General features: G+C 43.5%; 2 protein-coding genes across 2 annotated transcripts; both read right to left on the bottom strand.

Moving 5' to 3' along the window:
* Window positions 1-2718: 2718 nt before the first annotated feature.
* Window positions 2719-22743, bottom strand: HEATR3 (HEAT repeat containing 3). Its single transcript, XM_074157863.1, has 15 exons — window positions 22584-22743; window positions 21220-21392; window positions 19390-19477; window positions 18279-18391; window positions 16385-16494; window positions 15495-15635; window positions 14443-14723; window positions 13130-13220; window positions 9961-10118; window positions 8834-8916; window positions 8443-8579; window positions 5870-5958; window positions 4917-5060; window positions 4645-4821; window positions 2719-3708 (listed from the first exon to the last, which is right to left on the bottom strand). The coding sequence occupies exons 1-15, from the start codon at window positions 22701-22703 to the stop codon at window positions 3589-3591; spliced, it is 2025 nt and encodes a 674-aa protein (XP_074013964.1). The 5' UTR covers window positions 22704-22743; the 3' UTR covers window positions 2719-3588.
* Window positions 22744-23203: 460 nt separating this feature from the next.
* Window positions 23204-30253, bottom strand: CNEP1R1 (CTD nuclear envelope phosphatase 1 regulatory subunit 1). The gene is made up of 6 exons (XM_074157864.1): window positions 30136-30253; window positions 27709-27780; window positions 25416-25489; window positions 24947-25056; window positions 24754-24808; window positions 23204-24476 (listed from the first exon to the last, which is right to left on the bottom strand). Exons 1-6 carry the CDS (start codon window positions 30158-30160, stop codon window positions 24435-24437), a joined length of 378 nt encoding a protein of 125 aa, XP_074013965.1. The 5' UTR covers window positions 30161-30253; the 3' UTR covers window positions 23204-24434.
* Between the last annotated feature and the right edge of the window lie 40922 nt (window positions 30254-71175).

Genomic DNA, 71175 nt, shown 5'->3' on the forward strand with positions numbered 1-71175 from the left:
ATAAAAATCTCAACTCGGAGGCAGGTTCTGCTGTGCTCGGTGTCAGAGAGGGAGACAGAAGCGGCGGCAATCCGTACCTTCAAAGGATTGCAGTTTTTAATCGAAGCACAGACAGACAATGCCTCAGGGACCAGGATAAGCAAACAAATTGGGCTTCAGATACCTGTTTTGATACCAGCCTTATCTGTGTGATGACATGAACTGATGAAGATCACTTACATCTACTTACTTACGCTGCACGCTCTCTGCATCAGTCCAATTCCTGCCACCCTCGAAGTATCAAGATCTGGCTTTGCCTTTGTAGGCTGTCAAGGATCTTGTCTTGGTCTCAAGCTTACCCTAAACCTATTTAAATAAACTAGTGCCAAAAGAGCCCCCAAAACATTTAATCTGCACCACATCATCGCTTCTGCTGCTGCCTTAATTTTCTTTAACTGTGTCAGAACAGCTTTTATAGCCCCAATCTTACAGCTTAGCTCTTCTGCACTCACAAATCTCACCTGGGTTTAGGCCCCAATCTGACCCTTCTTTAAATCACTGATAACTTGCCTTGTCTTCCACAGACAAAAGTCTTCAGAAGTCTTCCATGTTTTTCCTATTACCTTGTTCCTTGTCCCTTACAAGCAGAATATCCTCTCTGAAATTAACCTACAAAATTATTACCTCTCATCCAGTCACAAGCCCTCAATTAGACACCAGGAGCAAGTTACACTAAACTGGTAGTTAGGCGGGTGGTGGAGTAAGATTTTCTCATTCCGAGAAATAAAAGTATGGACATCAAAACACACAGATAGCCAATTATTATTAGATAACTATAATAACATAGAAACCCCAAAGGAAGATGAGGGCTCCATTTTGCTATGGGCTACTGGTAAGGGCTATAGACTGGCAAGCTTACAACACGGGATCTTAGGAAATCACATATAAAAACTGTCATTAATGTTAGCGATGAAGTTACCAAAATAACAAGAACACCTCCCAAGAGCTACAGCTTACCCCTCCATCAACCCAAACGTTATCTGGTGAGCCGGAGACCGAGCCACCGGCTCGTCACTGATCCATGCCCTCAGCCAAACAGGCCCACCAAAGTGATCCCATCTCTTCTGATGAAACAAAGGTGAAGGGATTATTTTAGGGTTTTTTTATGTTGTAGTACAAACTCACAAGAAACCAAAACACCTTTGCATGTCCTCGTTTCTCTTTCAGCTATTAGCTAGAAATGGCATGCGTACCAGAAGATAAAAGCAAATATTTTAAGCACAAAAAAATCATAGACTTCTGCAAGCAGTACGGTTCATACTCTGCATGTATCTTACTAAGACATAAATGATTTTTTTTTTTTTTTTTAAAAGATTCAACTTCTTAGTGCATAGCAAAAATAATCCACGCATTCCTACTGCCGGAATAAGTTTTAAGATCTAAATGACAATCTGTCTTTTCACTTGAAGGAAAAAAAAACAGGGTCCGATAGATTATATTAAGAAAACCAGCTTTTCTAGTGGATGCCCTATCTTCTGTATATTTATCTGCAACTTTCAGAGCTGAGGGAGCCGGGTTTATTTGGCCTGTGGAAGAAGGGAATGTAATTGCTGTTTTCCACTACCAAATGGAGGTTATAAGAGGAGGGAGGCAGACCCTTCTTGGTGGTTTGGAGTCAAAGGACAAGGGGCGCATTTTGCAGCAGGGAGAAGTCCTACTAGCTACAAGGGGGAAAAAGAAAAAAGTGTTCACAGTGAGGGCAGTCAAACACTGGAACAGGCTGCCCAGAGCTGTGGGATTTCCACCCCTGGAGACGCTCAAGGCCTCGCACAACCCATCTGAGTCCAAGTCCTGCTTTAAGCGGAGCAGGGGACTGCACTGAGACCTCCAGAGATCCTTTCCAACCTACATCATCCCGCAATTCAACACAGCATCCAGAAAATGACACCAGAACATTCCGCGTGGAAGTCCTTTTAAGTGCTCCAAATGAATATCAATGTCTTGTATCAGGCTAATATTATACTATTCTCCGTGTACAGCAAGTTTAACTGTTACTGGGATTAAAATCTGTGCAGTGTTATGCCGTAACCCACCTAGCTACTCTTTCCTCAGTTGTTACGCTCCAGCCCTCTTCGCTGCCAGCCCCTGCCAAATCCCAGGACCACCTTTCAGCCGTCCTGTGCTCCTCAGGACTTCTCCAGGCCACGCTCGATGGCCCTTGAGCCATCCCGGCCCCACGCTCCCACTCGCTCCTTCCATTAACAGGCATCGCATCACAGCACACATTTCATCCAACTCCTGCAAAGCAATAGCAGGACTCCCGGGCAGGATGGCTGCTTAAACTCATTTGTCACTTTCTCTTGCATTTGACAAAATACCAGAGGTCAGGATTTCATAAAGTCAGTCATTTGCAAGTTCTCCGGTCAGTTCCTGAGCCTGCTTTCCAATCTAAGAGACTGAAATCTAACAAACCGAGCAAATTTGGTCATTGTAGTTCCATGCCTTATTTTGCCAAAAAACTAGATGTCTGTACTAAGGCAGCATGTTAAGAGAAGGGGGAGGGGGGGAAAGTCCCATTTCAAAAATCAGTTTAACAAAATACTTTTGTGTTTGGTTGCAGGTTGTGTTTTTTCCCCTTAAAAAAATGTGTATGAGAAGATCTCATTCACAGAAACAAAACTAAAGCTCTTGATATATGGAAATTCACATACAATTTTCATGAGTCAGTGACATTTTTTTAAAATAGTTTCTGTATTTTACAGCTTAAAAATCTCCGTCACAAATATTTGAAAAAGATATTTTAAGCAGTTATAAAGTTACTTTAGGCAATACCTCAGTATAAAAAAAAAAAAATACTTTTTATTAGATTTACTACTTCCTTGAATTCAAATTCATCTTAATGTGGAATTACAAGGAAGAAAGTAAATTGGGAGACTTGATTTTCAGAAATACCAATCAAAATAAAGTAAAAACGGAGAGCCCGCATATAAGCGTAGGATCCTCTTACACTGATTTCCACAGCAAAAAGCTATCATACTGAAGTTATCTTAAATGAATCTGAAACAGTTTTTGATAAGCCTCATGAAGTAACAGATCTGAGTGGTGACAGTAATCTACACACTTGTCACACACTTCTCTTGGGAAGCTTGCCATAAGTGCCTGTGCGATTCTAGAAATAGGTAAGAGCAAATATGAACATTCCGCCACTTCTCAATCCCCCCGAAAAATATCTTGAGCTTTTAAAATTTACTTCTTGATCTGGCACATAACCGAGAATATTCTCTAAATTACTTTTTCATGCCATTACAGTTCTCCGCTAGGGTATGTGAGGATTTCTAAACACTGGCAGCGGTGCTACGTGCGGACCGCAGGACTGCAAGAGCACATTCTTATCGCTGCTGACACCTAACCTCAAAGTATGCCGGTTTTTTACACTGATGTGACTTTCATATTGCATCAACCCAGAAGTATAAAAATACTGAACGTAAAAAAAAGCAGTATTAACATGAAAGCAAAACCGCTCTGCTCAATAGAGTTTAGAAGTTCAAAACGGTTATATTTTTCACCAAACATTATTCAATAAGGGAAACCTTGAAGTCCCTCGATGTTTCAAGTCGGGGTTTTCCCTAGTGTCTCCTGATATGCAATGAATCTTCTCAAATTCATCTTCACATTGTCAAGAACACACAGCTGATCTGTACTATATTGTCCTTTGCCTTCTTTTCGTATCTGTAAAACCAAAAAATACACACTTTACCAATGGAGAAGTTTCTCCTATAAGATCACCTAACGTTTCTAGTAATTGTATATATGTTTTCTATCAAGTGGTGCTACCCCTGCCTTTCGAGAACTCCCAACACGTTCACGTCACATGAATACCTAGCAATTACTTCTGCGAGTCAATTTACTATAATACACCTCTACCTAAAACTAAACTATTATTGGCATGATAATTCATTCCCACTCTGAAACATACACTTACTTTCTGTAGCTTTTTATATGAAAGACCTTGCACATCTAACTAACCAAACAACTGCAGCACCACCAGTTATGTATTTTGTCCTTATAGTGCTTAGCTTTAAGAATATGAAAGTCACTCCTGAGGCTTCATCTGACTAAATAAACAACATATTGAAGGTCACTCTCTATTTAAGACAAGGATGTACTTAAAATTACAGTTTAGAATTTTGACCTTGTGATTCTTGAAAATAGAGGATACATGATCCATTTTAATGAAGTACCAACAGAACAAAAATGTCCACCTGCAGCTACAGCAAGGTAAAAACAAAAGATGTCAATGTAACTTCAGAAGGGACTTCTCTCCCACCCCTGTAGCTGTTCTCCTCCAGAGACACCTGCAGCATTTTTCTTTACACGGGTTTCAGAACAAGACAGTGATTTGGACATCAATAGTGCTGATGGTGTAATGCCGATGTTGCAATGCAGATGCTGCGCTGCCACCTGGATAGTTCCATGAACTGCAAGGTAAATGTATTTGCTTTCCTCTAAAGCGGAACATGGGGAATTCAATTACTTGTTTTCTTTTTTTGGTCATCTTGTAAAGCCATACATTCCTGCTTAATTATCTCTTCTAGCAGCCCAGATCTCAAAGCTTTAACCAACATTGTGTGTGGAGATCCGGAGCTGGCTGCATTTGATGCCTACCCTCATTTTGAACACTGGCTGAAATTCTTTCAGTGCTGGAAGCAACTTGATCTGTACCGCTGCCTTTTCTGCTTCTTTACCATCTGCAAATACATCAAAAAGTGCATCCAAGGCTTCCCCTGCTACCACAAGAGAAGATTCCTTCATAGCAACCTCGAGAAGAAATTTTCCAACCATCTGAAATAAGAAAGAAAAATTGATTTTTTCCAGCAATGCCTAAGAAAATTGAAAGAAGTGTCAATAGGCTTGCAATGCAAAGTTTGCTTTTTCACCTTTAGTGTCTCAGCTGTGTCTTGCCCTTTTGCCAGGACGCTGCCAGAAATTCCAAGGATGCTCACTACGTTCACTCTAACACTGGCATTGCTGCTGTGAATACCAGCTTCACATAAAGCCAATAGCTGCTCAGGAGTCATACACTGATTAACAAGGGAAAAAAAAAAAGAAGGAAGATAGACATATTTACATTTTCCTGGAAATTTTCAAACATGACATTTAGATTATTTGCTTTTACAGAACATAGGCAAATTCGTAACACAGAAACAGAGTCCTGTATTATGAAAACTACATGAACTCTAAAAACGTAATCAAGCAAGAAAACACTTAAACAATCCCTTTCAACTTCTTAAGATGTTTCTTCCAGAACATAACCAAGGCTGTCATGAAGCTGAAAGAAAACGTTCTGAGCCCAAATGGATTTTCACAGATTTACCTGGCTCAATAGCTATTTCCAACTCATTAAAACTGAACTTACAGTATACAAGCTCATTTTTGAGTTTAAAGCCATAAAGGACCAGCAGACCATATAGTATTACATCTTGTATAACAAAATATTATGCTTCATTCCTATATTTAGCTCACTAATTCACGTCCAACCAAGATTCGTGAAGGACGACTAGCTTCAACTAGATGACACCAGGAAATAAAGAATCCACATTTCTAGGTGCTAATTTACTAAATGCTTGTCATTATATCCACCTCCTAAAGATGCTACCTGTGGCTTACTGCTATTTTAGTTTTGAAATACTTTTCATCTTTTTACTTGTTAAGGAGGAGATATATAAAAAAGTATTCCTGTAAGGTCCATGAAAAACATAAAGAGTGAATGCTATTAAATCCATTCTTTCAGTGCTCACAGTTGCTGAAATTTAGCACTTCATTTAAATGGTTTTGTTTCAAAAACTTTCCAGCACAATCTCACATGAATTTGAGTTTGAAAAGCTTTTACCTGGGAGATGTTCTTTGATGCCATTGTTTGTAGGAGAGCCCTCAAAGCGCTGGTTATGGCTTCCAGGAATTCTATGTCTGTAGGGAGTTCTGTCAAAGAATTGAACCCAGAGCCAAAAGTTAAACAGGAAGATGAAGGATACAAGAAGCAAAGAAATACAAATTCCTTAATCCCTTAATTGTTCCTCCAGGTACTGCCACAAACAGGAAAAGCTAGATTTTCAGAGACTGGTCTTTGTAGGTTGTAACCATAGTGATTTATTTGAATTCAATATTAATTGCATCTGGAGGTCAGACCACAGTAGGGCCTCATTTTCAGGCACACCCCTGGTTAAGACACTCGTGTGACCTAACGTATGGTACAAACCACTGCCCTTAAAACAGAAGATTGAAAACTGGAATCACATCGAGGCCATAATACAGGAATTGGGAAAACTACAGAAGCTGACTGTGTACTTTAACTCCTTTCTTCTGTCTTCTGAGCAGGCTCTTTAGACACCCAGAACGCTGGCCTCATTCAAATTCATATGAAGAGTGTGGTTTCCAGTGGTTTAATAACCTTTCAGAAATGTACGATTCAAACACTCTGTGATTCTTGTTCAACTTCATCAATACCAGCCATCGCTTCCAATACACGTTCTGCATTTCTTGAAGCTTTTTAGTTTCCTCTAACGTTTTCTTATTTTCTGGACTACTCCAGATGCAGAAACTCTCGACTATTTCATGCACATCTCCTCTTTTCCCACGTAAGCAGCTAGATCTTTATGTCTCTTTCTCACCCTGTAAACCACAAAATTCCTTCTAACCACATGTTGGTATGTTATCAACTCTATCTGGCAGTTTCCATTACATAGCATTTAACTATTAAAAAAATTGCACGTTAACGAAAATGGATGTGGGCCATTAAACTAATTTATTAGCACCCTCTGTCTTCAGCCAGCCACTTCCCCAGTTTCATCTAAGAGCTTTCTGACTGCTGCGAAGCACAACGTGTAGACCCTGAAATCTTGCAAGTGCTGCTCTTCAAGCACGAGGCAGATAGTTTACGCGAACTTCCTCGCATGTTTCTTCACGTTTATTTTCATTTCCTGCATTTTAGGTTTTCAAGCACGATGCCCTCAGTAAGAATGTTCCCATAGACTGATCACATGCTTTTAACGATGTTGAGAAAAAAAAAAAAAGAGTGTTTTGCAGGCAGCTGCATTTTCGAGCATTAATGCAGTGTCATGCTCTACAGCAAATAAGAGCTACATACACCACATTTGTGGCTACAAATGAAGACGCTTGAAGCAAGGGAAGAAAACTGAGCTTCTTAAGCTTTTAAGAGACAAGAAATGACAAAGCCACGCATATGCCAGACTTCAACAGATCTATCTTAGGAAAAAATGTTTTCTGACAATGTTGAGAATTGGCAAGCTTTTCCAGCCTCAAAGAATATCTTTTATTTTTTCAAAAAGCCATCATCACTGACCTTAAAACAAAACCAGATTATCAGAATAGTCTGAATGAAGCAGCTCGTCTGGAAACCAGATCATCAGCTTGGAACTAGGTTTTTGGGGGGTGGGGTGGGGTGTTCCCCCCCCCCTTTCTTTTTTTTAATCTCAGCTCAGCTTCTCTAGTGTCAGTAACAGAGAGATCACAGCGTAAATGGTCCAACAGAATTATTGGAATGATGCTGATCTGATGTATAAGGTTACAGGAGGTAGCTGGAAATGCTAACTGCTGCACATCTACACTAGCCCATCCAATAACACTGATACCAGCAGATCTACGGGGAAACCATCACAGTATCTCTATGAAATAATATGCCTTGGAGGCACTACAGTGGATACATTATAGCGTTTACCAGGATATATCTGATATTCTAGAGTAGTATTTTTAGAAAAAAAGAAACGTATTGCCTTCTCCATTAAAACCGAACAGCCACCGTAACAGGAAGTTAAGCAGCTTTAATATTTGGTCATAAAAACTTTGCACATTTTCTTATTGCAAATATATTTTCAATAAAGCTATGCAACCACATGCATAAAGCATGTCTTGGAGACAAGGCAGCTGCTATGTTTCCTACTGTAATAAAAACGTACGTTCTGGAGATTTTTGCAACAACCACCTTTGCCACAATTTCGTAAGATTCCTAGAAAAAATGATGTGGAAGACGGTGTAGATACCTCTTTTTGCCACCTGTCTATTTAGGCTAGTTCGCACATTTAAAAGGAAAATGTCTCGTCTTCTTCATGGCTTGTCTGATTGATGAAAAACGGCTATTATCCCAAATATGACCAAGCAAACAGTTCTGGTGTCACAGCAAGGCAGGATTCATCCACTAACGCTGTGAGTTTCTGTGTGCACGCACAGACGTATTCTTGCATTAGGAGCACACTTGGTCAAGATGCAATTTGGATAAACGCATCTTACCAGGATACGCTGCTTTGCCAGCAGGTTTCCAACATCCAGTATCCTTATTTTGAAACTCCAAAGGGATAAAATTAGTGCTATAACGGCATTAAAACTTCACAACGTACATGGCTACCTTACAAAATAGGTCAGCAAGCCCCCTTTAGCTTAACATCTTACCCATTTTAGAAAAGACCAGCTGCGAGAGATGCTGTGCAAGGGACTGAAGTGCCAAAGCTCCTCCGAGACAATCCACGTCTGACACTAACAAAATGCTGTGGAGACACGTCAAAGCTCTGCACTGCACCGCGTTCAGTCTGAAACAAACCACCAAAAAATGCACTTAGCAGATCTCTTTGAAAGCAGATGTCGAAATACAAAGATGAGTTAAATAAGGCTGTGATCCAGTGTGCAGCTTAAGCAAATATTTGTATCTCTTTATTCAAAATCATGTATCAGGTCTGCCACTGTCCAGATCTTAAAAGCAACCCAAAGATGGACAATCCTCTTAAGAGTTCTAAAACAACTGAATATACATGAAAAATAGTAAAAGAGACAATGAAATTCCTACTTTTTAATTAATGGTTTCCAAGACGGATTGTGCATACAGATGTCTAGAGCAACACTGTTCGGAAAAGCAGTTTTTTCAAGAATCTGAGGAGGGGAAAAAGAAAGGTTTAGCAATAAAGCTTTTTTTTTTTTTTTTTTTGTCTTAAAGGTGTTTGGGGGGAAGATGGAAATTTTAGCTTAATGTCAACCAGATACTTCAAACTATGCATTTCAAAGCTTTCCAGGTAGCAAGTGTCTCATCTGCTAAAAACGCCAGAATCTTCCTCAGTCACTCAAATGGTGCAATTATACACTGGGTTAAGCATAGCATATTTTAAGTATCCAACTGTACTGAACAAAAGGTGATTTTCTAGGTCTCTGCTATTCTCTTTTTATTTAAATCTTTCTTCTTACAGATTCCGCTGCAGAATTTTCAGATAGCTGCAAGCCTAGAAGACCTTGCCATGAAACTCAGACTGCTTGCTATTAAATACAAAAAGCCTTGAATGTTTTCATCTCGCACCTTATGTTTTGGGTCAGAATTCTACCACGCTGCTGAATGAGCATAAGAACTGATGCAAATGATGAACCTCGTCTTTACAACCCCAAATAAGAATGAGCAAAACAACTCTGAAACAAGAACATCTGAATTCTTGTCAGTGTCAAACGTTACTTCCAACACCGTGTATACAACAGGAGGAAAGAGGAACTCGCACTTTTTCAGTGCTGACTGTTGCCATTCACATGTTACTCTCACCTCACTTAGCTAATATGGAAATCTGGCTGTCACGCTTCCACCCAAAGTTTCCTTCCTTTTGGCAGGTCATCTTTTTCATGTCCAAATCAAGTAATAACCACCTTTGTATTTTGGAAAAAGCCAAATTAAAAAAAAAAAAAAAAAAAAAAAGAACCAGATTTCTGAAACACATGGACCTTCTGTTCCCACTTACATGAAGAAATTATTTAGGTCAAGAAAGCTCAGGTGATGATGCTCCACCTCTAGGCCAAAAAAAGCAAAACTAAACTGATTTTAAAAAATATTCCTTTTCTCCAGATGGATTGGGATAATTTCTTTGCCTAGCCTGGGATACAAATCAGGCACAAAGGAAAGACTGTACCATGTGTTGGAAATAAAATAAAAGACAATACCTTCTTTGGAATGAGGTTGTTCAGAAATGCGGAGTTAACCTCATCAGAGAGGCACAGGGGTGACATTAGCAGCCCACTCCCTTCGTTGTATGAGTTTTCCATAAACAAGTCGCTTTCATCACTGCTGGAGAGTTCTTCCCATTCGTCATCAGAGGGATCTGAGAACAGAAGACAGACCGGCAAATGCAACAGCACTCACGCAATAGGTATCCTACTTCTCAATTATACTCGGCTCCAGCTCTTGATTTAGAAGTCTTTAAGTTCTTGGGCTCTAACGAAGGCCACACAAACCAAGTGCCATTAAGATGCTGTTCTAAATATTATACTACTTTTGTTTAAATTGTTTTATTTTTTAAAAAATTGTTTACTTTATATTCGCTCAGGCAACAAGTATTCTTATGAGAGAGGTTCTTCATACACAGGTACTTCACTATGCTTCACTTAAAGATATCAAAAAGGTACAGAAGAAAACATTTCATAAAACATTTCATAAAACATTTTCTAAGATTTTAACTTGGATTGTACCATTTTACTTTTTGAGGCAGATTCAAGCATACAAATGTACCAGTTTAACTTCACTTGTTTACTGACTGCAGTTAATTTAAGGCAACTGCTTCCTCTGGCAGTACTGAAGCCACAGACAGATGTCCTCTGACTGGGCTGGATGAAGATGTTACTGTCTCCACAGCAAGGTCAGTTGAAAGGTACTGATGGCAGCAAAGCAAGCCAGATCATCTCCGTTAGCCGCTTCAGGCAACATATTTTGAGTAAATTAAACTAGGTTTATAATTAAAAACCTAAACAGGGTTTATGATGTACTCTACTGGCAGAGGTGTAAGGGCAGGCAGTGAGAGGGGCTGAGGTATCACCAACGGGCACAGCTACCGCAAAGTGAACCATCTGTCCATGGCTTAGGGCAGACTTGGCCTAACAAGCTCAAGCTAAGTCCGCCATTTATATTTGAACTCATATATCTACGTCCACAGGGTTTACACTGATTTATCTGAAGTTATTTTAAATCTAGTTACATTTTAACTGGTGTGACACTGGTGTTACACAAGCCCCGAGTCGACAGGTTGGACTGATCCTCCTCACCGGCAGGCGAGAGCTCTGACCGCGGACATGGGTCAGGGTATTTAACTGCTAGGATAAAAAAAATATATCATATTCACCCCAAGTAATTTTGTCTGCCAACACAGATTCACATGAGATCTAGGTGGTGTGGTAACTACGGTAACAGCCACGCACTTCTTCCGTGACAAAAGGTAAATTCATTTACTTAAAATACAGCAAGAAAGGTCCAAGTGAACACATTTCACCTGCACTGAGCAGCAGCTTAAGAATGGATTTGAAGCTGATGACTACTGTTTATCTGATGCAAAGTTATTCATCAGGCTGTGGCAACTTGATCACACGGGCATCTTCTTTTGCTTATGGTACTAGCCAATTAATTCTACAGCATAATATGCTAGTGTTAATAGCCTTCGCACGAGAAAACGCTTCTTTTATGCTTTACCAACCCGCAGTAGCAACCAGCAGGAGAACAAAGCAGACATCCCTCTTTCAGTCAGCCTCTTGCCTCTTCTAAAAAATTACAAAGCAAAGCAAACAAAAATCTCTTTTGAAAATTAAATGGTCGCTATACGAGCTGCCCATGCAACTCGGCAACAAGAAAGACAGCAGTGGTCCTGTGTTCACAGCCAGTGACCAGGGCAGAGCGGGAACCGCGCTCTGGCACACCAGCCTATAACTAAGATCAGGTTTCTTGTGCCGTTCTTGGAAACACAGAAGCATTTCCAACGGCAATCCCATCTTAACTAGCGCTGGTACCCCACGAACTGCAGGCTGGAGAGCAACGCTGGAGTCCCCTGGCTTCCTTCCCATGTCCCCGTGAAGGGGAGAGCACTCCGCTTCTTCCAAATGCCGGCCGGCGTTCAGTAAAACACATCCCTTGCCAGCCTGGTTATTTCCCTCAGTTCTGTGGCAAGCCGAGTGTTTCTATGAACTCAGCATAATGGCTACAGCTATTTTAGTCCTCAAATAACTTGAAAATTAAATGAACAGCTGCCTCTGGATTCCTTTTAATTTCTCCAGACTATGTTTCTGTCTGCCTGTGAATGGGTAAAGTACCGTCGTGAAATACAACACAATCAACCTTACATTACACTGAGTGAATGGCAGAATATGCAGCTTATCCACAAGAGATTTTCCAATTAAAGGGGAGAGCTTATGAATTACAGCTCATTAGATGAGAAATGCAGTTATGAAAGGAGCTTCATATTACTAGGTGTGGAATTTCCTTGCGCTGCAAGAGAAAAAAAAAAACCACCATTGGGAATATCTGGGTATTACTATTACTCTGGATTTCATTAGAACCTGAAAGATTTACTTAGAAAGTTATCTCCTACACAGTTACTTTTGCACCAGGCTCTCGAACTGTACTAGCAATTACAATTTTCAGGTTTTGACGGAGTTTTTTGGTGTTTGGGGAGTTTGTTTGTTTGTTTGAGAATCATTTATTTGTCTTCCTGAAGATTCGGAGAAAAGCTATCGACACCAATTACCAGAGTTCATAGAAGATACAGAATACCTAGTTCCCACTCCCCCCAGAGTAACAGCCTCTCTTCCTCCTCCAAAAAGGTGGAGAAAAGGCTCATAAAGGCAGAACTCTGAACAGCCTAAATCTGCGTTGTCAGCTTTGCATGCAAAAAGCTGTCTCTCCTCCTTCTTTTGCTACACTTGTAGTATCAAAACTAAATCAAAACTAGAAGATCTATCTGCTTTAAAAACATTGATGCTCCAGTCCTGCACTAGGATTCACACCCATACTGTATCAGACAAACACTCAGACCATACTTGAACCGAACCAAAAATTTGCTGTAGTATTTTTTAGGAAGTATCTCTTCAGCACAAGCGCTTTTTTGTTTGTTCTTAAATGTTGGCACATGTAGGATCATGCAAAAAAAATACATGATAGAAATGATTTAACGAGGAAAAAACCCACTAAAATAGAAATTACAGTCCAATCTGCCCCCCAGATGAGGGTGTCAGGGACAAGTCTCTGTGCATTCACCCTTAAAAGCTAAGATCACCGAACAGCGAACTAAACATGACCTATTCCAGAAACAAAATGCATCAACAACACTTGCAATGGAAGATTCCTACAAACCTTCACTGCAGCACATATTAACAATGATTTCCAGAGCGGTCTGCTGCGCCATCAGTAAAGCTGTCACTTCTTTCAGTTCCCACTTATCAGACTGAAAAAGAAAAAATATGAATCAAATTTAATTTTGTATAAACAACATTTCATCGCAATTTAAAGTATGCAGGCTGTCAGTTAAAAATACAATCCAGCCATTTCTGCTTCTCGTCCCTCCCCATTAAAAAAATAGAGAGGGAGGGAGAGAGGGAGGGAGAGAGGGAGGGAGAGAGGGAGGGAGAGAGGGAGGGAGAGAGGGAGGGAGAGAGGGAGGGAGAGAGGGAGGGAGAGAGGGAGGGAGAGAGGGAGGGAGAGAGGGAGGGAGAGAGGGAGGGAGAGAGGGAGGGAGAGAGGGAGGGAGAGAGGGAGGGAGAGAGGGAGGGAGAGAGGGAGGGAGAGAGGGAGGGAGAGAGGGAGGGAGAGAGGGAGGGAGAGAGGGAGGGAGAGAGGGAGGGAGAGAGGGAGGGAGAGAGGGAGGGAGAGAGGGAGGGAGAGAAGGGGGAGGGGGGTAATGCTTATCATCTTTCTGGTGGATGCTTCAGAACAAATTTTACCTTTAAGAAACGCCACCTGCACTAAAGTTATAACATACAAGATTAGGTAATGTTAGCTAAAACCCTAACAGAAACATTTATTTCTGTTAATCATTTCATGTACACACTAGTGAACACATTCGTTAACCTCTGTCATCTCCACTCACGACTGAAGGGTTATAACCATGAAAAGCCTCACTTGCCTTATGCAGACATGAGAACTTCCTGCAGTAGCTACAGGTAGAAGTATCAGATAAGCCTATACCTTCCACTAAAGGAAAACAATGCAAATCACAGAATCACAGAATAATATGGGGTTGGAAGATCATCTAGTCCAACCCCCCTGCCAAAGCAGGTCCACCCAGAGCAGGTTGCACAGAAACGTGTCCAGGTGGGTTTTGAATGTCTCCAGAGACAGAGACTCCACCACCTCTCTGGGCAGCCCGTTCCAGGGCTCTGCCACCCTCAAAGTAAAGAAGTTCCTTCTTATGTTTAGGTGGAACTTTTCATATTCAAGTTTGTGCCCAAAATGTGCTTTCTTGATGTGCCCTGCAACTTAACCGCATTGGAACAAGTTGTGCTGAAATTCTCCATGCTCATCTTTGAAGTTTCGGCTAAAACAGTCAAGCTAATTGGGAGTTAGGATTAGTAACACTCGTAGGTAGTTTACTCTGGCTAACGCTGAGTCAAGACCAGTCAGATGCTCAGCCAAACGAAGCTGTCGGAGAGCCAGCCAGCCACACTTACTGGAAGTAGATCCGAAATGTCATTTTCTCTCCTGACTTTTCCTTTTGGTATTTCTTCCATGTCATCTTCACTCAAAGTACAGTTGTCTATAACATCACTCATGTTTTCCTCTGTTTCTGCCTCCGCAGCAAGTTTTAACCTGTTTTTTTCAGCTTCATTCATACGAATTATCGTTTCACCAGCATCTATTGCTAACGATTCTGAAAATATCTTCAGGATTGCGTTAACCATGCTTCCCAGGCTGCCTGGTGGGATGGTATCCTTGATATTCCAGATAGTGCCTAAACATGAGAGAGTTAAAATATAAAAATTATTAAAATACTCGATTCCCAGCTCCGTAATAGCCGTATATTTTGTAAGGACACAGCCTCCACTACTTAAAATACTCAGTGCTTATATTTCAGTGTGAATGTTCAGGTCCTTTCTCTACAGACTCGTATTTTTTTCTGTTTAGCATTTCATATATTCATCTATAACAACTATGTTATGCCCACTTACTAAGCTCAACTAAACTTCAGCATGTAAGTACACAGAGAATATTTATGTGGAGTGACCTTGGTGACAACTTACCTGTGGTAACAAACCCACATGAAATAACCATTTTCTAAGGATTCTCAAAATTAATTTATTACACTCCAGTATCAAAAATCACCATGGTCGAGCATTTGAGGTAGAATCAAGAATGCAAGGTAGAGAATCTGAGGTAAAAATCTATGTCTATTATGATGAAAACAATTCCTGTACTACTTATTATTGACTCATTTCAATATTGACTGTTGAAAACCAAATAAACAGTTAAAATGGGTTATCACACTGAGCAGGTACTGAATTCAGAATCAGGCATTTAAGACAGTTTTAAAACTAGTTGCAAATATCCAGCCACTCCAAAACACAATCCCAAAGGCAGAAATAACCTCATGAACCATCTATACAGGCTTTGATAATCCGATGTCCAGACTACAGCAGAGAAGACTAAGCCTTCTGTCCTTCCCACCCTCCTTCACCTGCCGTCCTCTCCATCACAGAGCAAGGAACGCCCTCAAGCATCGTACCTGCAATCAGTGTTCTCAGAAGGATATGCTTCATGGTGCTCTCTGGACACAACATCACTGTTTCCAATATTTGTTGTGCAGAAGCATTAAATGAAGAAAGAAGATCTGGATTATCTTCTGTCACTGCCTGCAAGCAGTTCGCTGCAGCAAACAACAACAAAGGTAATTAACAAACCCAATACTAGCTTTCACTTTCCTAATGAGAAAGCATTATCTTCCTGAAAGCTGGAGTAAAGAAACATAAGACAGAGGAAAAAACATTTCATGCAGCATCAGGTTGTAATGGTGTGACACTGTCCTTCACAAGCTGTGTTTTACATTTAAAGACATTCTATGGCAAACCTGTACCTAAAACAGGCAAGGACAGTACCCCATCAGACATGGAACGCGGCTGTATTAATTTCAGCTACTCAAAATCCAATTCCTCCATTGTATACTGACTGGGGACAACACCAAAAAACACTGCGAGCACATACATCTGTAAGACCATTACAAGACTATACTAACAGTACTACTAATAAAACCATGCTGAAAGCGATAGGCGTTGTTTGGGGTTTTTCTAGACCATGTTCTTTGCTCTACAAATTAAACCCTTCATTACCAAAACCAGAAAACAAAATGAAGAACACAGCCTCCGTCTAGAGCTTTCTTTCCGCAAAATTTTTCCTCCCGTGTAACCACCAATGAGCCGTCCTCCTCTGGACTGCAAACAAGCACAACAGGTGCCAACTTCTGAATGACGTGCTGTTCCGAAGGGAATTCAAAGCCTTATATTCAGTGTAAAGTTGAAGTAATGCTAAGGGAGGTGCATTATATAAGGGATGTGACATCAGTGTTACATTCATATAGTAAAGAATAGAACTCTTTTATTTTCTCTTTTTACCACTTACCTACTGAAATAGCCAGATCCACATTCGTGGAAAATTTCTTCATGTAATGTAACACAGCCTCCAGACATCCTTCTTTATTGAATATGTGTACTGCGGTACTGTTGCATTCACTAATGCATAAAAAAAAAAAAAAATTAATAAAACACTTTTCCCAGGAAAAAACTACCGTAACAGGATTTTAAGTTACACAGACTCACTATTACTCATATTTTAAAAACCTACCTAAGAATTACACATTAGTCAAAGAGCTATCCTTCGTTATCGAGGTTACATCAACTCTACCTAAAACGGAGAGAGGCTGCGATACCCTGGACACCTTTGAGGAAAGGTGGCTTCTGCCAGCTGCTTCCTCACACACGGTATCCAGGAGCTTATCTGGGAGCCTGAACACAGTCCCATGCGGACAGAGCCAGCCAGAGCGTGAAAGGCAACTGATAGGTGCGGGCTACAAGCCAGCCCAGGACTTTCTGCAGCTATGGAAGACTTCAGCCACAGACTGACTGACAACAGAGCAGGCTGTTGGCTCTCACGTCAGTATTCGCTTACTCCAGAAACTGAGGGCTCTTAACATTCAGAAATGCATGCTGAATCAATGATAAATGTGACATTTACCATAATTATCTAACAGTGGGATTTGTGTTTCTTCAAGTTTTCACCGCTATTCCCATTTTTAAACTAATGTATTGATACAAGACAGGTTCAAACTAAAAAAGCACAGGACCTAACTAGCTACACTGGTCTTCAAAGTTTTAGTTCTGAAGATACTATTTCTCAGCATCAATGCCAGCCCAGATTTTATCAGGAGCAAACTTAGCACTGAAGTCACCAGTTCAGGGTCATTGCCACAAAGTTCACAACACAGAAGTGATTTATAGCACACTTCATGATTTGGAGTTCCTGCTCCAAAGCACTTATGTCTACACAACCAATAAAAAAAAAAAAAAACCCAAACCAAAACATTGTTGAGTCAGAGTTACAAAGGGTCATGTATTCTGTGTAAGGTGCTGAGCAAGCACTTTCTGTACTGTTCCAATCCCTAAAAAACAAAAGAATTTACAAGTAAGGCCTGAAGCCAACAGCCATGCAGACAGAGGTAGAAGCAGCTCCATTGAAATACTGTACAGTACAAAACAAAATTCTGTATGGCCCTAAGTGTATAATGACCTGGAGCTGTTACAAAACAAAGATAAACAACAAAAAAAAAAAATCAAGGAGAACTTTCAGAACAGGCTTGTATCACTTCAACGTTTACAGCCATTTCTGTATTAATAGTGTTGCCATTTCTCCTTCACCTGGTGTTTCCAATTCCTACTAATTAAACAATTCACATTCTTTCTCACATAATTAAGTAGATTTGTACCCGTGCCACAGTCACTAAGGGACAGTTTGTCCAAACATTTAACCTTAACTTTTGGGATGACCTGCAGGAGGAGGAAGTAGTACAAAAACTCCTCATATTCCCAGAGCCCTGCAGTCCACCAATCAGAATTTAATTTTCTCCATCTCCCGTATCACGATAATAATATATCCTTATAAATATATATGACAGAACACGTTCAGAAAACAGTACCAGAACTTAGGATGAACAACTAATAGAAAAAAAATCTGTCACTCTCCTAAAACTAATGACCAACTTTGTGCACTTTTAGAATCCTTCACTCACAGAAGTAATTTACCATAGAAGATAAACTTGTGTTTCAGATCAGATGAGGGCTTGCCATTTATTAAGCAAGGCACAATAGGAGCAACATGATCGGAAATCAGAATCGGCAAATGAATACATTTTCCTCCCATGCAAGGACACTCATTCCTTTTCTGTCTCAATTATCATGTTCTTTTTCAGGAACAATTTAATTTAGCTCTTCTAAAAGGTCAGTGTTCACACAGCACTTACCATACGTTCCACAGCAAATTAATAGCCTCGTTGGCTATGTCTTCAATATAATTTTTGTTCATCTCTCTGCATTTCTTTGGAGAGATCTGGCTAGCATCTAGTCCAGTGCTACACTACAATGAAACAAGAGAACCAGGGTTGGGAAACAAACAAGCCAAGAGAAAAGCAAAAACTTAAAACATTAGCAGCAGAGCGAATGGAGAGACCTCTCATGAAGTATTTACTACCAGAAAACCTGACTAGTTTCCTATTCTTTATGGAAGTTTTCCTATTCTTTACGAAAACTGGGCCATAACAGAACTGAATCACTAATGACTTTTTTTCTCTTCTAGAAAGACTCTTACAGTACTTGCTTTGCATTCAATAGTTCTCAGAAGTGTTTTTTTAACTAAGGATATACTTAGCAATTTTAGAACCTGAAATGCTGTTTCTTGCTACTCCAGTCTGTATGCAATTTTCAACAGTTCTTTCTAATCACAAAGATTAATTTAGCTAGTATCTTGCTGTGATTTACAATAATGCTATTACCCATATTTCAAAATGGGGAAGGAACATACAGAAAATGATGGTATTGCTCAAGGCTGCTCATACAAATACAGCAGGTGACAGAATTCAATGCAATTTCCAAACTGCACTGCAACACCTGGACCAAACAAAGAATAGGCAATTCAGTACAGATTATTCTACAATAGCGGTAACTACCCAAGTGTAAATCCAAGCTTTCATTTAGACAAAACAGTTTCCCAAAAAACCTCACTAGAATAATGTTGCTGCATAAATGCTGGATCTGGATCCCAACTGAAAGAACAGACTTGTCTTGACTGACGTTCCAGACCCGAAAATCTCCAGACTGTTTATGCAAAAATCATCCTAGGCAGCAAAACTCACCATGGACCCAAGTTAGAGGGTCAGGAGGCAGAAGCAACTGGTTTGAAATCTCTAGAATAATTTTTGCACTACTAAATCTACTGAAACATTCTTTTAAAAGATCTTTCAGATATCTTATATTGATAATAGCTATAAAAACTGGGGTTTTGGTTTTTTTTTTTTTTTTAAATGGGATAATCCTATGGCTAGATCAGTTTTTAAATCAGAATAAAAATAAACATACCTCTTTCAGAAGTGCGACAAGGGGTGTCATGATGTCTTTTGTCACCATGTCATCACAGACTTCAAATCCTCCACAAGCACTCAAATTTCTGGGGGAAAAAAAAAAATAAATGTTTTGGATCCAATACTATATTTTCCAGGAATGTTTCAAAAAAACCCCCACATATTTGGTATTCTTCTCTAAAAGTTATTCTACTTTATGTTTTGAAATCAATCTGCTTAATCAGTAACTTCAGTCTTCCTAACATAAAAGAATAACTTTGGTGCTAGGAAAAAAAAATATATATTTTCACTTACTTGTCTAGCATAACTAGAAAGTTTATCTGTACTAAAACATGATTTCTGTCAGGTATTCCTCAGTGTAAGAAACAACGTGAACGTTAACAAGTACTAGCATTACATTTTTGTACAAATAAAGCAAGCTGTAGGGCTGATCACAGAATACCAACTCAAAGCAGTTCAATATTTACAAGTTTCTCCAAAAGCCAACAATGTGCACTCTCTAACTAACTCACCCCCCCTACAGCATTACCAAGACACAAAACACCATACTAACAGCATTCAGGTTCTATTTCTTCGTACTACTGTTGGTTTTTCCCCTTAACATAAGGATGAGGAACAGCACATTGCGATGGGAGTGGATAAAACAGTAGTAACTAACTTCAACCCTGCTCCTGCCATTAAATTCTCATGGCAGACTATTAGGGCAAGAAAAGCCCACTCTCGAGGACTCTGACTGATAGAGGTTTACTTACTCAAAACACAGCTGAAGCAAGAGAGGCTGACATTCAACTTTGCTTTTAACAGCAAAAACCCACTCATAGAATCATAGAATGGTTAGAGTTGGAAGGGACCTTAAAGATCATCGAGTTCCAACCCCCCTGCCATGGGCAGGGACACCTCCACTAGAGCAGGCTGCTCAAAGCCCCATCCAGCCTGACCTTAAACGCTTCCAGGGATGGGGCAGCCACAGCTTCCCTGGGCAACCTGTTCCAGTGCTTCACCACCCTCACAGGAAAGAATTTCCTCCTAATACCTAATCTAACTCTCCCCTCTTCCAATTTAAAACCATTACCCCTTGTCCTGTCACTACATCTCCTGACAAAGAGTCCCTCTCCGGCTCTCCTGTAGGCTCCCTTCAGATACTGGAAGGCTTCTATGAGGTCTCCCCGGAGCCTTCTCTTCTCCAGGCTGAACAACCCCAGCTCTCTCAGCCTGTCTTCATAGGGAAGGTGCTCCAGCCCTCTGATCATCTTCATGGCCCTCCGCTGGACCCGTTCCAACAGGTCCATGTCCTTCCTGTGTTGAGGACTCCAGAGCTGGACATGGTATTCCAGGTGGGGTCTCATGAGTGCAGAGTAGAGGGGTAGAATCACCTCCCGCGACCTGCTGGCCACACTTCTCTTGATGCAGCCCAGGATGGGGTTGGCTTTTTGGGCTGCCAGTGCACACTGCTGGCTCATGTTGAGCTTCTCATCCACCAACACCCCCAAGTCCTTCTCCTCAGGGCTGCTCTCCAGCCATTCTCCACCCAACCTGTATTTGTGCCTGAGATTGCCACATCCCAGGTGCAGGACCCCGCAACTTGGCCTGGCTGAACTTCATGCAGTTTGCACAAGTCCACCTCTCAAGCCTGTCCAGGTCCCTCTGGATGGCATCCCTTCCCTCCAGCATGTCGACCAAGCCACCGAGCTTGGCGTCGTCAGCAAACTTGCTGAGGGTGCACTCCATCCCACTGTCCATGTCTCCGACAAAGATGTTGAACAGCACTCTTTTCTTTTACCACGCCAGGAGAACCTCATTCTAACCCTGAGTATCAACAGTTGCTTACCGGAGAGCGCCTGCAGCCGTCTCGCGAACAGCTAAACTGTGATCCATCAGCAAGGGTCCTAAACACCGCACAACATCTCTCTGCAGAAAGGCCGGGATTACGTGCTTCTCCTGGAGCAGCTTGGAAATGCTGGCACAGGCAAACTCTCTCACCTCGGCACTGGGATGCTGCAGCTGGGGACACACAGACAGGGCAGGTTAAGGGGGAGGGAAAAGGTAGCTGCAAGTTTTTATGGAGTGAAAAGACCTTTTGATTTGCAGGCCCAGCACGGTAGCTCACGTTTGACTGCTTCTTTACGGAATCAAGAGCTTTTAACTTCCATGGAAGTTTATAAATCCTTGCCTGGGTTATGTATATTAACTATATGATTAGGTAAATACTATTCTGAGTGTTTAACAGGAGAGCCATAGTTCAGACACAGATTTAACACTAGCTGGCACTGGTGAGACCTCATATCCGCCTTCGATTACCATGTTAAAAAAAAATTAAAAAAGGACAAAAGTGGGGGGGAAAAGGAAGCATAACAGACATAGCATACGCCATCATAAAGGAAAAGTGAACAATCCCAAAATACAAAAACAGATGATAGCCTTTAGACTAAAAACATCTGCCTAAAGACAAGGAGCAAGCGTTCTCTGTGTCCATGAGATGACACTGACTTGTGCTGTAGCAGAGGTTTAGGCGAGATGTAAGAACTGCAAACCATAAAAATAATAAGAGAGAAGCGCCTATCCTGGAAGGTCACCGAAAACCTAACAGAAAAGATAAACATCTGCCGAAGAGCAGAGTGGAAGAGAGTGGTACATCAGATCCCACCCCACTGAAACTGAGGGAGGTTCTCTCAGTTCACCCTCACCCATGCCATTATATATTCTTGTACTCTCTTCTTTTTTGTCATTTTTCTTAAAGACTAAACAGGTTAGTCCCGAAGTCCAATCAAGCAGCGACTTGTTCAATGACTGAAGCGAACAAAGGGGATTTATTTACTTAAAGGAAAACTGATTTTTACTGCTGATTCCAAAGTAACACGCGCAGAGGAGGTTTAAACTACAGTTTTCGTCCGCAAGACTTAAACCAAAACCAGGAACGTGGTCAACAAGTGGCCAAACCCAGTCCTTTTCCATCAGGCATTTCCTTACGCGTGGATCCCGGACTCCCCGCTCTGGAACGCCCCCCCAGCCGGGCACACCGAACCCCAGAACTCCTTCACGGCGCCTCTTTGGACGGGGGGTGCGGAGAGCCCCCCAGCCCCCCGGAACCGCAAAGAACGGGGAGAACGGGATCCCGGCGGGGGAGGGGGGGGAAGGCCAAGCACGCCACCGCCCCCGTCCCCCAACACAGGCCGCCGCCGCCCCCGCTCGCACCTTCTCCAGCAGCTCGGCGGCCGGCTCCTCCTCGGGGCCGCCCTCCTCGTCTCGGCGCTGCCCGGGTCCGGCGGGGCCGAAGGTGGCCCTGCGGAACCGCCGCGCCCGGCTCTTCCCCATGGCTCGGGCCGCGCCGCCGGGCGCCGGCGCACACACGTGTGCGGCCTCCGCGCAGGCGCAGAGCGGCACCGCCGCGCCCCCGGCCACGGCCACCGGCGGCCCAGCACACAAGGGCCCACCGGGGCAAGCGACACGCCTCCGGTGCTGGGCGGAACGGGGGTGACTTACCCCAGCGGCAGGGTGGCATCCTCAGGGGACGGCTCGACTCTGGACGTTCCCCCCCTCCACCCCCCAAAAAAAAAAACCCACAAAAAAACCTCAAAAGGAGGGAAAACGCCGAGTGAAAGCAGCGCTCACAGGGGCCGGGTTGAGCTGTAGGATGGGAAACTGGAAGGAATTTCTCTCTGGTGTCAGTATCTTAAACGATAAGAACCACATCAAATACAGGAAACGTTGGTCTGGTACAAAAAGTTACAGATTTCAGCCATAAACTTCTGAAATTCTTCTGCCCTCAGCCCAGATCTGCACTCGCCCGGCACAAAAGAGGGTGACAGCTGTTTATACAAAGAATTTATTTTATACACATTTACCTACAAAATATACAGCGGTTAAAAATAACGGATGGGCAGGAGACTTCACTGGAGAACGTGACAGGAGACAACTCTCAACCTCTCAGCCTTTAAAAGCCAGTCTACCTCCTCGTAGGAGTTACCGAAGTTGCAACAGCTTTGCAGTTTTAGTCAATTAAAAGAGTTTGAAACGATTAAAAAAAGGCACCTTGAACAACTTAAAACTCCTAAAATCCTTTTACAGTTTCAGCTATTCCAAAGTTACACTTTATGCATACAACACCCACGCCTCGTTTTTAACACTCCGAATAGGGGGTTCTGTTACTTTATTGTGGCACTCTCTTGTACTTGCTTCACCAAATTTATACATTTGCAATACCAGTTCCACGTTCAGACTGTCACAGCATAAAAATCCGCTCAGAATGGTCACGTGGCCTTCAGATAGAGTACAACCCTTACAATCGGGAAGATACGAGCCTACTTAAGAGGATTTTTAAAATATTAAAATCTTCAAATAGCAGTGTCGTGAACCAGATCAAACAAGGAGCTCCGTACGACCACAAGGGAAGTGGCCGGCGCGCTGCACGTACAATTTAACAAACGTGATTCCTCGGTGTATTTGCAAAGTTCTCAAACAGACCAGTTTCCTCCAGCACAGGCAGACAGACAGTCTCTCTGCAAGGCGTTTAACCAGTTTTCCAAAAAGAGTGACCAGGAGACAAGGACAGCTGTAATGAGTTAAGTGTGCTCATAAAACATCGTGGGAATGGTAAGCGTTCCTTTCAATACTGTTCATGAGAACGAAAGAAAAATAATCCATACAGCAAATATTACTTCTTTTCCTGAACGTTGGCATCGGTCTGCTATTTACAATAGCTCACAAAGACACATAACACAAATGAGGTTTGATTTTTCAAGTTCCAACTTCGTGGCCGATTAACATACTCCGCCTGTATGTTCTGTTCTAGCTGAAGTAAAAAAAGTGACGCTAATACTGAAAAAGAGGTAATCAGAAGTAGCAAAAGCACTGATAATATGATAACAAAGAATTTGGATAAATATTCAAGAAAGTAATATTGCACACTTTCACTGTCAACTGTGTAAGACTTTCACTCCCAGGCAGTGACAACCAGTCCCGTTCGTTTTTTGCTGTCATACTACCTTAAAAAAGGTCATTTTTTGGTTTCCATGGCAGTGGAAAAAAACTGAAGGAAGACAGCCCTTATTGAACATGAGGCCTAGGTTTCAAAATTAATTTTCCAGTCTGCAAGATAGAAAAAAAAAAAAAAAATACAGTTTAGACCCTGAAAGTCAAGCCCAACAATCACACTTCAAGTTCAATTTTACAGGTTAAGTTTAAAACACCACACAGAACAACACGAAGTGTTCTACGTTCCAGTTTCACGGACACAGAATCTGTGTATACAAGTGATATTCAGAAAAAAAAAACAACCAACCACAAAAACACGTGCCTTTTCATATTATTTGCTTTTTTTTTAAAAAAAACCCCAAGGTTTAGGCAACGAACCACTAACACTTACATCATCACAGGACATATTATATTCTGCCAATACAGTTCGACATCGGGCTGCTATACTGTGCGGATTGTGTCAAGGAAAGCAGCTAAAACTTGGACACAGAGTAAGTAAAAACCGAGCTAGCAATATTGGCATAGGCTTCCATAACAGCAGTAACTACCACACTTTGAACCTGACAAACACAATCGAAGGATACATTGACGGTGCCACTACTCTTTTATGTATTCCAGCAAAGAACAAGCCTATTAGGGTAATACAGCTAATTGTGAAAAATGGGTGATTCCAAAGTGACGTGAAAAATGACACCTAGAAAAGAGATCAGGTTAGTCCCGCTGCATACTTTTTAAAACATACAGAAAGTTGCTGCCTAGTTCGCTTACTTAACAACAAAAAATAAATGTACAGCCCCTAACCATTTCTAAGTACTTGTGAACAATTCTTTAGATAAGCATTCAAGGTGTAGCATTTTGGTAGGCATTCTCCCAGGACATATTCCATATTCCACTACAATTCCAGACAGCTTGAAAGCTTAAGTTTAAACGATCTGCCCAGCTCCACGGGAGAACCACCTTTAGCCTTTCGGTTTTCAAGACACTATACTATGCCACTTGACTGCAACACCAAGCTACAAAACAGACTATGTTTGGGATTAGCCTGATCTTTACCTTTTGTGTCTCCGGGTCTATTAACCAGTTCCAAGCACCAGTTGCTGTGCAGACTGATACCACTATCAGAATCACTGATGAAGAAAAGAACGAGAGTCATAAACAGTATAACTCCTATTAAAAAGCATTTATTTTTTCAGTAGCAGCTCTGAAGCATTTATTTCTTCTCCCACTTCTGAGGGAGGAAAAGCTTCTACTTGGAAGGTAGCAATTAAAATAGGCAAAGAAACCTCTATTAGGTGAAACTGTAAAGATTCCGTACGAGTTTCCTGGACAGGACAAGTACGTACCAAAAACCTAAATTCTGCCCAGTAAAAACATCCTGATGCTTTGAAGAAATGAAAGTTTCTAAAATAGCATGGTTAGCAAAAATATGAGCTGGAAGATTGGAGTAAGAGTGGTACCAAATGTTGGGTATGCTATTGGAGCTTACGCAGTCTGGGCAACAGAACTCCAGCACCATTAAATTGCAGAGCAGAACTAAAGCTTCTATCCCGCTAGCTCTCGTACGTTAGAAAAGCCCGAGACATGAGCACCAGCACTTTCAGGGGCACATTTAAGTTGTGTTATGCTCCCCACCCCAATCAACACCCTTACGATCGAGGAAAGCTGACAGAGAAAAAAAAGAAAATCCCAAAACTTAAACAAGAGTTAGAAGGCATATTAGCATTAGAACAAAAACCTCTACAAGCCCAGAATGCATCATCAATTCACTGTAAATGGATAATGCTAGAAACGTATCAGAATAACACAAGATACTAGGCTGATATTGAGAGACTTCAAAGGGTTGGGGAGCACGGGTTGATGGAAAAAGAAAACAGAACAGATATGAAGGTAGAGAAAGCTCATATTCTATTGCACACCCATAAAGCCTTGCAGCTTTCATTGGACGTTTGCATTTGTGAGTGTTTTCTGAGGAGCCTGAAGTTCTGGATGCAAATAAAGTCTTTTACCAGGGGAGGGGGGGAAAAACCAAGGGGAAAACAAAAACCAACACACACACACACAAAAAAAGAAGACCCAGAGTTACCAGCGTTTAGGATCATAGGAAAGAACCTGGAAATAAAATCCAGATGTTCGTGAAATACTACTTTCAGGTTTGTAAGACTGCTACAATTTACTATCGAGTTGCATATTGCTTTTTGACATTACAAATATTTAAAAAAAAAAAAAGTAACCCTAACAAGTTATGTCTTCAAAATGAATTTGGAAAAGATCTATCAAAAGTATAGAGCTGATTCTCTATATTAAAGTATTTTTTTCCAGGATAACAGGAGGAAAAGTTAACATTGGGTTAAATACCCTAATATAATTAAAGTAAAAACTCCCTTTTTTACATGAATTACAAAACCAGCAAAACAAGCAGTTGGGAAAATAAGTTAGCTCATAAACACAATACTAGTTATGCAAACCTCATTTAAATACGCTTACAAGTTTCCAGTACTTTTTTTTTTTTTAAATTCTATCTGACAACTCTAGAAGGCAAATGCATTCCTACAGTAGGTGCGCACAAGTTTTGTAGACTTACTACAAATATCTGCTTTGCCTCCCGATTGCTCTGAAACAAGGGGGCTTGGGGTGGGGTGGTTTGTTGTTTTTTTTTTTTAACTTTGCTTTTTAAGTAGTCATTCTTCCAGTTCCTTCATTTGGAATTAACCTCTTGGCCTCTCTGGAGAAAAGATGCTGCTTTATATGTTCTAAAAAATGTCTGTATTCTTTGAGGATGGAAACTTCAGCAGAATCTTAGAACAAAAAAAAGGCAGTCTGTTTCCACCGTAGAGTAATGATCCCAAAGTTGACAGCATCTCTGTGGTATTTTTGCCTTCCCTCCTCCTGTAAACTTTCCTGTTAGAACAGAGACGAGGACATATTCTGCCCTTATGGCACACTGCTGTAACTTTTTCACCTTCAATTTTATAGGGACTATCTAATCCAATCATATTTAGTTCAAGTAACTATAGTGACTGTCTGGGAAGTCAGAGCCTTCAAAAAAAAAAAATACCAAACAACAAACAAACCAATACAGAAACAAATACAACTTAACGGTCCCAACTATTTCCAGAATAATTCAGCCAATTCAATCTTGACTTCATTTTTCTAATTCTAGGTAAAGTATTAATTTGGTATCTTGTATTACCTTGTTGCAGAGTGTTTGAATGTATGCCACAGAAACTTTAAAGAATGTTTAAGCACAGATTTTTGTTTGGGCAAACATAAATCAAAGATACACACTAATAAATCTAAAAAGCTCAAAAGACAGAATCCTACTTATCCCTCAAAACATCAAACTTACTTCTCCAACGTCCTGTAGCAGGTTGCAAACATGCAATATATTCAGTAAGTCTTCGTTCAAAAGCTTTGAGATCTGGGGAGGATGTATATCAAGCATAATTAGCTCTTCATCTATTTAGTCAAATTTTAACTTAAAAGATAAAAGGAATTCACTTTTCCTCTATGCAAACCCATTTCTTAGGCAGAGAAAACCAGCGCAATGATCATTTAGATTTAATAAAAGCACAATCGAAGTAGCTTCACGCAACTTTTAACTAAAAAGTACAACAATGAAGTTACACGAAATGCAAGTAACACTTCAACTTACAGAAACGAAAATTTATATCAATTGAGAGAAATTGAGAAATCAGAGTATTTTAGACATATTTAAATATACTGAGAGTTAAGAGTCAGAATAGCTTAAATAGCCCCTCCGCACAGAAAATAACTAGCGCATTTTAGAGTATTAAGTACATCAGGAAACCATTAAGTTCTATTATCTATGTAATGATAATTAAAAAAAAAAAAAAGAAACTGACGATTTGCCAGCTGTTCGAGGGATTATTTGTAACAGCATGGCTTTGATGACTTTGTTTCGTAGAAACATTTAGTTCCACAATATATATAACAGACACACATGTAAAAACCCACAGCGAACACTAGCCCAATTATGGTTTGGGTTTTTTTTGTTAAATAGATCTTTCTTATTGCCATCATTCTCCCATTGTCTTTCCATTGAAATTGCTGTTAAATGCCAAGCAGCATTTCAACTTCATACTCCTAATTTCTTTAAAAAAAAATCTCAGCCAACCACCTAATGTTTGACTACAAGGAGCTGTTTTGCCTGAAGTCTATGTTAGATTTAAGATTCCATTTAACCAGGTCAGTACTTGACAGCATTCCAGTCAAAGCTAGAACTCTACCTGAAGTTAAGTTTTTATTAGGGTAAACTTAACTTTCAGATAAAGTGCCTCAGTTAGCATCACTCCGGAATTTTTTTCCTTCAACTTGCAACTATTGCTGAATTATTTACCATAATAAAGCAATTAGAGAATAAGATTTGAAGAAATATATGTATTATGATCATTACTTATGCAGTTTTCCAAACTGTAAATTTACTCCTAAGTGGTTTGCAGGTGAATTCATGGGGGAAGATGACGGCATTTTGACTCAAGCCACAGAACAGCTAACTAGTCTTAATTACTGCCATCAGCCCGGTAGTTATGGCCTGTCCTCCACCTCCCTTCTGGGGAAGCTAAGCCACTGCCAGCAATTAAAGCTAATTAACTGTTCCCTGCCTAGCACAAACCCCTACAAGTAGTCACTGCAGTGAAAGGGGGAATAGGAGGCATCACATGAAAACCTGCTATTAAAAAATAGCACCCTGTAGGCATAAAATTAAGCTATTGATAACAAAGTTTTCAAGAAAGCACTTGTAGACAGCATTGAAAAAATGTAAAAAAAAAAAACAAAACACCTTTCAGAAAACAGGAAGTTAATTTTAACTTATTTTTGGATATCCACATTCCAAGAACCTTCTCTGAGTCTATCACCTTGGCACCTGGCAGCTGTAAGCAGCAAGACACACTTCTTAGATCCCTACAGCTTGTACAGACGTAGCAACAAAGCTGTGACAACGCCGGACTAGGGTTTTTTTTTTGTTGCCATGTCTACCTCTAGCCTGTGCTACAAAACACCTGCTAAGTCTGAGACACTGATGCGTTTAAGAAGAAAATCTCTACCAGTCTTATTTTGGGACGCTAAGAACTCCTTTCAGGGTTTTCACATCCTGTAAGCTGTAACTTCAAGGAACCTGCAACCCAAACCACCGGTGTTCTCAGGCAAGGAGGGGCTCTTTGAGGCGGCGTTCCTCAAAACGCGAGAGGAGCCCCGGCACCGGGCGATGCCAGGGCGCCAGACGGGACCCACAGCTGCGGGAGAGGCGTTTCACGTAAAAAACCCGTGAGCGGAAAAGCAGCCACCGCCGCACAAGCCGGTTTTAATCGGCTAAAGCCGAGGAGCCTCACAGAGAAGGGGCGCCGAACGGGAAAGCCCGCTGGGCAGCTCCCTGCTCCCCGGGGGCGGCAGGTGGGCCGCGCACCGAGCCCCTCAGCGCAGGCCTTCCCCACGGGCCCCGCTCTCCGCCTCCGCGGGGCGGCCGCAGAGCAGCCGCCGCCCGCTCCCCCCAGCCTCAAGACGCGGAGGCGGCCCCACACACCCGGCCCCAGCTCGCCTGTCTGGGCCGAGGAGGAGCGCCGGCCCCAGAAGCGCAGCAGGGAGGGTGCCGAGGCCTCCCGGGGCCGCTTCGCCCCCCTCAGGGCAGCGCCGCGGCGGGGCCCGCTCCGCCGGAGGGACGAGGCGGGGCGCTCGGGCGGCCCAACCGCGGAGCCGGCAGCTCCCGGCGCGCCCGAGCGGCGGCTGCGGGCTGGCTGCGGGCTGCCGCACTCACCCTCAGCCTGGTCCAGGGAGTTCATGGCGGGCGGGCGGAGGCAGCGAGCGCTGGCCGTGCCCCTCGCCGCCCCGCAGCCGCCCGCCGGCCAGCCCGCCCCACACACCGGCCTGGCCCCGCCCCCTCGCAACAACACCGCGCTCTACTGGCCAGCCGCCCCCTCGCCTCGCCCTCCTCCAGCAAGCGCGGTTCCCATTGGCCAGAGAGAGGGAAGGGGCGCGGCACGGGGGTTGCCCCAGCCATTTGAGGGCGGTGGCGGCAGGGTGCGGAGCTGTGGGGTGGTGGGGCGGCTGCTGCTGCTGGCGGGGTAGCTGTGGGTACCCGGTGAGGGTGGAGTGGAGCTGCCGGGCAGGTGTGTTGGTGCCTGCTGGGAAGCTGTGGGGGCTTTGCCGAGCGTTGATCCTCTCAGGATATGAAGCTCAGCAGTGCTTAGGCCCTCCTGGGGTGGCTCTCTCCGGGTGCGAGGCCGGTCTCCCTGGGGGGACGAGGGGCGTGAAGTAGCGGCAGCGCTCGGCTGTGGCGGTGTGGGCCCGGAGGCACGGCGTCTAGGCTGGGGCAGTACTAGCGGCTTGTCGGCGGGGCCTTTACCGTGCGGCCCGACCCGGTCCCGCTCGTCCCGGCTGGTCCGTGCCGGTAACTGTCGGCTAGGGGATGGTATCATCCCAAATAGCGTGTGTCCAAAAGCGGTATTTAAAGGTTGAGGGTTTTTTTTATAGGTTGTAAGTGTCCCTTTGGGCATATAGAGATCAGCCATCATGATTCCATGGCCCTTACTGCTGTCTCCTGCCATCCCATGTCGGATACAGAGGTAACAGAACTGTTATGTTTCCTAAATGAGAGCTTTTTGACTTAAAGTAACTTGTCGAGTGTGCTCTCCAGGGGCCGAGGCTCTCTGCACTGCCGTCTGTTTTCAGCTGACTGCTATTGGAGGCTGCACTGATAGTTTGTGGTCCAGTAAGGGCTTTGTGCTGCTCTTCTCTAAAAGCAGGCTCTGGGAGCTGCGGTGCTCTCGGGGGTGGGTTGTGGTATCATTTCTCTCTTTTTGTGGTGCCTGGGCTGGGAATTACTGGTGTGCGAGGCCTTTCTTAAAGGGCACTTGAAAAGTTGTGGAAACGTGATTTGTAGTCATTTTGCTCTCATTGCTTTGAAGTGGAATCACAAAGAATTGTGTCTTCTAGAAAGTCTTAACTTACTTTTGCTTTGGTGATGACACGCTGAATGTAGATGATGGCATAATATTTTCCTCAGAGTGTTCATGAGTCCAGCTTCTTATAGTTTTGCCTGGTTAGTTTACGTTAATTTTGCCAGTGTAAAAACCCACAGAAACACTCCCACTGATGGTGGTTGGAATTTCATCAGCCGTGTGGAAATGCTGGGCACCTCAGTGGTGTTTTTTCTGGCTGTTGATTAAGACTATAGCAGGTGTTAGCACTAGGATATTTCACTGAATCAAAAGACTGGTGCCTGGGAAGTAGATGTTTTCTTCCTTACTACAGCTATGCTCTTGGTAGAATCTTAAGCTTATCAGAACCCCAAACAGTTAGATGCTACTCTGAAAAATGGAGTGCTGTGCACAGCCCTTGGAGATTTCTACCATCCTGAAAGTGTCAGAAAGTCATAATTTGCACTAGGCTGTTTGTAGTTGTGTTGGTTTGTTGATGTGCAGATCTCCTGCTGATCTCTTTCATCTTCCTCTGGCTATTAGGTTTACTTCTGAACAGATACAGATATCTTAAAGCTGTTTTTTATTCAGGCTCTCATGACTTGTGACACTTAATAGCTGAACCTATGTTAGGAAAAAAAATGCCAAGAGCAATAACCCTTGAGATACTCAAGTAAAGTGTAATTCCTTTATTGCTTGTAATGTAAAATTTCTTGGGCAGTTAAAAATGCTTTTATTTCCCTGTTTTTTTTCCAAGTAGCTTTTACTTTTCTGTACGATTCTGTTGACTGGAGACTAGATAAGGTAAAATGAGACAAGACAATGTAACTGTTGTCACACTAAAGCTATGACTTGATTAAACTGTTTCTTAGGGTTAGTGCATCTGTTAATAATCCTTGATATCTTTTTCTGCCAACACCCGTGAAGCCCTAAAATTAACAGCTTTAGCAAAAGGGCCCAGTGTTCCTTTGGACCGCTTCATAATGCGGTGGCCAGTGGAAGAAATGGGCTTTGTCAACCTGGAATGATATCTCAAATATCTCTTTTCAAGGTGCAAGGGATGCATCTTTGAGTTTAGTATCTTTGGTGTCTATTTCTGGTTCTCACAGCTGTACTTTGAGCATAACGTGAGAGCATCTGTTAGCAGCATCTGCTATCAGAGATAATTAGGATGGGTCACTTGTTCCTTAGTTTAATTGCATCTCCCCCCTTCTCGTGCTTGTTTTCCTCTACATAATCCTTTCTCCTGCTCATTTTCCTCTAAACATTCCCTCCCTCTTGAGGCAATGTGTTACTTCAAAGATACTGTGTTAAGGCTGTTAAAAATTCAGTCTTTTTGAATTTACTAATCCTGTATTTTTGTAAATCTGTTTATTGTAATAACTACCTTCCAAGTTGTTGTTCAGTATTGTCCTAACTTACGTTTAGAGATATGAAGATAGTGTTTAATGCTTTATATTCCTATTCTAAGTCGATTTGTGGAAGCTTAAAATCTTATAAATAAACTGTCCTTTTTTTTTTTCTTTATTCCATCTCATTTTCCCTGAAAAGTATTATTTATCCACGGAAGTTAACTTCTGAGTTTATATATACTGACTTTATTTGTAAGGAGATCCATATTCAGGACTTCTTGGTTTAGAAAAAGCAAAAATTCTGATGAGAAAATCTTTTCTCCTTTTTTTTATAGCAGGCCTATAGGAAGCACTTCAAAGTTTATCATGGAAGATGAGCTTTATCAAATAGCAGCATCATCTTCAGTAGAAAAGAGAAAGCCTTTTGTTGGACTTCTGAGCATAATCTGCTGGATCATGTCTACATAATGTATGCATAGTGTGCATACAGTTGCACCTACAATTCTTGTGTGATGTAGTAGAAGATTCATTTTCAGTTAAAATTGTAGCTTGGAACTTGTTCTGCCACATTGAATATAAGTTATGGCTTATGATGCTAAAAGCAGTTTGAATTTTGGTAGTTTGTAAAGCTAATTTGTCTTCCTCTGCTCTTTCTGCAGCTGGAGTGAGGTTTTTATGTACTTTGAGGTACTTAGGACAGGAGTAAAACTCACCCTCTTACCCCTTATAGCACTTCAGAAGACAGGCTTCTTATATCCAAGAGAAACTGAAAAAAGGAATTAAGTTATCACATTTAGGTTACGGTAAAAGAATGTTGTGCAAGTTCTGTGCTCTAATTAGCACAGTGTTTTATTAATCTATGGCAACTGTTCTTTGCTGTTTTTCTTCAATGTTATTGAGTCTCCAAACTTTCTTGACTGTCAGCCCAGGCATAGATCCAGGTAGACTCCCTGTCTTCTGAAGTGAATGATATGTAACAGAAATGTTGCTGTGAAGCAGTTTATGAAAAAAGTGAATCTTTAGTGATCAGGAATATAATATCAAATTAAACAAAACTCCCTTAACTTCATGTTCACTTTTTTGTCATGTTTTTGTATTATGATAGAATTCTTGTTCAGTCTTGAAACATGTGTATTCAATGTTTGCAGTTCCTAGTCCTTCCCATTTAATTCCCAAGTAGTGTCTTCTCAGCCTCTTCTCTTATTCCTCATGTTCTCCCACACTTTGCGTTTGGTTTTCTAAAATGCTGACAGGGGAGAGATGTATTTATTTGCTTTTTCCTTGTTTTGAGGGTTACCTTAGTCCTTCAAATGTCTTTCCCAATAATCTTAAGTGACAACGTTGTCTTCTTTTATTGACTTTCAGATTGAAAGTTGCATGTTTAGAACAAAGATATTTTATTTTAAAATCTTAGATTTGTGGCAAAGATATTACACGATAATAAAGGCTCACAGGAAAACCAAACTGTTATTAGCAGTGTAGAGAATCCAAGACTGAAAGCTCAACTTGCTTCTTTCCTTTTCACAGAATCACAGAATGGTTGGGGTTGGAAGGGACGTTCGGAGATCATCTAGTCCACCCCCCTGCCAAAGCAGGTTCACCTGGAGGAGGCTGGACAGGAACGCATCCAGGTGGGTTTTGAACCTCTCTTGTGGTTATAGCAGTGTCATATCCTCACTGGGGGCAGAGAAACCTCGAGGGGTGGTGAGGCTGCTGTTCCTATCTGCCTGGTCATTTCCCATGGGTATTTCTCCATCTAGTAGTGTAGCCCAAAGGTGTTAATACCAGCTGTGGTGGGTGCAGGGCACAGGAGGACAGGTTGTGGTGCTGGTACAGTGACATTCACGTGGCTGGCAGCTTCCTGAAAGTTGGCTTCCGGTCACTTGCTTGAACTCTTCTGTTGAGGATGTAACTTTTCAGTAAGGTCTATCTTAGATACTGTAATTGAAAACCATGCTTAATTTAGAATGTGTAAGCGATGTACAAGTGCCACATCTTATTGTGGAAAGCGAAGAAATGAAATATTAATGAAATATCAGATCCTGCTGATTGCTGATGCTTAACGAAGGCGCTTCCTCTTGTTCAGTGTAAACTGTTCAGTACCTCCTTACTCAAGGATGAAGCAGAAGCTTTAGAAGGATCTTGCGTAAGCAGAAGTCTTGGCTTAAAACGTCCCACTGTAGTTGCGGATTTTTGCCGTGACTGTTGTGATGTCAGTGTAGCTTTTCAGGCTTTCTTTAAACAACGCCAGGAGGAACTGACTGAGCTGCTGTAGAGTGTATCACGAGGCGTTCAGTATGTCAGGCAAACCCAAAGAGGGAAACATGACCTTTCTGCATCTCACTAGAGTTTGTTAATGAAAGAGTGGTAAAGGAGGAGGAGTACATCACTTCTTTATTTGATATAATGACGCTCTTTAAAAACCAAAAGTAGTATGAAAGTTTATTAAGTGTGCTTATTTTATCATTGTTTAACACTTTGGATTATTCTAGCTTTTAAAAGACTTTTCTGGTAACACTTATCTAACCTCATATTCTTACTACTTTTAGAATAAATCCTTATAAATCATGTCAGAAGAGTCATTCTTTCCAAGATGAAACCTTCAGATTTGAAGATCTGAATAGGTAGGAAACTTTGGGTAGCATAAATAGAAATTATTCTAAGGCTTTGACTGTGCTATGTGTTTAACAGAAAAGTATTTGTAATACTATAGCAGGACTGTATGTTAAATTTAGTAGTCATCTGGTCACAGAAATAGATAAAATATTTAAGAAGAATATATCATGCCTCAAAGCCTACCAAATTCTAGACTCTGCTCTTTGAGTTTCAAAGCACTGTTTGTCACAGGTACCTGGCTACCGAGTTTCTGTGGCAAAAAAAAGTGGATGGTCTTGTAATGATTTGCATCGGCAACTTCTATGGAGTACAGGCTTGATTCTAGATACTCTTCTGAAAAGTTTGTTGTCCCATATTATGCTTTGTTTGAAGAGAAAACAGGGCTTTTCTCTTTTTCTTTTTCAGAATGCATATGTGCATATTTTCTCTTCTGAAATCATCCTGCAGTTTTCGAGACTTTTGTAAGTAGTTACCTTTTTCCTTAAATAATTTTCTTGCTATTATTGGTAAGGAAAACTTACTCTCCATTGGAAACCAAATCTAGATATTTAGAAGCTGAGTGCATAATCAAATTGCCTGGAAATGACTGTTTTCTAACTTCTCGCTTTTCATAGTTCATACTTCTAGAAATAAGCTTGAAGTTCTCAAGAGTTTTACCACCTAACTCGGCTCAAGCTATGGTTAAGTAAATTTCATGTTTCTAATCTGCTATTCATGTGGTGTAGAAAAATACTGGAATGGGATTAGGTGGTGTGGCCCTTTAAGAACTTTGTTATAGTGACTCTTGTAGGAAGATAAGCAAGGCTTTATTAGTGAACTACTAGGGAGTTATTTCAAAGAATGAGATGCGCAGCTTGACAGGAATATCATTGTAGTGAGCACAAAACTAACTTGTTTTAGGTTTTTACCTGTTTGTAACAGGTTGGCCTTCTCTTTGCAATCTAATCTCTCACCTGTGATATAAAATATTTTTCTTTAGATTTTTACATCTCTAAATGTTTTCTTGACTTCAATTGTTACTCAAAATTCAACTTTAAATATAAGGATAATGATATAAAGTAAAATACCTGTTCATTTTTGTGACTATTGCAAATAGTTACAACAAATAACAATCGATTACTGCTGATTATTTTCCAACCTGTAGAATAGAAATAAAAATACATGGATATAAATATAGATACATAATATAAGGCTTTATTTCATCCATTCTGGTTTTCTGTTTACCAAAGATCTTGCAAGTGTTTACAGTGTAAAGTATGAGTGGTTTTCAAAATAGGATGCTTTAATTTCAAGAGCAAAAGGACCTTACTAAGGTATATATTCTCTTTAGCAATTTAACTGGCTAGTGCACAGATGTCTGATTCAGGTGGTGTGTTGCAGTAATCTCTCTTGCCAAAGTAGGTTTTCTTGAAGTGCATTGACTGTTTTTTGCCACTTGTTTTAAATAAATTAATTTTAAGTCTTCGAATTTGAAGCTTTTCTTTTAGCTTACAACACTGAAGAAGGTAGTCTTCTAAAGAATGCTAAATTATTTAAAATCTGGGGTTAAAACATTGTTCCAGGCTTATATGGCTTTTACTCTTCTAGGAAAGCACAAAATAAAATTTAGAACTCTCATCTTATTAGCCTGGTCTATGTTTAGTGAAAGGATACTTTGTATCCCCATTAAATATGGATGACTTACGTGGTGAGATAACTGGAGGTGCTGGGAGAAATAGAAAATGCAGAATAGCAAGAAAAGCAACTAGCTGCTGATGTAAAATGAGCTTGTCTGAGTGTTGGGAGCAGTCTTCTGCATCAGTTCAGTCTCGGTGAAACATGTATCAATCTTAAAAATACTAAGTGTAAGCAAATGCTGCTAATTGAATTTATGCCTGATTTATTTAAATCATCGCATAAGCATGGAAGAAAAAATATTTTGTGTGAACTGGCCTTTTATTTGAACTTGGAGAAGGATGCATTCAAAACATATTTTCTCCTTAGCTTTGAAGAACTATTTGGGCAGCAATAGGAGCATTTGATAAGGAAAGAAGATTAGTATGAGATGCCAGTATTCCTAAAAAAGGTAAGAATTGTAACTAGCTCCTATTCCTTCTTAGAGCGTGTACTTTCATCTGTAGTTGACAAACAAGTTCATAATATCCTTCAGTGTCCCTTCAAGGCTGAGTGGTGGTAGCCTTAAATCATTATAGAAAAATCGTAACTTTGGTTATCTTCAGGAAGTACCACTCCTTGGTAAACGTAGGGTACGTATTGAGGCTTGAATTGCTGAATGGTGCTTACAAAAATGATGTGTGTCCAGTGTGGGTATTTTTTTAACATGGCTCTTAAAGTATTTAGGAAGGGTGTTCTGTAACACAGCTAAAAAAGTGCTAGTTCAGCTCCAAGTGTATGGCTATAGGGGGGAAAAAAGAGTCTGGTGTATTTTCCTTGTCTCTCACTGTCTTCCCTTGGAGTAAGATTTGAGTCCCAGCATCAAAATGGAAGAAAGTTCAGAAGAGAACGGGGTAAAAGTAATCCTCTGTGGATTGGAATAGATAAATGGTCTGTTCTCAGTAGATTAATTCTGAGAAGTCTGCAGCCAAGTTTAACCATATTTCTTATGCTTGCTTGCATGTCTTTAACAAATTTCCTCAGGGAAAAAGAAAAGGGGAAAAAAAAACCCCTTGCTTCAAGGTTTTATCACTTTTGACAGTATTGTTAAATGGTAAAGTAGTGAAGACTTGGTGATGTTCTAATATAGTTTTGCAGTCTCTGCTGTTGCTTAATTGATTTTTCACTTGGTTGCAGATGACTGCACCAGGGATGATTGTAAAGAGAAGCTATGTCTGCAGCTTCACCAACAGATGCACAAAGAATGAGACACCTGACTGTCATTGTTGCCATCGGCAAGGAGGAAAAGTAGATTTATATTAAGACTACTTTCAGCTAATTCTATTACTGAGGCAGTAATTACATAGGTAAGTGTAACCTAGTTCAGAAATGTGACCCTGTGAATATGTAGATAATGTTTGAAGATCATGCCTACTTAATGTTTCTGGATCTCCTTAATACTTCAAGTTAGTCCTGAAATTTCTTATGCCTCTCCCAGGCTTTGGAGTATGACAGCCATGAGGGACCTGTCTAGGTTCTTAAAAAAAAAAAAAAAAAAAAACTGACTTGAGAATTAAGTCTGATCTTAATCCGATCATAATTTCTCTTTTTTGTTTTAAATGTTTGCAGCATTTGGTTGGCTTTTGTTATCTCTTAACCTAGACATACTAAAAGTAGTTTCAGATACTATTTTTGCCTGAGTAATCTTCGCAGGTTCTGATGCATGTCAGATACCTTTCCAATTTGAAAGGTTCCTTTCACACTTGCCACCAGAAGGAAAAATGGAAGCTGGCTATATAAAAAGCAATTTCAAGTGCACAGAACTTCTTGCCTAGTCTAGTTCTTAGTCAGTACTTGAAGCAAAACTAAAAGAATACTTTGGAAAAAAATGAATTCTTAGAGTAACATTCTGTTAAGCAGAAGACAAACTTCTGTCACTCTCTAATCCTGGAAAAGAGTTGGTTTTCATTATATCATTTCATCTTCTGGAGATGAGCTGGGTCAACTTGAATACGGAGGTCTTAACCACTCAAATACAGAATTAGCTCTTCTTGTAAGAGGACCATCTAGAGAACTGGAAATCTAAACTGTAGCTCCTTTGAATTCCTTATTGCTGCTTTAATATTCTAACTTTCATTTCTCTCCCTCCCTGCAGCAAAGTGTTTTATACCAAATTTGTTATTGGTATCACTTTCCTATGTATATAATACCTTTAAAACTTACAGGAAATGTAGACCATGTATTCTGCCTTCACATGTCTAATAACAGCATCAACAAAGTTATTTTATGTGGAGATAGTTGCTTTTTTGTATTGAATTCTGGTGCTGTAAATGCAATATTTAATTCCCTTCCTCCTCACCGACCTCCATATTTGACACATCCCCTTTTGATACCCATATGTGATTAGGAATACACCAGATATTTTCTGTTTCAGTTCATGGAGTGTTGCAGAAGTGTAGCGATACATAACCTCTTCAAATGCAAGTTGGAAATTCTCTGCCACTATCATGGTTTAGTGCTCTATTGAAATGTTTAGTGAGTAATACAGAGGCTTGAAATCAGATCCTCCTGGCAGCTATACTAAGGCACATGGAAAATGAGGTGATCGGTGACAGCCAACATGGCTTCACTAAGGGCAAACCATGTCTAATTAAATTTGGTGGCCTTCTACAACAGCGTTACAGTGTTGGTGGATAAGAGAAGAGCAACTGACATCATCTCCCTGGACTTGTGACACTGTCCCCCCGCACAGCATCCTTGTCTCTAAATTGTAGAGCTGTGGATTTGACAGATGGACCACTTGGATGAGTTGGCTGCGTGGCCACACTCAAAGAGTGGTGGTCAACAGCTCAATGTCCAAGTGGAGAGCCGTGATGAGTAGCATTCCTCAGGGGCTGGTATTGGGGTGGGTGCTGTTTAACGTCTTAGTTGGCAATGTGGACAGTGGGATGGAGTGCACCTTCAGCAAGTTTGCTGATGACACCAAGCTGCGTGGAGCGGTTGACACGCTGGAGGAAAGGGATACCGTTCAGAGGGACCTGGACAGGCTTGAGAGGTGGGCCCATGCAAACCTCATGAAGTTCAACAAGGCCAAGTGCAAGGTCCTGCAAGTGGGTTGGGGCACAAATCCCAAGCACAAATACAGGCTGGGCAGAGAGTGGATTGAGAGCAGCCCTGAGGAGAAGGACCTGGGGGTGTTGTAATTTCTCCTCCTTCCCACTGGCGAAACATTATTGGTCATTCGTGATCTAAAGCTAAAATTGAGATAAAGATTCCCAATTCTTTAGAAAGACTTTTGTAAACACCTACACCTGAAATAGGCTTGGTACAGATTTTTCTTCTTAATTTCAGCATACTTTTTACCTTAACTGGAGAACAGGGCAGCTACTTTCTCTCCAGGAGAAAGCACCTTTTTACTATTTTGTTTGTGATACAAGAAAAGTTGCAAAATTTGTAAATTTGCAATAAGTTCTGAAACAAATACAGAAAAAAAATTAAGAAGAATTTTGATTCATTTATATAGAACCAATGGAAGAAAGTAAAAATTTTAATTCAGCAATTTCTATATAACTTCTTATGATTCATTATAAGATCTGACAGTCAGGGGCTCTTCTTTCAATGCTGTTTTGTACTTCAGAGTAATTCATTCTGTTTTCATTACTGACTTGATCACTTGCCACAGTACCTTTACTCATAGAAGTAGAACAAAACATGGTAGATACTACGTGAACTACAATCAAGTAGATGGGTGGGATGTGTAAAAATCTGAACTTACAAATATTTGGCAGTGATCAAATAGTAGTTGAAAGGCTGGAACTCAGCCATGCTATTTTCAGAGCAAACTTTATGTGAAAGAATAGGAGAGTAGGGGAGTATACTATTCTTTATCTAAAAATGAATTCGTTGTAACATTATAAAAGCGTAAGAATATAAAGCTCATCTTTCATGTCCTTAGTCTGAAATCGGATTCAACTACTGTCCTTGCATCTGTTTGAAGTTGGTATGGGTTGAGGTGAACACCTGGCTATTTTAGAAAGGCTTTTTTTCCTCCCCTGTTGTGAACTTTTCCTGTTCTACAAAGCTTTCTTTTTTAGTTACCAAGTTGGTTGCAATTCTTTTGAGTTACTGAAGCTCATTGAAAACCAAAAGGGCAGCAGAAACGGTGAGGGCGGTTCAGGTTTTAAACATGAATATTCTTGGATGTGTAGGATTAGTGTGTGGTGCTTTGTTGTAAATTAAACACTGCTTTAATGACTGAAATAAATAGGGAAGTCAGCAAAAAAATATTGTTACATGCTTAATTGGATTATTTTCTTTTATTAAATAGTAGCATAAAAAGAAACCACATGTACACGCTGGGCAGCCATCGGTGTTAGGGCTGAGTCTGATTCCTTGGAATGAATATTAGGCACAACTGTATCAAACTAGTGACCTACATTATGGTCATGGATTAGATCCTTGCTTAGAACCAGCCTCAGATGACATCTGACATGTTTGTCATGACAAAATCACTTAGAAATAAAATCTGGTTTTAACTTTTCCATACCCATTGCACTTCATTTGTTAGTTTATGTTTTAACTTGTCTGTGCAGGTTAACATTAATATTGGGGAGAGTTTTACTTTGTAGTGCGCTCACGCTAAGATGAGTAACGCTGCAGGTCAGCGTGCTCCGTTGTTAAATACGCACGGGAAGGTTATACTTGTAGCACAGCAGTGGTACATCTTTTAAAGTAGGGCACTATGAATGATAAAGGCTGAGGCATTTGTAGCTGTTGGTGTGTGGTGTCACTGCTTTGCCTGCAGTGCTCTTTTCCATGCCTGTTTTCAGGTACGTAACTGCTGTTTCTTAAGCCTGGTGTTTCTAGACCCTCACAGTTAAAAGTTCCCTGTGTAAGCAAAAGCAGATTCTACTATTTGTTTTAAAACAGTTGACAATAAAAAAAAACAAAAAATGTTTCCAAACAGGACTGTCAGATGCAAAGGATAATCTTCCACCTCTTCTCTTAGCACCTGCTAAAGAATTTGGACTTCTGGGATATTCTTCACGTCAACCTGCAAAACGGCCACTGCTTGGAGGGACACCTGGCCTTTTGCCAGCGCCAGGTGAGAGTGACAAAGCTCTGTAGCTGTTTTGTTTAATAACTGTAAATCAGTTCAAGTTAAAACCTTCCCGATGCTGACAACCATGACATCTATTCTAGCAGGAGAACTTCATTTCATTTAAATAATGAAAATAGACATCTTCCTTCAAGCCAGTCTCGGCCCGAAGGATCCTGGTTTTGTATTGAAATAATTAGTTACTGCTTTCTAAAGCTACAAGTCTAGTGGGTTTCTTTGACTTTTTCATAATAACCAGGGTACTTCCCATGTAGGTGCCTGTGTGGTTGCTGCTGTTGTCATCCAAGCAAAATGAAATGTTATTCACAGAAGTACAATGATGTAATTTATAATTAGAGTATTTAGAATTTTTAAAAGGTAAAAAAAATATTAGATATTGCTGTAGAGGTAAAATAAAAATAGTGCGTACTTCCCGATTTAAATATCTTTTGTTGGGAAAGAGAAAGAAGGCCTGATTTCCAAGACAACTGGAGAAACAAAGGAAAGCTGAACTGGAAACAACTGATTTTCTTACATCACCAGCTGAGTTTTTTTAAAATTCTCATTTTAAACTCTTCCAGGGTGGGAAAAAAAAGTGTATTTTTTGGGATCCCCATAGTTGACTAAGAATAGATTTGAAAAGGTAGACCACAATGCATTTAAATTAAGTACTTAGACTTTAGCGAAGCAGTTGTGTTCTCTGCTTGCAGGGCTGCAGCCCTTGAGAGGGAAATCCCTTCTGGCCTCTAGGAAGGCTGACCAGCTTCTCTGTAAGGCTTTGCCATTGTTTTTGCAGGCATGAGGGGAGAGGGGAAGGAAAATGAGACACTAAAAACAATTTTTTCCACTAATTTAAAAGGGGATTAGACCCGTGGTGAAGAGTATCTCTTGCAGGTCATGGTTTCTGGTAATCCAGCTACAGTACCTGTCAGAGCTGCTTCCTGTCCTTGTGAGCTTCTTGGTGTTGGTCAATAATTTGGCTGTTGTATTGGAACAGAGGTTTTGGAGCAGCCACGGTCACGAGGGGAAGGAGAGGAGGGAAGGGGCTTCCTGTTAGCTTGAGCTGGTACTTGGTAGAAAGCCAGTGCTTGGGGGGGAGCAGACGGGTGACACTTGACATTGTTTTGATTTGTAAGGCAAACTGATTGTTGCTTTGAGTGTATTTTTCATCCTTTTAAGGAGTGAAGCTTTTCCTCCTTGGTAGGAGTTACAGTAATAACCAAGGATAATGGTTAAATGTATGAGTAATTGGACATCCCTGTATTTTATAGACATATAGAATATACTGATGTGCTTCCCCAGTCGTGAGATGGAAGTGGATTTTTTTACTGCTTATTAGGCATGCAGTGCTATGGAGTTACCAGAGAGTGCGCAGTAGCTGTGAGCTGACATCATCTGAACGGTGTGTTATCAGAACTATAAAAGATTATCAGAGGAATCGTGTGTGTTTTCAAAGCTCTTCCTCTTGGAATGGGTTCATTCTTTCAAGGTGATAAAGAGGAGAGAACTTTTCCCTGTGTTCGTTCTAGGTAGAATAATAAGTAATTGCTTTAATTTCTAATAAAGATGATTTAGGTTAGATTTGAGGAAGCAGTGTGTGGCCAATTCATATTGAAACACAGTGCCTGGACAGGAACAAGAATTGGTGAGACACACATCCATCCGTGGTAATTTGGGGCTACGTGATTCTGCATCAGACATTAGGACAGGATGTACCTCTTCACTGTAAGGATGTTCTGCAGCATGGTGTCAGCTGGAGGAGTGTGTTAGCTTTGCAGTGGGCCCTCGCCGGAAACCTGACTCAGGTACGTAAGAAGAATGGGATATTAGGCTATATTATGCATTGAAGTGAGCATTCAGGTGTTAGATTACCTATTTGAGGACATGGGACAGTCAAAAGTTTATAGCAAATCATTAGGTTTGATAATACAGTAAAATGAAAAATTGAGAAGGCAATTAGCCTGTTGCTGGTGGAAGAGGGGAAGTGATTTTTAGATATAAGTAGATGCGGGGAGAGTGACCAGATCCAGAAACTACAACTGTCTTACAGTATTTGTTTTATTTTTGTCACAGTTATTCACATTAAACCGGTACAGCACCCATGGAGAGCTTAGCTAGGAAGACACTGCTGACACCACTGGCAGTAGTGGAAGTCCTCTAACCACATGTGCATCGCATCTTCTGTCGCGCTCCAGCCTTTGAGAACTTCTGAAAAATTTAAGGCTTTTCTATTAAAACAAGTGTTCGTGAATGTCAGTGTTGTACCTTCATAATTTGAAATTAGAAGCTGCTAAACAGTCACAAAATAAAGTTACCCGTTTTACGCAGTTGTCACCAATTTCGCTTTGTGGTTGAAGTTCATCTGACTATTCAAGTTAGGCAGACCTGGGTTTCAGTGCATGTTCGATGGGATGGGTGGAATTTCTGTGAATTCGTGGGAAGTCTATCAGTTGTTCTTGCATTTTACATTATAGAGAGACTGATTTTAGCATCAACCAGAGCTACTGGTGTTACTTGCTCACCTAATAACTGACAGCTTTGAAACAGTTTTATATTGATCTCTTGAATATTGAGTTTGCTTGAGTTTGGGGTTTTCTGTATTTTCAACTGTTTACACTTCCATTATAACTTCAAGTTTTAATAGTGGAAAAAGATTAAGGAAAATATTGAAATAATTGTAGTTAGAAAAGCAGTTAAGTAAATTTAATGTGAAGAACCACCTTAATTTGTAGGTACATACAAACCAATCAAATAACAGATTTAAAAAATACTTTTAACAGCCATTCTGCTGAAATATTAAGTCTACTTGGATTTAATACTTGGATTTATGCAAAATAAATAGTGGCTGCTCTGCAAAAATACTTAACATCAAGGTTAAATTATTGCTTATAGACTGAACATAAGGAAACAATGTCAAACACCAATCTTGAAACTTTGTGTGGATTTTTCTACCTTCTGAAAGGGGCAATTACTTAGAGAAAATAGTTTAGATATATGTGAAGCACACTAAGTTACTGAAAGTAACTTCTGTAATGCATTAAATGCACCATGGATATTACTTGCAACCCTGATAGGCACAGTGCTTTTTCAGAAAGGAGTCAAATTTTTCAATGACTGCAATGTCTTTAAGAATGGGAAGTAGTTTTAATTTTATATATTTCTTGTATGGGTGTATGACAGCTGTGTTCCATAATTGTAGGGGAAAATTTATGCTGATAGTGAATAGTTGAAGAATTATGACAAAGATGTGGGCTTATCAGTATATCAGACTAATTAAATCTTTTTGTTCTTACTTTTTGCAAGACAAGCTGTCTAGTGCTTTCACTGTGAGTTGCGTAGTGGAGCACTTTGCTGTCTAGAAGGTTACACGGTGACTTCAGTGTTATGTTTTTCTGATAGTGCTTGCTTGATTAGCTCTGTCATAACTCATGTTGTCAGATAAGTTTTCGTTATTGAATTTGTTCATTCTATGAATTAAATCAATTCATAAATTTAATTTTGCCAAGAAACAATACCAACTATAGATCTTAATTGACCAAAATTTCCCTGCAGTGCAAACTGTGGAAAATAGTCCTGTGCTCGAGACCTAAGTGGTGTCTTTCTGCAAGGCCTGCCAGCTTATTTTTATCTTGCAGCTTTTTTTCATTCACTTAAAGCATTAGCTAAAACCATTAGGAAGTAGCTGTCAGCCCAAGAGTAAGTAATAAGGTAACTTAGTATTTTTTTCAAGACTCCTTCTAATATTTGTTTTTAAAAATGTAAATATGACTTCTGTGGTAAGTGATAGTCTAATGGTAGTGCCCTCTTTGGATAGTTAACTAGTCCCACCTCATTCCTACCTTTGCATTTATTTGGCGGTTGATGCTCCAATGCTGGGGGCTGCATGTGCTTGTAAATTCCCCTGCTGGTGTCCATGTGAGACAGGAGATGGCACAGGCTTTCCCAGGGGAACCTGGAAACTTGTTTCAGAGCCCGGAATTGAGAACTAATTCTCTTGAGCCCCGCTGCGGGTCCTTAATCACAAAATCATTCCCCGCTTCCCCCAAAGGGATTAAATGTAATAACTTGTATCATTTAAGGGGTTTTCTTTTTTAACACTTGAGGTTGAGGTTTTGAGTTGAACTTTGCTAAAGAGTGATCTGTTGCGGTGTAAAATCTCTCTTTTCGAAGGCAGGGGTGAGCGGTTGCAGTGCTGCCCTGGCACGCAGGGATGAAGCAGGTCCTGCTGGCACCTCGTCCCTCCTCTTCTGGGGAAGGTGCTGAAACGACACATCCTGTGGGAATAAAGAGTGAAAGAGGTACATGCCTGCACTGGGAAGAACAGAAATAAAGCATGTAAAAGAAAGTGGAAAGAGGTGCTATGTTGCCATTTTAGGAGTCGGCTCGAGCCTCTGACTTGACATGTGAAAGGAAATCCAAGGGCCATAACCAAGGCAAAACCAGTTTACACCCTCATTTGGATACAATTAGGGCATTTCTGTGGATGCTTACTTCTCAAGAGGATTAGGTTTAAGTCAGTACCCTTATCCATGTGAGATTAGAGGAAAAATAAAACCCAAAACTCAGTATGCCTGTGCACAAAGGGAATCATGTTTGAAATGTCACTCATTTAAATACAGCATAAAAACCCCCAAACAAGCAACAAAAACACACACACAAAACACAAAAGCCCAAGCCTTGGAGAATGTTGTCAACTAAATGAATTGTGAGCTTTGAATTTATTTTCCTGAGGAAACTTCTGAGCAGCTTAAAGTAGTTTAGATACTTCTTTCATTAACCTGCTACTTGCAGACTCTCAGAAGTGGCCTTACAGTTTATTACAGACAGATAAAAAAAAAAAAAATGCTTGTTTCTCCTTCAATGAGGTGTTTGGGTGAAGTAAGGCTCAATTTTAAATTGGTTAAAAAGGCCAATGGTCCTTAACAATTGTTCATTGTACTGGGGAGCATGCGAGAACAGAGTGATCATGTGCAGCACCATACAGGTGAGTAAAGAGGAAAAGGAAGAAAGAAAAAAAAAAAAAGGCAAACTGAACCTTGACCAGGTAAATATTTAAGTCCTCCAGCATTTTAAAAGAGCTGGTGCCACTTCATGTAGGGAAGAAGGGGCTAGTGGCTCTGTCACCCAGGTGAAGGGCCGTCCCTGGGCCTGCCGCCCCCGGGGGAGGCCTCTCCTCAGCTGTGGGGCAGGGCTGCTGGTTGTGAAAAGTGAAGGAGGGAGATCCAATTCCTGCTTAGCCGTTTTCAACGCTTGTTTTTTAGTCACCTGTGAGCTCCTGGAGGTTTCTCAGCTCGCCTCAGAGCTACGGGTTGTGCGTGGGGCTGTGTGGAACAGCCGGCCTGCGGAGGCCATGCGGGTGGAAAAGACTGGACCTTTACCAGTTGCCTGTCTCCTGGTCTTCAAAACTTCATTATTATGCCTGAGGATGGGAATAAATATGCAGTTTGGCCCATGTCAGGGGCCCGCAGGAGACGTGTCATGGACATCTGATGACTCTCAATGCGTCCTTTGATCAATCTGCTGTTTATTTTCCAAACTGCTCAGTTGTGCAGCGCTCACTTGAGGCCTACGTCCTCTGTTACAAAGAAGAAAATGTATCAGATGAGATTTTTAACCAGAATCCTGCTCCAGTGATCAAGTAGAAAAAGGAAAGATAACTTTCATCTGTAGTTAAGGCTGACATATGGCCCAGAGTGCTTGAATTATTGAATGCTTTTCATATCACCAGTACTACCGTTGATTTAGATGTCCTCGGGGCTCATGTGGTGATATATTTTAAAGGCACTGTATTTTTCATCTTGCACTCTTACATCTTTAGCTGGATTTACTTTTCTGACAGAAAACTTGGATTTAAAGTATTTTTCAGATGAGCACCAGTGCTGCTCTGACCTGCTTTTGAACTTAAATGTTGTCATCTGGAGTAAACGAAAACGTTGCTGTTGAGCTGTAGCCGTTCTGCAGAGGCCTGGTACAGCGTGAGTAACCCAGGCAAGAGAAAGGGACTTCCTCGTTTAAAACATGTTATTTGGGGGCATATAACAACTTCTTGCAGTGTACCGTCGTCGCGGCTGTGTATCGGTGTGATGCTTCCCGAAGTGCCATGCACCTCAGGTGTGGCAGAGGAGCGCGGGAGGCTGCCCCAGCTCCCCGCTTGGTGGGAGCTGCTGGGGGGCAACAGCTCTCACCGCCAGCCCGTCACCAGGAGCCTGGGAGTTGGACACGAGCCGTGGAGGGCAAAGAGGCACCTGAACCCGCTTTCCTGCCTGAGCAGATCAAAGTGCTGCAGAGAGTCCAGTAGCTGCTTTTATTTCCATGGGAAAACTGAGCGTGGTGAACTGTCTACCCACTGCAGACCAGGGAGGAAAGCACACCGCTCCCTTCGGCTGTGTTTTCTTTTATGCTGTTGCTTCACCAGCTGGCAGCTAGCGATGGGCAGGTGACCCTCGGGCCGGGGTGGCAGCTCATTTGCTCCACATGGCAGGGCAGCCAGCAGTGTGTTGGGAGCAGGGCCCTGCTGCAGGTAAGAGCTTCTTCATGAGGCATTTATCTAAAGTAATTTATATACTGCAAAAGCAGGCTGCAATTAATGCAGTTTTGCTTGTGTGTATTGTTAAAAGGCTGCGTGTAAAACCTGGGCACAGTGGGCTTAGCTGTGTCCATGCCTTGTGATGCCCAGGTCTTGTGGGGAAACGTGTCTGCTCAGTCCCCCTCAAGCACTCTCATGAGCTGTGGGATTGAGAAAGAGAAGTTACTGGTTTATGAAGATGATTTCTGGTGTTCTCCGAATGCAGAGCGTGAGTAGGGAGGCTGGGGGTTATGTACCAGTCTGTGATATGGTGGTAGTAAACTTTGGTCTTTGCAACAGATGTGTTGAAAAATACAAACATTGGTTGGCTTGTTAATTGCTGAGTGATGAGTGCTGTTGCTTTAGTGACTGAGTATATCATGATGAAAGCTTGATGGTTAACTGTTTTCATGTTTTAGCTATAGTTCTTTTAAGCGTTTCCTAATTCTGTATTCTTTCTCAAACTGTTTTTTCATAGTTACCTGTGATACTTAGGGTTGGACATATACAAATACTTTGATATATTTTTAGTTTGCTTATTTTTGTTTTAACGAGTTTTCCTAAAGATGGGAGTGCTGCGTGGGTACCAGGCAAGAAGATGTTTCCTCTTGTGATAGTAAGTTACTTACATGGTGCTTGGTTTTCCTTGGCCAGTGGGCTGAATAAATGATGTGAGCCTAAAGCCCTTATCCTTTCTTTTGTGCTTATTTGTGTGTTGTAAGCTTTCTGATGATATTTGTAAAATTATGTATTTTATTGGGTATTTTTCTCTTTGGTACTTCTTCCTCATCATCCTTTTATAGTGTTTAATGGGATGTTACACTGTTGGGAGCGTAAGTGGAATGTGTAGAGGGAAAAAAAATTCCATTCACAGGTCTGTTATGAATGAAAGGATGTACAGTGTTGGCTTGACAGTACTTAAGCTACTTTGATGTCTTAGCAGCTTCTTAATATCCCTTCAGTGAGAACTAGTCATTCAGAAATGCTCACTGCAAATTTCTGGCATCCCCTGTAATTATAATTCCTGATTTCCTGGGTAAATCTTAGGCTCAAGCTCAGTAACTGAGAACTGTTGAGTTGTCATTGATTTAAGGTATGTAACCCTTGTTTGGTGCTGGTTTTATGTATTGGGGCTCCATTTACAATGCTAAAGCTGCAATATCAGCTATTTCGAAGATGCTGAACTGAGTTTCTGGTTCAATCACTTCCCTGATGTGTCCAATGATGCTATATTCCTTCGTTATGGTTGTATTCTGTTGTGTTTGATTATTGTTCACTTTCATGCATAGGATGTTAGTCTCAGATATATCTGGGGCATTTTAAAATCAAAGCTGCCTCATGTAATAAAGGCAGAGGGTGTTGCAGAAGTCAGCAACAGACTCTAATCCTCTAAGGCTGTTAAGCCTGAGAGCTGAGAGATCCCCCAAATCACGATGTTCTTCCTGAAGTTCTTGCCTGTCGCAGCTTTTCCGTGTAACTTTAGGCAAGCCATGTAAAAAGTGTCTGCAACTGGGTCCTGTTTGTGTCAGGATTTCTCTGCTTCACCCAATTTGGTATGCTGGCAATGGGTACCCCAAACCCTCTGCCTCTTTTGACCTCAGTGACAAGGGACAAACATCAGAGAAAAGCGGGAGGAAACAGGAGGCTGCGTGCAGTGTGTGCTAAATGCTGGGTGGTGTCCGAAGGCGCTCCCTTAGTTATACTCCCTGTAGTAAAGAACCCCCTGATGGTAAACAAAATGATGCATTGCATTTATCAAATAGATAGTTACTCAATTAGAGAAGTGGTGTGTCTTTACTTAAATATGCCATCCTGTAATCGGAGAGTATGCCGTACATGTGGGTGTTGAAGAGACCTCGTGGTGGACAACACACCTTCAGCTCAGGCATGTCCTAACGCCTGAACTCTTTGTCCTGCATCCATAAAGCTGTGTGAGGCTTCTTAGGGTATGAAAAGCAAACAGAAATCATCATTGTACTGCTTTATTTAGTTGTGCTATTTCTTTACTGTATTGCTTTATTTAGTTGTGCTATTTCTTTACTGTATTGCTTTATTTAGTAGGAATTTCCTATGCGGTTCAGTGCTAAACCAGCTGTGGAACAGTTCAGTGACATCAGTTCAGTGGACCTGCTGGAGTCAAGTTCTGAAGAGAAAGATCTGGGGGTCCTGGTAGACAGCAAAATGACAATGAGCAAGCAGTGTGCTCTTGTGGCCAGGAAGGCCAATGGAATCCTGGGCTGCATAGGGAAGAGTGTGGCCAGTAGGTCGAGGGAAGTCATTCTCCCCCTCTACTCTGCACTGGTGAGGCCACAACTGGAATACTGCATCCAGTTCTGGGCTCCCCAATTCAAGAGGGATAGGGAACTACTGGAAAAGAGTCCAGAGAAGGGCAACGAGGATGATTGGAGCATCTCCCTTATGAAGAAAGGCTGAGAGAGCTGGGACTCTTTAGTCTGGAGAAGAGAAGGCTGAGGGGAGACCTTATCAATGCTTATAAGTATCTGAAGGGTGGGTTGAAGGAGGAGGGAGCCAGACTCTTTTCAGTGGTTGCCAGTGAGAGGACAAGGGGCAACGGGCACAAGCTGGAACATAGGAGGTTCCACTCAAATATGAGAAGAAACTTCTTTCCGGTGAGGGTGCCAGAGCCCTGGAACAGGCTGCCCAGGGAGGGTGTGGAGTCCCCTTCTCTGGAGATTTTCAAGACCCGCCTGGATGCAGTCCTGAGTAACATGCTCTGACATGCTCTGGGCAACCCTGCTTTAGCAGGGGAGTTGGACTAGATGATCTTTATGGTCCCTTCCAACTCTAAAAATTCAGTGAAATTCAGTGAAATCTGCTTGGGTCTTCCCTCTGACTTTTGGAGGGAAGAGTGCTAGATTGTGTAAGTTTGTGTAAACCAATTAGATGCCTTGAAGCAAGGCACATAAAGCAAACGGGATGAATGGACATAGAAACTCTCCTCGGAAATGTATCTGCTGCCTCTTGTGAGCTACGCTGAGATTGCAACAAGCAGATCACTTGCTTCTCCTGGAAGCCGTGAGGTTTCCGTCCTCTTCATCTCTCGCTGAAATCATTTAGGCTCTTGGGTTAAATCTTGCTGAAATTTCTGCTGCTGACAACTGTGCGCACAGGTGGGATGCAGAGACGGGCCGTGGGCGGGAGGAGTTGGTTCATCAAGCCAAGCACAGCCCGTCCACCCTAGATTGAGCACTTCTAAGTGATAGACACCCCCCCCTTTTTTTTTTTTTTTTTTTTTCCTGGTGAAACTTCCAAACAGCGAAGCAGCAGCAAGGTAGTAAATAACAAAGACTTTGTTTCTGCCTGTCTCTGTTGGTTAAGCGGGCTCAATCAGCAAACACAGCCGAAGGCAAGAGCTGGCTCTTGCTGCACATCTGGGTACAAAGGCGGCAAGTTGTGTTTCAGGTGGGAGACGGTGCTTTGGGGCTGTAGCTGGAAAACTCAGCGCTGTGCCGCCGTGAAAGAAATAAATACAACCCTTGCATGGCTTATTTTTCTTTTGATTCCCTTAGGAGAAGGAAGAACACTTTTACTGGGGCTGTTTTCAGAGGGGAAAAAAAAAAAAACAACCAACAAACACTGGAATTACCTGTTTTGAGTCCATATTTTAGGGAGGATTTGGAGATACATTGGGAGCCTATTAGAGACCAGAGAAACGAGCCGTGGCTGTGAAAACAAGCCTCATGCTGTTAAGTTTTAAGAGATTGATTTTTCTCGCAAGAAGATGATTGGATGTGATACGAGTGTCCAGGCAGCCTCGGCAGAGGAAAGACATCTAATAACTGGGAGGCTCTTTACCCTTGCTGACAAGGATGCAACGTGCCCCAAGTTCCAGGGGTTTACCTGTTGAATCAACCACTTTTTTTTTTTTTTTTTTTTTTTTTTTAAATTCTGTTGTCTCAGGGACTTGCAGAAACCGCTATTGATACGTTTGCTGCTTTGATGCTTTTTCTACAGTCTAGAGCTCCAAGGGGTTAATTGCTTTAGAGAAGTCATCCTGATGAATGAACAGAGTAGGCGATCGAAGGATTCTGGGCTTACGTCCCCGGCAGTAGCCGAGGTGGTGTTATTAATTGCTCCTGCCGTTGGTTAGCAATCACAGCTAGCCCCTTCGCCTGCAGCTCCTTGCCTTTCCCACCGGGGTGTCACACCTCTCCTGAGCTTGCTGAGCAGCTCCTCCGGTGCCTGTATGTTCTCCTTCCAAGTGAGGCCACATGCCTTGGGTCCCAAAGCAGTGAGGGAAGGGGGAAACAGCCCTTTCTAAGCCAGCTCTGCTCCGTGACTTTTTAAGTTGTTCACCCACAAACCTCTCTGAGCTCTGCTTCCCTGACCGACCTGCTCAAAGGGGCCCCGGGACCAGTTTTCCAGCTTTGTGGGAAGGGGTGGTGAGGGTTGGGAATGTTGTGGCTTTAAAGTGAAGGGGAGCTCTCAGGGGCTCCATGGGACAAATGGGAAACTTTGAGGGATGTTCTAAAAGTTTTTGAGAGCGTTCTCAGGCTGGAGCAGCACCTGGTGGGCTCAGCTTTACTTCTGGGGTTTGAGAAAGCCCAGAGATGCAGAGTTGTCTTGGCTGTTGCTGGTAATGCAGTGACAGGACAAGGGGTAATGGTTTTAAATTGGAAGAGCGGAGATTTAGATTAGTTATTAGGAGGAAATTCTTTACTGTGAGGGTGGTGAGACACTGGTCCAGGTTGTTGAGAGAAGCTGTGGATGCCCCATCCCTGGAAGTGTTCCAGGCCAGGCTGGATGGGGCTTTGAGCAGCCTGGTCTGGTGGGAGGTGTCCCTGCCCGTGGCAGGGGGGTTGGAACTCGATGATCTTTAAGGTCCCTTCCAACTCTAACCATTCTATGATTCTATGGTGAGACAGATAACCTGTGTGAAACCCAGCGACCACCCGTGGGTGAACTGGGACCCCCCCGAGCGCAGCCCCGGGGAAGGGGGAAACCCCCTCGCAGCGGGACAAAGGGGAGATCCCGGCTCCTTGCGCCTCCTTCCCGGGCCCCCCGAGCCTCTCCCTTCCCAGGATATGCCGAGCGGTGCCGGTGTCGGCAGGGTTAATCCCGCTCTCCCGGGGGCGGTCCCCCCCTCCCGCACCGCCTCGGCGGGGAGCGCCGGGCGGCGGCGCCGCCTCTGGCCGCCAGGGGGCAGCGGCGCACCGGGGAGCGCGGGGCGGGGGGCGGAGCCGCCCCCGGGGTCCGGGTGGCAGCGGCCGGGGAGGGGGGACAGGGCGGAGCCGCCGGAATGGGCTTAAATCGCGCGGTTTGAAGGTTTATTTCTCCCGGCAGGGCTGTTGGAAGGGGGGGGGTCCGTGCGGGCAGGGGTCGGTCGGGGGAGCAGAGAGCGCGGGGGGGGGAAGGTTGAGCAGGGGAGGGCTGGGTCTGCAGGGTACGCGGCGCTGTAGGTGGGAGTTTGCTTCTGGAAGTCTTCATCGAGAGGAAGGAGGGAGGGAAAGGAGGAAAAAAAGCAAGAAGAGAAATTAAGATATTGTGTACTGAGCCTTGCTCAGCTAGGTCGGGATGGCGTTTATGTCAAAACAATATGCTAGAAGTTCTCGATCATTTCGCTGATACCCGTATAGGTACCGCATTTTACGCTGTTTTTATCCATTTGGTATGAAGCCTGTTCTGGCAGATGATTAAGGAAAGATGAGAAAGGAAAAGTGGAGGTGCGTGACGGAGGACTTTCTTCCCCAGACTGAGGGGTATCTATCTCGCACAATCCTCTTCCCGTATGTCTGAGAGCAGCAATCGGAACAACCAGGGCTGTGTGCGGTGGGTCAGAGGGTGCAACGGGGGAGAGCCGGGTGGGGGGACGGAGGCTGCAGCCTTCAGGCAGGGGACAGAGAAGCAGCTTTGTGGGGGGCTGCACCCCCGGGCCAGCCCGCACCCACGTTTGGCAACAAGAAGCACAAGAGGGCTCAGTAATACCATAAGGCTAGGAAAATCACCAGCCCTCACTTTCTTGATTAAAACAGGAGTTTTGATTTCAGTTGTCTTATCTGGGGAAAATCAAAGGTCTTCCACCTCTGCATCTGGGCTCTGTCTTTGTTCTGCCACTGAAAGCTCCTGTAGCTGAACTGGGGAGGACAGGGGCAGAAAGTTGTTTCTGGGTTTCCTTGCTGTTTCTTTGTTCGGCTTCCTACCTGGGGCATTTATAAGAGGACATGTAATGAAATCAAAATTTTGGTTAAAAAAGGGTGGAAATTTCCATTCAGACATTGAAATAGATTTGAGTCAGAAAGGGAAATGCTCTTTGCCAGCTGCCTCTGAGTTTTGAGAACAAGCAAACGCCCCAAATCAGAAACAAAAAACTGTGCAGAAGATACTGCACCCACCAAGACATTACAGAACCTGTAGAAAATTGTGCATTACTTTGATTTGCTGTGAGAACATGTAGCAAACATAGGCTGGCTCGTCTGCTAAGAATCTCCCAAATATACTACTGAAAGATTTGCTAAATTCAACAGCAATTAAACAGCAGGTTTTTTTATGGCACCTTATGCCAGTGTCCTGGGTCTGTCTGCCCTGGGAAACTGCATCCCCTCAGAAGTGGAATAGTTTCTTACTGTGGAAAACAATGCCCCATCCCACTGGTGTGCAAAGTCACCTCCTGTGCTTAGGCACAAACCGAGTTACCTGATTAATGTTAGTGTTCATCGGTACTTTCAGCCTGGGCTAATTTTAGAGCTTGGAATAAGGATGATAATGGATTCAGTTGGTCAGAAATAGTTATTCTGCTTTGAATACACTGAGCTGGATCTAGATGAATTTCCCCACAGCGGCGGGTTGTTTAAACAGTTTTTGCCTCTGATGTGCATCGTCTGCAGTTAGCCCAGCAGGGCAGGGCCCTGCTCTGGAGCCAGCGCTGCGCTCAGCTGTGCTCCTCAGCACCCGCATGGGCTCCCATCCCGTGCAGAAAGAGTCGGTGGGCCCCAGCGGTCCTACCAGTCACAGCCTTTCCCTGTGGGATGGGGTAGCTCGACCCCTCCTGACGGCAGAACGACGAGCTCCCTGGAGGCGCAGGCTGGTTTTGGTGCTGGTAGTGTTTATCTGTGGTACCCTGCAGGACACTTCTCTGGGTGTTTTGTTTGGAATTAAATTGTTGTGCCAAAAAAGGGCAACGAGGATGATTCAAGGATTGGAGCATCTCCCTTATGAAGAAAGGCTGAGAGAGCTGGGACTCTTTAGTCTGGAGAAGAGAAGCTGAGGGGAGACCTTATCAATGCTTATAAGTATCTGAAGGGTGGGCTGAAGGAGGAGGGAGCCAGACTCTTTTCAGTGGTTGCCAGTGAGAGGACGAGGGGCAACAGGCACAAGCTGGAACATAGGAGGTTCCACTCAAATATGAGAATAAACTTCTTCACAGTGAGGGTGCCAGAGCCCTGGAACAGGCTGCCCAGGGAGGGTGTGGAGTCCCCTTTTTTGGAGATTTTCAAGACCCGCCTGGATGCAGTCCTGAGTAACATGCTCTGACATGCTCTGGGCAACCCTGCTTTAGCAGGGGAGTTGGACTAGATGATCTCTATGGTCCCTTCCAACTCTAAAAATTCAGTGAAATTCAGTGAAAAGTGACAGAAGAGGATGTTACAACTGGAGTGTTTTGCAGAAGGACCAGGTTTGGGGAGGGCCAGGGGAGTTTAAAATTTTTTTGTTGATGTGTAAAAATGGGTCGAAGTTCCCTACAATCTCTTCCCAATGCATTTGCATTTGGGAGCCTGTTCCACTGCTACATGTCCCTGCTGCAGTGACGTGTGACACGGTTATGCCACCACCATCACGGGCCTGCAGCAACACACTGTCCCTGGGAGGGTACCGCAGCCGCCCGGGACAGCACGCAGGGCTGTACGGAGACATTCATATTTCAGGAAAGTCTTGAAAATAATTAAAAATCCGTCTAGTCTCTTCTTTAAGAAAAATGCTGCCAAAGAGAAAAAGAATGCAACGAGGAGGAAATACCCCCTCTCAAGTTTGATAACCCCCTCTGTGGGGGGTCTGCACTTTCCTCTTACAAAGCACCTGCCCAGCAGGGATGCGGCCGTGCCGGCCCCTGGGCATCTTCTCCATGCAGGGTGTCCCCTGCCCTGTGCCCGCCCATCTCCCAGCTTAGCCACATGCTGAGCTAATGAAAATGTTGGAGGCAAGAGTTTGATGATGAGGTCCGACGTGAATGAAGCGTGGTGGGGATGTTGTTTCATGGAGAAACAATGTAGGAGAAAATTGCCTTGGATCAATGTAATCTAATTTCTTTGCTTCTATGATCTAAACACATGCTTTAATAATTTATTAAGGGGGAACGTATAACGGGCAGGAGGGAAATGATAAAGGATGGTTTAACAGAAAGCGGTATGGGGCAAATAAAATATTGAAGCCAGTCATTAAAAGGTGGGTGATGTCCAAAGTAGTTAAAGGTGGGAGAGAGAGAGAAGGTAAGACAGGCTTCGTGCGTTGGGCAAGAAGCACCGCAGGACTGTTAGAAACTCTGCCAGGTGTGACCTTTGTTGTTCTGTGCCTTTCCATGCGGATCCTAACAGGAACGATGGGCTTATAGGGTCTTTCATCTATGAATTAGATTTAAATTTAAAACTGAAGAGATGCAATAGGAGGGTTTTGGTTCTCAAAATTCACTGTTCTTTTCTTCTCTGCTATTAGTTTAGTTTACGGAAAGTGAATTAAACTTTAGGTGTGGCTTGAGCTGCTGGACTTGGGGCAGAGTACCCCCAAAGCGGCCCTGTGGGCAGCCTGGTGCTGTTGGGGGGCTCAAGTGCACACGGCCGTCGAGGCACCTCCTGCTCGTGGTGCTGTGCCCGCCATCCTCGCTTCCCTCTCCTCGTATGGCCCGTTTGTGGAAGGAACTAAAAGCAGACCAAAGCTGTTCTGAGGTGTGTTTAAGGGAAACATCATCACTGCTGCCATGGTCCGTCCACAGAGAGGGAAAGGACTGAAACTGCACGGCAGCGACAGTATTGGGGGCAAAAATAGCAAGAACTAGCACTGGGGGGATTTAATTGCACTGAAACTTCAGCAGATTTTGTTCAGATGTATGAAAATAAATATTCAGCTGAGTCTCATCAGGATCATAGAGTGTGGTAAATTTTAATTCTTCCTGAACCTTATTTTCTGTGCTTGCAGGGGACTTCACGCGGACTGACACACAGGGAGCGTGGGTCCTGTTCTCAGTGTATCTTTGGACTTGCTTGTGTAAAAGCTTTTAACATGAACGTCATCTGGTAAACAGCAAGAATAGAGGGCCTTGAAGTTTTTTTGGCTTATTATATCCTTAATAACTTTATAACATGCTATTTAAGTTCCTGGACATAATTTTGTGTTAAATAGTATGAGATAGGAAGGACTTGTCTGAGACTTGGTCTGCCTGTCAGACAAGAACTTGTGTGAGACACCAGCTTGATTTTGCTACTGCAGTGGAATTTCTTCCCGATAGCTCTGAGCTTGTTTCTGAACCGTGGGGTCTCTGGTGATGGGATGGTGCTCAGGCTTGTGTGAGGCTCAGACGGGCTGATGATGGAGGGGTACAGAAATGCTACAGAGAATTAATTATTTGCTCCATGTATCTTTGATTTTGCACCCAACAACAGTAATCATAGGGAATTGTAATTTGCATTGATTTTCTAGATATTTAATGTTTTTAAAGTTTACTCCGCAGAAAAGCAGTATTGATCTTTTATACAGTTCTGGATCCTGGCTGTACCCAGTGATCTCTTCATGCATTTCTTTTCCTATTAATAGTACTTAGTGATTAGTATGTAGTAAGTGATTTAGTCAAAGCTATTTGGAGGCCAAATTTTCTAGGGAGTTCTTGTGGTTTTACAGTATCATTACTAATGGGCTGAATTTCAAATAAATTCAAATTTGTTTAATACTTAGCAACCTGAAGTGTATGTAAGCATTACTTCTGGCATGCCCACTCTAAATGGCCTGTGTGCATTCAAAAAGGTTTGTATCCACGACATTGCATTTATTTATTTCAGTGCTTTTCTGTTGAAGCAATGGTAACACTTTGCCAACTGCGTTCCAGAAAAAAAAAAAATTCCTTCCCCCACTTTCATTCATCTCTAATTACAACTGATCCCCCCTCTTGTCGGGCTTTCGTCCCCACGTTTATGTGGCACTCTGAAGCTGTTGGTTGGAGGAGCCCCACAATAGGGACAGGAGTCGGGGCAGAGTGGCTGACGGGAGTAATGGCTTTGCTTTGTACATCTGTCAGCTAATGCTTAACTAATGCAGAATTACTGTCAGCCTCCCGCGGAGCTCACTTTCCTCTCCACCTGAATGCGTAATGACTCTGTGGCAAGGAATTTGAAATAAACGCTTAATGGCTGGACATTTAGAAAATTAGGAAAGTAGCAGAAGTTTGTCACGGTTGTTGTCTCGCCGTCTCTCCTGGCCCCCACAGCAGGTGTGGGGCAGTGGGTGACAGTAGCGCAAAGCTCCCCATGGTGCTGGTGGTCACTGGGCATCCATCACCCACCAGCCACTGACCACGCCAGGATGCAGCGCTGCCTGGGGACCCCAGCGACCACTGATGCCTGGGAGATGCTGGCCTGGTTTGGGTGCTACTTCCCCTGCAGGGGCAGCTCTGCATGCAGGATTCTCTCCCCAGTGCCAAGCCCCTTGCTGGCATCACCACTGTCCCACAGCATTGCTGGTGGTGGGGCTTCTCCTGGGCTTTGGTGCACCCTGGAGCCGCCGTGGCGCATCGCCCCAGAGAGCAGAGCAGTCCCTGCACTGAGCTCTTGTCGCTCAGTTTGCAAACCCCTCTGGAACCATGTGGGAGGAAATATGTTTTCTAAATGTTAGTCATTACCAGCTAATGGGGATGTTAGCAAACGGGGTGAGCTCGGAGACGCGGGGGTGGCCAAGCATGGGCTGGTGGGAGGGCTGTGCTGCTGCAGGGGCTCAGTGGGAGACCCGGGGCTTCCTATGGGCAGCCCTGAGACAGCCAATTCCTCCAAAAATGACTGCAGGAAATGGCGACCTGTGGCTCAGTCGGATGGCGGCAAATCCCAGGCAAATCTCAGTCTCCTTGCAGTGGGGAACACTCCTGTGTTCCTGCTCCTCGATGTCCCTTCCCCAGAGGGGCCACAGTGGCACACAGAACATACTGGTGTTCCTATGCTGCTTTGGGGCAAAGTGGTCTGGGTTTGTTTTCATCAATTTTGGCTTGTCTCTGCCTGGGTAATGAGGGACTGTGGTGGCCAGCAGCCTGACCTGGCAGCGTGGTGACAGCCGAGGCCGGCCATGCTTCCTGCAGGTGCTGCTGGAATCAAAGTGGTTCTTCATCTGAGATCCAGTCCTTGCAAGATCTCTCTTGACACCTGCACTGAAATCATTTCAGGTTGCGCATCTCTATGTGCCTCATCTCTCACCAAAGATGTTTGGAAACCAGTATTGACCTCCCTGCTTTGGGCAGGAAGGGTTGATGTGCACAGAAAAATTTTGGAGGTGGAAAAGTTTCCACCAGTGCTGTTGACACCACCTTCTTCAATGAACTGTGGTATCCTGATTTCACACTTGGTGCAATAGTAGTGTCTGATCATGACTGAAGGAAGATGGCTGGGCTGAGACATCTGCTGCAGGTGGTTGTGAGCTCCTCAACACAAGGGTGGGAGCATCCTGCCATGTGGGAGGATGTTTCCTGATCTGGTGTCTTTAGGATTTTGATTTTTTTTGTTGCTTTTTTTCCCCTATGTGCTACTTTTGAGCTAGCAGAAAACATTCAGGAAAAATATTCGTATTGGAAAAATTCAAATCTACTATAATTTCTTGGTACAACCACCAGGGAAAGTACAGCCCCACATACAAATATCAAATTAGGTTTTAAAAGCAAATGGTGTCAGAGGTGACTGGTGTTTAGTCTTTGAAATACTGTATGAAACATGTATTTGGAAACCCAGATGTGAACCGAGAGCACGGAGCAAAGGCTGGGGCTGCCGGGCCTTTTTGCTGAAGCGGGTGATGGCAGGTGGCCACAGCACGAGCTGGTGACCGGCTGATCAGCACAGGCATGGGGTTTTGGGATGTACTTTCTATGACTGATGCTTAAAATGGGGAAGAAAAAATAAAAATAGGCAGGAGATCAGGAAGGAGTTAGGCAAGCGTTCGGTGCGTCCTTAGCTACCCCACAAACTGACTCCCCTGCTGAAAATCAGCGGATTTGCCACCCTGCTCCCCAGGCCATAGCAAATGCTCAGTGGCCTGGCAGACCTTTGCCGTGTTTTTGACTTCATGTGTTTCCAAAGAAGGTAACCCAAACTGCTTTGGGGGGGTGTACTGAGTCCTGATGCAGGTAGACTCCCACAAAGATTCCAGGGCCCAATCACTTTGAATTCCAAACCACCAAATTTCTCTGCTTTAGAGCCTGGTCTCTCTGCCAGTGCAGCAGAAACAAGAGCTCTCACCCAGCGTAGTCATCTGTCAGGTGAGATACTTGCTTTTTGGCCTGGAAGTTCTCAAAGTGTGGGTGCAGTAGAAACTGTGTTTTGGGAATCCCTATTTATTGTATCCTGCTGATTCCAAATCTGATTTACTCCTTTTACTGGTGAAGAGATGTTTTTTCCGAACTGCAGCTGTTGTGAGCCAGCCCGGCAGTCAGGCTGCAGCAATTCCTTTTCAGGGATTGCAATCGGTAGCAAAGATTTTGGTGGCCAAATTTTTTAGGCCTTCAGAGACAGCTATGCCAGTGCAGCTGAGACACATGCATGTCTCCAGCTGTGATCAGTGTGGCCATAGAGACTCTGGTCCCCAAAACTTCCACGTGACCTACTCACTAGTGTGACTTGGTTGAGTTATATACAGTCTATTGGCAGGTAGGGCAAGTATACGCTTGTTATGAATGAATGGTCAGCCATGTCCTGTACCAGCTTCCATCACTTACAAATAAAGGGGAATTGTTCTTATGTTTGGACAGTGTCCCTGGAAAAACTATTATAGCCACCACAGGTTTCCATTCTCAGGTCTCCTAAAGCTGTGCAAAATGAAGGGGTGATTGCTCAGCTCTTAGAGGGGTCCTACACCTCATCTTCTGCCAAGGAAGCAATGAACGTGGTATGCTTATCTAGATCCATCTGGGCCAAATATTAGCTACAGCCACATCCAGCTGTCAAATGACTTAATTGGACTGGAGGTCCCTGTGTGCTCCAGGGTTTAGATCTCTCCTTCAAACAGCCGCTTCCTCACTCCGCCGATGCGTTCCCCACAGCGCCGTCACTCGTCTCCTAACAGCCACGGCTCTAATTGTTTTGTTAAATTTTGTGCGCGGTTTGTAGCATCCATTATCTCTTTTACATCGTCCCTTTTGAAGGGGAGGCTCCACGCGGGCTCATTCGGGTAGTTCCAGCAGACCTGAAAAGTCAATCTTCACTTCGTCTTGGTACAGCACCATCTGCAGAAATCAGAGCATAAACGCAGAGCGAGAAAGGGCAGCAACAACAAGAGCAGAAGAAAGCAGCGTGCCTGGGAGAGGGATATGAGGAGAAAAAGAGAGAATTTTCTTTGATGTATTCGTTTCCTCTTATTAGTATCCATCTAGTGGTGCTCAGGCTGAGATAGCTGACCTGTCCAAAAGTTAGTGATCCACACACAATCCACTCCCAATAGTGCAAAAGTACAGACATCACAGAATGAAAATAGCAGAAGTCAAGATGAAGGAGGAAACCACGGGCTGCCAGATATGAGTGGGAATAACCTAAGTTCACCCAAGTGGCAGAGGTACTATCTTAGTTTGTGGAGAGTGAGGGAAAAAATGTCTTAACAATCTCATTCTCCCACCTATAAGCACATCTCTTCTGTGTTTTCTATGCTGCTACTGATAAAGACTGCCCACGCTTGAAAGGACCTGGCGGGGTACGAGGTCAACCTTATACAATTTCCTCTAATTGTGTGGGTCTGGCTGACCTCCTTATTCCAGCGCAAGGAGGGATAACGGCAGGCAGAGATGACAAGGGGAAAAGACAGCCAAAACTTTTCCTGCCCCTGTGGCAGGAGGCTGCCTACAATCACAGACCATCATTTCCATAATACAGGCTCTCGGTGCCTGGGTGCGCTGGCTCCCCGCTGCTGCCCGCCAGGGACGGCAGCCTGCCCGCACTGTCCGAGAGAAGGACATGGCAGAAGGAGTGGGGCATTACACACCTGAATTAGCCCTAGCCCGGCCTGCCCAAAGCAGATGACAAGCTCAGGTTTGCCCCGCTCTTGGCTTTCTGTTCCTCTGCCGTGGTATTGGGTTGCTCTGACAAACAGAAAAAGGGGGGAAATACACTCCTGTGTGCCGTGAGCCAGCCCTGCCCTCTGCTGCGTGGTTGCCTCCTTTGGCTGCAGATCCTGGAAATGCTACGTCCCTTTTCAGCTCAATTTCTTAATTTAGAGGGTGCTTTTGTGCTGCAGAGAGTGTTTTGCTGTTTCCTGGGAGATCTGCATGTGGGTGAAAGCAATAACTCATCCCCTGGGTGACCACCACCCAGATGTCATACCATGGCCCCCAGAGCAGCATCCCCTCTGCACCAGAGGGGAATATGTCTCATAGCTCTCTGCAGCGGCACTTGCAGAGCTCTTCCCAGTGAGTTTCTTGAAGTCTTGCTAGTCCTGGAAGGAGGTGCATTGGGCATTGGTATGAGCTTAAAAGTTTATTTGAATTGCTCCCTGGAGACAGTGCCAGCTTTGTGTTCAGCTCTGTTGGAAAGAGATGAGAAGAAATTTCACAGAGACAGTAAGTCAATATCAGTGCTTATAGGTATCGCTTCATAATAATGCCTTTTGACAAATGGATGTCAGTTCTCCAGAAACTTAGCTCAAGAAAGCAGAAAATGAAAACTTGCTGCAAGTTTTTATTGCCGATGCTTCATGTACAATCACTGGGAGTCTGCACCATCTCCTTTCTCGGCACTTGTGTTCCTAAGGAGATGAAAATCTAATAGATGGACAGCAGTAAAATAAATCACTGGCTCTTAAAACTATGGAAAATAGTATCACAGGGAATAATTACTCAGAACCACTAAACAGTTCTGCAAAGAGGAAATGTGCTTTTAGAACAGATCTGTCATGGCTAGAAGAAGCTGCAGGATGTGCCCAGTAGGTCTATGGCCGTGCTGGCCCAGGGACCGAGTTGTGAACAGCAGCAACGTGATGGAAGAAATGCTGGGGTGGGTGGGCAGCGTGCTCTCCCCCACTGTGGCAGGACCACTGGCAGTGACGGCTGTGGCTCCTCCTCTGCTGGCACCCAGGGGCTGGAGGCACCCAGAGGCTGGGAGTCCTCTGTCCACTACCTGTCCATCAGGTTGTAAATGCACTTTGGAGCGTGTAAGGACTGTCTTCTTGGTTTCCCTGTTAACCTCTTGACCTTACAAGAGTAAAGGTAAAACACAGTCCATTTCCAGAGGAGCCAAGTGCCTGCGATTGCCGTTGACTCTTGTGGGAGATCCAGATGCTCGGCTCATTTTCAGTGATCCTCCCCAAAACGCACTCATTTATACTGTGTGAGGGGCAGTTTACTGGAGCTTACAAAGGCAAAATGGAAAACCCTGCTGTCTACGCAGAGGAGGATTTATCGGCTCTTTTCCAGATTTCTCATGTTTGCCTGTGAGCGTGTGCGACCTCCCAGCCACCTCGGGATCCCTTTCTTTCACAAAGCCTTGGCTCCTGGCAGGCGGTGGTGGGATGCTCTGGCTGCTTCAGGCTGTACCCAAATTTTGCAGGTAAATGTAAATTGTGTGAGGTAGACTCTAGAGCTCGTTGCTGGTGATGCTGTCACGTCACAGGGCTGTCTGTCTCTGCCACTCTGTTTAGCCAGAAAGCACATGAACCTGCCAGTCTTAAAAACTCCCAAACGAGGAGCCTGTAGCTCTCTGAAATGCACTACTTGGCTTGGCAGGGCTGAGCGGATTATCCACTTAAAACTCAAACAGTTGTGTTGATAAACTTTGACATGAAAGGATTTGGGAAGCTTTAGGACCAGATAACCACAGGAGCACAGGTTTGGAGGGGATCTCGGGAACAGCTCAGTACATCTTCCCACTGTGAAACATGAACAGGCATATCTAGACTGTTGCTAGCTCCTTGCCTCACCTGGTAGGGAAAAACAAACAAAGAGAAAACAGCTGGAGTGTCTCTGGAGATGGCTTGTTCCTGTGCTTCTAATGGAAAAGTTCTTCCTCAATGCCAGGTTCGAATCTCCCTTGCTGCCGTTAGAGTGCATCATCCTCGCCCTGGACCTGGAGCAGGACTGGTTTGCTCCTTTTTGCGAAACCGTTTACCTCCAGGGAGATTGTAAGTGTGTCCTCCCTGAGCCTCTTCTCCTGTAGACCAAATACAATCATGCCATTAAACCTGTCCTCCTAGCTGATGTTTTTAAGCTACTCATGGTTTTTGTTGTTCTCCTCTGGACTCTCTGCAGCTCACGGTGGGTGGGTGCTTGTGCTGGTGCCTGGCATCGCTGCTGCTGGTGGCTGTACCCCACTGCCGACTTCTCCACTTGCATTGCTCAGCAGGGATGGGAGCTGTGTCTGAGGCTCCACTCACCTCCTTCGAGCTCCTTTTGAAAGGTCACACCTCACTCCTGCTGAAGGAAATGCCAGCAGTTGGACCAAGAGCATGGCTGGGTCTGGACCCGCACCCTCCCGCTTCCTGGGTGCATGCTGGCTGCCACCCGGCGCCGCCAGGGAGTGAGGGGACCCAGCTTTGTCTGCAGCTGGCGTTAATACCATCAGAGCTGGCTTCTCAGAGCTGCGCAGAGGTGAAACAAATCTGGTCCCCTCCGCAGGGAGCGGGGCATTGTGTAGTTACAAAGCCTGCAGACTGCGTCCACCTCCGACTCTCCCACTCTTTGTGCTCCAGCGCAGTCTTCTTGCACAGAAACCCTGGTGTATTTAAATTACATCTATAAGATATTTAGCCTAATGCTTGTGCTCGTCCGTAGCTTGCAAGAGCTTTGCCTGGCCCTGCTGAGGAGATTACGCATCAGTCTTACTAGGCCTGTTTTCAAAAGCAGCCTTTAAATCTCTGCACTGAAATTGCTCTCACAAGCGCATGGGTGAGCAGCCTGGCCATGCCAGAGCACTGGCTGGTGATTGCAAGTGGAAGGTGTACAGAAAAAACCCCGAATGAACAAGTGTAGAGGTTGACCCAGGGCTGTCTTGGAAAAAAGAGAGCATTAGATCTTCTTTTCTAGCTTTTATTTTGTGCCAAGCCACATATATTGAACAGCCCTCTCAAGTCATGTGAGGATTTTAGGATGTGCAAAAAGAACAGATGCGAAGATGCTATTTAATAAATAAAGTTCTGGGGTGGCATACCAACATGTAGATGATACAGCAACTCTAGGTGCCCAGGTCACCATGTGACCCCAGACCCCTTGGGACTTGATGCACCAGGGCCAGACCACCCATGCCCCATGGCACTGCTCCCTGCTGGCGCTTGAAGGCTACCCCAGGTAAACCCAATCCCCTTTTTACTCCAAAGGCTCAGTGCTCAGCTGCTGTAAGCTGCAGCTAACGCCTCATGGTCCGTGGAGAGCTTTCTAGTTCCACTGCCTAAACCCTTAGATATGCCCTTAAATCCTATGTTAACAATAAAACGTGAAAATGTGCATATCCAGGTAAAGGCTTCGTGGAGAATGGAAGCATGAGGCTCAAAAATATCTCAGCTATACAAATATTTTATTTAATAAAAGGGTAGTTATATATATATATATACATATATATAATTTACCAAGGGCTTCCTAGCTGCCTGTTTTCCTGAGTGCCACGGTGGTAATCTTAGCATAGTTACTTGGTAGACAGATGGACAGATTTAGCCTTTAATGTATAAGAGCTTCTTAAAGCTGGGGTGTTGGTTTGTTACTCCTAGTGCTGTGTTTGAGTAACAAAACTCTAGTTTGTTACTCCTTGTGCTGTGCAGTCATACTGGGCTGCCCATCACATAGGGCTTCCTGAGGCACCAGCACCGGATGGTGGTACGGCACTTTGAAGGTCTGTCTATAGCGTGGGTACCATTAAATAGTCTTTCTTCAGGCTGTGCAGGATTCAGGAGTGTGAAATGGTAGTTGTGGGTATGACTGCATGGGGAAAAAGAAGAACAAATAATTTGAGATAAATGCCTACCCCAATATTTTCAATTTTTGTTGTTTAAAAACCAGCTTAATCCCAGAAAGGTTTAAGATGAGAACCACCCTCCTTTTACTGTTTTGGCCAACAAGGAAGCAGGCCTCAGTAACCAGCAGCCCAAGGAAAATAGAATGTAACTCAAAGACTGCATAAAACTACAGCTGGCTATAAGTCACAAAACTTAACCTCACATCCCGACTGTCCTACATTTTCCAGGAGTGCATTATTTTTCAGATTTACATGTACCGTTCTGAAGGTTTCCAGAAATTAATATGACGTCCGTTTATCACAACATGGTGCGGTAAAAATTTGTTTTAGTTCCTGTGTTTGTGCTGCCTCAAATGGCACGTCTGTGACCGCTCTGATCTGTGTAACCACAGTTTGCCAGCTGACTTGAAAGCTGTTGTGATATCGAAAGCGATTTTATTTAATGCTGAGTGTAGCTGAGGACTGAGATTTGTTGCCCATTTTGGGGTGAGTGCTTGGCCCTGACCTGCAGGACGAGCCAAAAGTGAAAGTGGGACCTGGCGTGGGATGGGGGTCCCGGGAGGGGACGGTGCTGCAGCAGTCACCCCCGTCCTGCCATTTGGGTGGGCTGTTGCGCCACGGCAACAGTGGGCTTCCTTGATGTGGATACTACAGATCGAACCGGTTAAAATTTCTGCCACAAAAAGCATCCGGATGCTTTCACTTGGGGTAGCCACCATGGCAAGTACTATTTTTTCCAGTTAATTTTAGACATCAAGAAAAACCTAATTCCTTCGGGTTGCTTTCAGTGCCGCAGCCTAAGAAGGCGCAGCGCGGTGTCGGTGATCTGTTTTCCACAGGGGCTGCTGCGACGCGCGCTGCTCCACGCAGCTCCAAAAGAACTGGGGCTGCTGTAATTAACGTAGCAAAACCTCGCTTCTGGTGTCAGCTAATTCCTTACGTTCATGCGGTGAGGAGTGCTAAAGGTTGGGCTAAAATATTCTATGTTTAAAAAAGAAAGAGGAAAAAAAAGCAAAAAGAAAAAAAAGGAAAAGGGAAAAAAAAAAAGGAGGGAGGAGGAGGAGGAAGAAGAAGAAGCTGGGATAAAACCAGCAGCTGTGCACTGAGCAATGGGCTGTTATCGGCAGTGGCTGGGAAGGGCTTGGGGAGAGCAAGGTGTGCAAACCAGGCTTGGAGCCCTCACATCATTCGTTTTCCCGAAAACAAATAAAACGATGGCAAAGATCTTGCAGTAAAATTTGCAGGGTGACGCAGGGCAGGGAAACTCTGCTGACTGCAGCAGGACCCCCGACGGTCTCACCTCCCTGTTCGTTAACTGGTGTCTAGATGTAAGAAGCGGGGAGCAGGAAGGGCTGGCGCTCTCCAAAACACGCCTGTCTTAAAATACACATTTCGCTATCCAGGCAAAAATGAGCAAATTGCATATTTTAACTAGAATATTGTGAGTCCGGTGAAGCTCCTGCTGCCGGACTTTCTCTGGCTGCTGTGTTAAGGTTTCAGGCTGGATCTTTCTGGATTTTCGCCTTCCTTACCACATGGAGCTGCCTCTTTTCGGACTCCCCCAGTAATAGCCCTAGATGCGTTTTCCACTGACTTTTTTTTTACACGTGTATTTAATCCATCAGGATCTTCAGGTCTCAAAACTGGGCCTGAAAAAAATTACAATTTTAATTGAACACTAGCTAATTGCTGTCAAAAGCAATGTTTACTCTTTGTGTTTGAGGAATGTGAAGACCTGGACTTTGTGAAGCTCAGGCAGGTGGCATGGCGCGGCCACAGTGTAGTGTCGCAAGAAGTTTATTGAGAGGGGAGTGATGGCAGATTTCTCTTTGTAGGGATTAACCACGGAGTCAGTTATGCCTAAATATAAGCATGTGCTTAAGTTAATTTGATTTTCACACTAGGTAAAGCATGGTGATCATTGACCAAAGTGCTTGTGCTGAGAAGAAAGCTCTCTGCAGTCTGAGGATGGTGTACACCGAAACCGCTTGAGCTGGAGTGTGCCTGCCCGTGGGCAGCATCCCCCTCCGGAGCTTGCGGAGAGGCTGTGCCTCCCTCCCGCGCGGGGGTGGCTCCCACCGGTGTGGATGTTTTCTAATTCACTTCAGCCCAAATGGGTGGCGTTGGGGCAGATCAACCGCCTGGCTGGCTGGGGCCGCACACAAACCCCTCTGCTTGTGATCGGGTGCGGGAGCCCTGGAGGGGTGCCCGGCAGCCATGCGGAGGGGAAGGATGCCGGACATCGGTGCGTTCAGCAGATGATGCCCTAATTCAGCTTCCAAACAGCATTTTGCATTTAGGTTATGCTGACAGGGAGCACCCCGCAGCTAAGCAGAAAAAATCCCCAAATTTGCATGTACGGGTGTTTGCACCAGTTTCTCTGCAGCCACGTACAAGCAGTGTAAGTGAAATTGGGCTGCAGGTTCCGCAGGCAGGCAAAGCCTGAGCGACTCGCCAGGCCAGGTGTGTTGCTGGCGGCGGAGCCATAGCTGGGCCTGGGCATCCCCTGCCCCACGGGTGGCTGGTACCCACAGCCTGGCTCCACACAAACAGCCCCTTCCATCTGCCTCCCCGCTGACGGGTGCTTGGCTTCCTGGCTGCCAGGGCCAGCTCATTTTTCTGGGAAGGAGGCGATGTTGTGGGCAGCAGAGCTGCTCTCCTGTGTGCTACGTAGGAGGGCCTCCCATGCCCCAGATACATCAAACCGCATAATGTTATCTCCTAATGGGAGCGCTGGGACTCTGCTTCAGGAAGCTGCAGTGTTGGGGCGGTTCCTTGCCGGGAGAGTGGGACCCACGGGTGCCAGTGGCGTGGGCTGTGGCAGCTGGCTCGTGGACGGGGCGCCTGTGGGAAGCAGAGACCCAACAGGAGTTTAAATCAGATATCCCTGCCGAGGGAGCCCTGCGGCACCAAGCGCCGTGAGGTCTCCGCCGGCGTTAATCTCGCTCACGTCTTCCTGCTGCGCTCCCTCCAGGGACGTGTTTGTAATGGGGTTGGAGGGTGCCAGCAATCCATAAAAGAGTGACAGACAAGCTGTTATATTGTTATATTTTGCTACCTATCATTTTAATGTCACTTTTAATGTATGAATTATACCCCCATTGTGTGTAATTATATTTCTCCTCCCAACCCTGCTCAAGGAACAATGAAAAGATGGAGCTGTTAATATTAAAAACAGCACATCTCTCTCAAAAAAAGTTAGAGGTCACACCTTAATTCCTAGTGCATGAGGATAGTTAATCAAAAGATGATGGGACTAGAATGAGTATGGGGACAGAAATATCCTGCACAATTTCTTGTGGAATTTAATTAGAAAGGAAGTATTAATAGCATCTGTATGTGCAACTCTATTTTGCCTTGCAATGTGAATAGCCCTACCTGGAGTCAGGCTGATGGAAAGCCCATTGAACTTCTCTTTCTTTCCTCCTCTTTTCTTTTTTTTTTTTTTTTTAATAAAGAAAAATAATGAGCCAAAATCAATAATAATAATACTTAATAGCAATAAACCTCAGCAGGAATCAACTTCCTATCAGCTCTCCTTAGAGTTTCTCTTTTAGGTCAAGAGATGATGCTAATCGATGAGGCATTTTGCAAAAGTTCGTGCTCTACTTGTCCCAGTAATGAACCTTCAACCTTTAATTTTCTTAGTAGCACATGGTTCCTCGATAGGAAAGTCACCATGGAGGCCCTCATGTTGGAAAACCAATTATTTATGCTAACTGGGGGGTTGGTACTGTTTGACTTTGGTCCCCGGTTGCTTGGGCAGGTCCGTTCCTGGGCCACCCCGTCACTGTGGGATGAGCGCTGGCTGCAGATCAGAGCTTCCAGGCTGCTTCCTTCCCAAAATGACGCGCAGTGCTCCTGGGGCAGGAACCTCATTCTGCCTTCAGATCGTGGAGTACAACTGCTGGATGGCAGGACTGGAAAATGTTGAAGCAGAAGTATAGATAGCTTGCTATAGCAAAGAAGTGTATTTCTTTCCCTTCCCACTCAATACAGATTGAGGTTTTTAATATTCCTTTTTATTAATTTTCTCACAAAAGAGAAAAAAGTGAATAGAGTCAATATCTTACAACTTGATTTCAATTATGAGATCATAAGGCAGACTGTTTCTTAATGAATTAAGAAATGAAGGCTTCGTTAATTGAATTCAGCATAGCTTGAAAAATGCTTTGTTCAGATGAAACTGCTACAGAAATGCGAAACGTTTTCTTACTGGTTATTTTGTTTGGCTTCCCTTTGTGGTTCCCACGCAGGTGGGCTGGAGGCTTGCTGTGGGCATTGGGCAGAGTGTGGCCTGGCCGTGCGTGGCACGGGGGCACGGGTCTGCAGCTCTGCTGGGATGTGATGGGAGATGTGGACCAAGGGGAGGTGAGAGAGCATGGGGAAGAGGCTGACACTAAATGGGACAGGACGTCCCTTGGGATCACACACGCTGTTCCCAGCTCTGCCTCAACGAATGTTATCTCTCAAACAGCCCATCCTTCAAGTGCCTATTTTTTTAAATTATTTTTCCTGTGCAGCAATCCTGATGC

This window comes from Numenius arquata, chromosome 13, assembly GCF_964106895.1.
Source record: "Numenius arquata chromosome 13, bNumArq3.hap1.1, whole genome shotgun sequence".
Classification (NCBI taxonomy): domain Eukaryota; kingdom Metazoa; phylum Chordata; class Aves; order Charadriiformes; family Scolopacidae; genus Numenius; species Numenius arquata.

What these genes read in the sequence shown, in the direction of transcription:
- HEATR3 (XM_074157863.1), bottom strand. Translation starts at nt 22,703, where the DNA reads ATGGGGAAGAGCCGGGCGCGGCGGTTCCGCAGGGCCACCTTCGGCCCC. An exon ending in ACGGCTGCAGGCGCTCTCCG is followed by an intron (nt 19,478 to 21,219) that starts GTAAGCAACTGT and finishes TTTTTCCCCCAG; the next exon opens with AAATTTGAGTGCTTGTGGAG. An exon ending in ACAACCTCATTCCAAAGAAG is followed by an intron (nt 8,917 to 9,960) that starts GTATTGTCTTTT and finishes TCCCCTCCTCAG; the next exon opens with ATTCTTGAAAAAACTGCTTT.
- CNEP1R1 (XM_074157864.1), bottom strand. Translation starts at nt 30,160, where the DNA reads ATGAACTCCCTGGACCAGGCTGAGG. An exon ending in AGAGTAGTGGCACCGTCAAT is followed by an intron (nt 24,809 to 24,946) that starts GTATCCTTCGAT and finishes CAATCCGCACAG; the next exon opens with TATAGCAGCCCGATGTCGAA. An exon ending in ATAATATGTCCTGTGATGAT is followed by an intron (nt 24,477 to 24,753) that starts GTAAGTGTTAGT and finishes TCTATCTTGCAG; the next exon opens with ACTGGAAAATTAATTTTGAA.